Source organism: Dermochelys coriacea, chromosome 3 (genome assembly GCF_009764565.3).
Source record: "Dermochelys coriacea isolate rDerCor1 chromosome 3, rDerCor1.pri.v4, whole genome shotgun sequence".
Taxonomy (NCBI): domain Eukaryota; kingdom Metazoa; phylum Chordata; order Testudines; family Dermochelyidae; genus Dermochelys; species Dermochelys coriacea.
Genome location: NC_050070.1, coordinates 3,855,078 through 3,926,639, shown reverse-complemented (window position 1 = coordinate 3,926,639; position 71,562 = coordinate 3,855,078). Strand labels below are relative to the sequence as shown.

The following is a 71,562-nucleotide window of genomic DNA, read 5'->3' as shown; positions in this document are numbered from 1 at the left end:
TCTGGCAAACACACATTAGCTTTAATGAGGTCTGTGATTGTCTTTGGATCCAAGCCCTCACACCCATAGCAGCTATTAGCACCTTTCAGCATAACAACGTATGAAACAACATTGCTCCTAATACAGAATCATCCAGCCCCCTGCTGCTAACCTTTGGCCGTGAGGAAAATCCACCATTTATTTCCTAAAAGAACAGGAGGACTTGTGGCACCTTAGAGACTAACAAATTTATTTGAGGCATAAGCTTTCGTGAGCTACAGCTCACTTCATCGGATGCATTCAGTGGAAAATACAGTGGGGAGATTTATATACACAGAGAACATGAAACAATGAGTGTTACCATACACACTGTAACGAGAGTGATCACTTAAGATGAGCTATTACCAGCAGGAGAGCGGTGGGGGAGGGGGAACCTTTTGTAGTGATAATCAAGGTGGGCCATTTCCAGCAGTTGACAAGAACGTCTGAGGAACAATGTGGGGTTGGGGGGCGGAATAAACAAGGGGAAATAGTTTTACTTTGTGTAATGACCCATCCACTCCCAGTCTCTATTCAAGCCTAAGTTAATTGTTTCCAGTTTGCAAATTAATTCCAATTCAGCAGTCTCTCGTTGGAGTCTGTTTTTGAAGTTTTTTTGTTGAAGAATTGCCACTTTTAGGTCTGTAATCGAGTGACCAGAGAGATAGAAGTGTTCTCCAACTGGTTTTTGAATGTTATAATTCTTGACGTCTGATTTGTGTCCATTCATTCTTTTACGTAGAGACTGTCCAGTTTGACCAATGTACATGGCAGAGGGGCATTGCTGGCACATGATGGCATATATCACATTGGTAGATGCGCAGGTGAACGAGCCTCTGATAGTGTGGCTGATGTGATTAGGCCCTATGATGGTGTCCCCTGAATAGATATGTGGACACAGTTGGCAATGGGCTTTGTTGCAAGGATAGGTCCTGGGTTAGTGGTTCTGTTGTGTGGTGTGTGCTGGTGAGTATTTGCTTCAGATTGGGGGGCTGTCTGTAAGCAAGGACTGGCCTGTCTCCCAAGATCTGTGAGAGTGATGGGTCATCCTTCAGGATAGGTTGTAGATCCTTGATGATGTGTTGGAGAGGTTTTAGTTGGGGGCTGAAGGTGATGGCTAGTGGCGTTCTGTTATTTTCTTGTTGAGCCTGTCCTATGGTAGGTGACTTCTGGGTGCCCTTCTGGCTCTGTCAATCTGTTTCTTCACTTCAGCAGGTGGGTATTGTAGTTGTAAGAATGCTTGATAGAGATCTTGTAGGTGTTTGTCTCTGCCTGTCTCTTAGCCAGTTTCTGCTCCAGGACAATACTTTGCCTCTCCTCCCAGAACCATTCCATTTTCTTACTTGCCTCTGGTGAGGGACTTTGTCAGAGACTCTCAAACGCAATATAAATAGCATCAGCCAGTTGTCCTTTATCCTCTGCTTTCGCTCACAGTCTTCTAACAGCTCAGGGAGGCAAGAATTTCCATCGCACCAGCCACACTGTTGTTTCTCTTGTATCAAGTATCAGGGGGTTGCCATGTTAGTCTGTATCCACAAAAACAACAAGGAGTCCAGTGGCACCTAAAAGACTAACAGATTTATTTCCTTTAGGTGTCTTATAGTTCTATTTTGAATTGTTTCCACCAGTTTACGTGACAGCAGCCCATCAAAGCGCATTAGGGCACTTTTAGTGCATGACGACAGGGTTAACCTGGCCACTTCGGGGTGGCAAGACTCGGAGCCTGGGTCGGCTGACTTGGGCTCACTGGGCTCAGACTGCCAGGCTAAAAATAACAGGGCAACCGTTTGGGCTCAGGCTGGAGCCCAGACTCTGTAACCTGGTCAGCAAGGAGGGTCCCAGAGCCCAGGTTTGTTTTTCCTTAGTGTGTGGAAGGCTGGTGCACACCCCAGCTGGCCACACACTAAATCTCCGTACAGACAAGTTCTAATGACCAGGATCATCCCTCCAGCCATTTCAACAGACAGACACTTGCAGCTTCAACACTTGCACTTCAACAGACACTTGCAGCCCTCTGCTGTAGTATCCAATGTTCTGTCTAACCAGTGCCGATAGGGCCCCCATTAGCCTAGTATGGGAGCGTCTTGCAATTTCTTAGTTATATGCAACCTCTCATTAGCATAAATTATCTGCGTATATGGCCCTCAGTGCTGTGATATCTGAGCATCTCCTCCTCATTTTGGATTTTATTCCCTCCCCCCCCACACACACACATCTCTTTGAGGCCAGGAAGTGCTGTTCTACACATTAAACCAATGGGGACCTGCGGGGTAGGGTAGAGTTTGTGACCTGGCCAAGGTCATGCCGGGAGTCTGTAGCTTACCCAGGAACTGAACCTGGGTTCAAGCTGTTAACACCCCCATTGCCTTCCGTTGAACATTCCATTACCACCCCCTGCAGGAATCCTGGGGGTACTGCAGCCAGCGGGAGTATCTGTTTTAGTGGAGCCATGCTGCTAGGGAGCTGGGCTGTTGATTCTCTCACACACCCCCCGCCCCGTTAAAAGCTTGCAGCACTCCCTTTTCGGGTAAGCATTTGGATGCCGTCTTTACAGCAGAGTTCTGGGAAAGGTTCCTTGCAGGAGGAACACTGCCCTCTTCAGGACAATGGGGTGTGCTACTAAGGTAGATGGAATATAGGGGCCCAAAGAGTCCAAGATGTCCCAGCCGCTCTCCAGCATTCCATAGTGTTAAATAAAGTTCGATATACAGTGACCTGACACCACTGAAAATCCTTTGACCCTTTTATTACAGACACAGAAACAGTTAAAGCATTTCAAATTTAAAGTATTAAATAAGGTTTTCATGTTAACTATATCCCTTGTTCCCTTCCCCTTTAGCTGGAGAACGCTTTTAGGAGCAAAAAACCCCTTGTGCGACAGTCTCTTAGAAGATACCAAAGATAGCTAGCTGTCCTGCTTGGGGAATGTAGAAGAAGTTAGTTGAGATGCGCTGAAAGTGGTGGTGGTAAAGTTCGATCCCCTTTCAAAGAACTAAAAGCAAGACAGCCACCTACAAAAGGGGAGAGAAAAGAACAGCAAAGACAGAAAATGCAGCTTCTGTCTCTGGCACTGAACCCCACAACCTCACTGCTGCAAAAACACAGACACAGCCCACAGTCTTATAGATTCATAGATTCATAGATACTAAGGTCAGAAGGGACCACTCTGATCATCTAGTCCGACCTCCTGCACAGCGCAGGCCACAGAATGTCACCCACCACTCCTATGAAAAACCTCACCCATGTCTGAGCTATTGAAGTCCTCAAATCATGGTTCAAAACTTCAAGGAGCAGAGAAGCCTCCCTCCAGTCAACCATGCCCCATGCTACAGAGGAAGGCAAAAAAACCTCCAGGGCCTCTCCAATCTGCCCTGGAGGAAAACTCCCTCCCGACCCCAAACAGGGCAATCAGCCAAACCCTGAGCACATGGGCAAGATTCACCAGCCAGATACCCAGGAAAGAGTTTTCTATAGTAAATCAGATCCCATCCATCTAATATCCCATCTCAGGGGATTTGGCCTATTTACCCTGAATATTTAAAGATCAATTACTTACCAAAATCCCATTATCCCATCATACCATCTCCTCCATAAACTTATCGAGTAGAATCTTAAAGCCAGATAGATCTTTTGCCCCCACTGCTTCCCTGGAAGGTTATTCCAAAACTTCACTCCTCTGATGGTTAAAAACCTTCGTCTGATTTCAAGTCTAAACTTCCTGGTGGCCAGTTTATACCCATTTGTTCTTGTGTCCACATTGGTGCTGAGCTTAAATAATTCCTCTCCCTCTCCTATATTTATCCCTTTGATATATTTATAGAGAGCAATCATATCTCCCCTCAACCTTCTTTTAGTTAGGCTAAACAAGCCAAGCTCCTTAAGTCTCCTTTCATAAGACAAGTTTTCCATTCCTCGGATCATCCTAGTAGCCCTTCTCTGTACCTGCTCCAGTTTGAATTCATCCTTTTTAAACATGGGAGACCAGAACTGCACACAGTATTCTAGGTGAGGTCTCACCAGTGCCTTGTATAACGGTACTAAAACCTCCTTATCCCTACTGGAAATGCCTCTCCTGATGCATCCCAAAACCGCATTTGCTTTTTTCACAGCCATATCACATTGGCAGCTCATAGTCATCCTATGATCAACCAATACTCCAAGGTCCTTCTCCTCTTCCGTTACTTCTAATTGATGCGTCCCCAACTTATAACTAAAATTCTTGTTATTAATCCCTAAATGCATAACCTTACACTTCTCACTATTAAATTTCATCCTATTACTATTACTCCAGTTTACAAGGTCATCCAGATCCTCCTGTATAATATCCCGATCCTTCTCCGAATTGGCAATACCTCCCAGCTTTGTATCATCTGCAAACTTTATTAGCACACTCCCACTTTTTGTGCCAAGGTCAGTAACAAAAAGATTAAATAAGATTGGTCCCAAAACCGATCCCTGAGGAACTCCACTGGTAACCTCCCTCCAACCTGACAGTTCGCCTTTCAGTAGGACCCGTTGCAGTCTCCCCTTAACCAATTCCTTATCCACCTTCTGATGTTCATATTGATCCCCATCTTCTCCAATTTAACTAATAATTCCCCATGTGGCACGGTATCAAATGCCTTACTGAAATCTAGGTAAATTAGATCCACTGCATTTCCTTTATCTAAAAAATCTGTTACTTTTTCAAAAAAGGAGATTAGATTGGTTTGGCACGATCTACCTTTTGTAAAACCATGTTGTATTTTGTCCCATTTACCATTGACTTCAATGTCCTTAACTAATTTCTCCTTCAAAATTTTTTCCAGGACCTTGCATACTACAGATGTCAAACTAACTGGCCTGTAATTACCCGGATCACTTTTTTTCCTTTCTTAAAAATAGGAACTATATTAGCAATTCTCCAATCATTCGGTACTATTCCTGAGTTTACAGATTCATTAAAAATTCTTGCTAATGGGCTTGCAATTTCAGGTGCCAATTCCTTTAATATTCTTGGATGAAGATTATCTGGGCCCCCCGATTTAGTCCCATTAAGCTGTTTCAGTTTCGCTTCTACCTCTGATATGGTAATATCTACCTCTATATCCTCCTTCCCATTTGTCATGCTACCATTATCCCCAAGATCCTCTTTAGCCTTATTAAAGACTGAGGCAAAGTATTTGTTTAGATATTGGGCCATGCCTAGATTATCTTTAACCTCCGCTCCATCCTCAGTGTTAAGCGGCCCCACTTCTTCCTTCTTAGTTTTCTTCTTATTTATATGGCTTATTTATATGGCTATAGAACCTTTTACTATTGGTTTTAATTCCCTTTGCAAGGTCCAACTCTACTCGACTTTTAGCCTCTCTCACTTTATCCCTACATCTTCTGACCTCAATTAGGTAGCTTTCCTTGCTGATCCCTCCCATCTTCCACTCCCTGTATGCTTTCTGCTTCTTCATAATCATCTCTCTAAGATGCTTGCTCATCCAGCTTGGTCTACAACTCCTTCCTATGAATTTTTTCCCCTTTCTTGGGGAAAAGCCATCTGTTGACAGTCATAATCTTGTCAGACCTCTGTTGCCCTTCTCTAGGAACAGGAAGGATCCCGCTAAAGATCACCTGAGCCTCAATTTCCTTAAGTGTCTTCCCCAGCCTAGCATAGTCTCCCTTGATACTTTCCAGCGAGAATCTGGCTGTATCATTTGTTCCCACATGAAGGATAATTAGGGGATTCTTTCCCGCTCCCTTGAGGATCCTTTTCAACCTCAGGTCTACATCCCGTATCTTAGCACCCGGAAGACAGCACACCCTTCTATTCTCAGGATCAGCTCTAGTTACAGGCCTGTCTATTCTTCTCAATAAAGAGTCCCCGATCACATAGACCTGCCTTTTCCTGGTGACAGTGCTATTCTCCAGTCTCTCCCCTGTTCCCTCTGGCTGCAAGTTCTTTCCATTCCTATTTTCCCTTACAATCCTCTTCAACCCATCCTGTATCCTCCTGGGGCTCATATTTGGTGTAGTCTCCCTTGACTCTTCCCCTTTTTCTATAGGGCTAGCCTCTCTTCTCTTCTTCCTTACCCTTCCACCTTCAGCGACTACCTGCTGAGCCCCTTCTTCATTTTCCAACTCTGCAAACCTGTTCCTAAGCTCTATTTCTCCTTCACTAGCCCGTCTTTTTCTCTGCCTGGTTCTTTGAGTCACATGTTTCCACTGACCACTTTCCTCATCCAGTCTCCCCTCAAAATTCCCCAGCCCTGCTTCCATCTGCGAGTCTGAGCTTTTCCCTTCAGATACCTCATATCTTTGCTCCATCATCTGCTCAAACCCCTTCCTAAACTCAACCAGACTTTCCACCTGCATCTCCAAACCTCGGATCTTTTCCTCCATCAGCTCTATCAGACGGCATTTCATGCATACAAAACTCTTACCGGTTCCCCCCTCCAGGATCATGTACATACCACAGCTTCCACATCCAGTCATCCTCAATGTGTCTTTCACTGCAGGAGTCACTCCCACAGCTGCCTCTGTATCTGTCATCTCCTTCCCACCTAAGTCCTGTTAATCTGGGAAACACAAGCCACACCAAAAAGACCACCCCCCCAGCAAAAGCAAACCCCAAACAAGCACAATACAAACTCCCCTTTTGAACTCCCACTCAAACTCCCCTGTTTAGAGCTCTGTTTGCTAGCTCCTGTGCCGCTTCAGCTGTCTGAGCTGTCAGCCACTCTGAAACCTGACAAACTTATACCAGCATTGGGCTGCTTAGGGCATTGCTTTTAGCTGCCTCTCTGCTCACAGGCTTACAGCAATGTTGCAAAATATGCAGGCTTGTCTGGCTAAAACAGAAAAGGAACAGTCAACATTCTTGCCAGCAAGTTGAAGTAAGGACTGGATGAATGGATGATAAGGTGGATAGAAAGCTGGCTAGATTGCCGGGCTCAACTGGTAGTGATCAATGGCTCTATGTCTAGTTGGCAGCCAGTATCAAGTGGAGTGCCCCCAGGGTCGGTCCTCGGACCGGTTTTGTTCAATATCTTCATAAATGATCTAGAGGATGGCATGGATTGCACCCTCAGCAAGTTTGCAGATGATGCTAAACTGGGAGGAGTGGTAGATACGCTGGAGGGTAGGGATAGGATACAGAGGGCCCTAGACAAATTAGAGGATTGGGCCAAAAGAAATCTGGTTCAACAAGGACAAGTGCAGAGTCCTGCATTTAGGACGGAAGAATCCCATGCACCGCTACAGACTAGGGACCGAATGCCTAGGCAGCAGTTCTGCAGAAAAGGACCTAGAGGTTACAGTGGACGAGAAGCTGGATATGAGTCAACAGTGTGCCGTTGCTGCCAAGAAGGCCAATGGCATTTTGGGCTGTATAAGTAGGGGCATTGCCAGCAGATTGAGGGACGTGATCGTTCCCCTCTATTCGACATTGGTGAGGCCTCATCTGGAGTACTGTGTCCAGTTTTGGGCCCCACACTACAAGAAGGATGTGGAAAAATCAGAAAGAATCCAGCGGAGGGCAACAAAAATGATTAGGGGACTGGAACACATGACTTTTGAGGAGAGGCTGAGGGAACTGGGATTATTTAGTCTGCAGAAGAGAAGAATGAGGGGGGATTTGATAGCTATTTTCAACTACCTGAAAGGGGGTTCCAAAGAGGATCTAGACTGTTGTCAGTGGTAGCAGATGACAGAACAAGGAGTAATGGTCTCGAGTTGCAGTGGGGGAAGTTTAGGTTGGATATTAGGAAAAACTTTTTCACTAGGAGGGTGGTGAAACACTGGAATGGGTTACCTTGGGAGGTGGTGGAATCTCCTTCCTTAGAAGTTTTTAAGGTCGGGCTTGACAAAGCCCTGGTTGGGATGATTTCGTTGGGGTCGGTCCTGCTTTGAGCAGGGGGTGGGACTAGATAACCTCCTGAGGTCCCTTCCAACCCTGATATTCTATGATTCTATGAACATGGATTCGCCAAGGGCAAGTCATGCCTGACCAACCTGATTGCCTTCTAGGATGAGATAACTGGCTTTGTGGATAGGGAAAGTGGTGGATGTGATATATCTTGACTTTAGCAAAGCTTTTGATATGGTCTTCCACAGTATTCTTGCCAGCAAATTAAAGAATTATGGATTGGATGAACGGACTATAAAGTGGATAGAAATTTGGCTAGATCGTTGGGCTCAGTGGGTAGTGATCAACGTCTCGATGTCTAGTTGGCAGCCGGTATCAAGTGGAGTGCCCCAGGGGTCTCTCCTAGGGCTGGTTTTGTTCAACATCTTTATTAATGATCTGGATGATGGGATTAATTGCACCCTCAGCAAGTTCACAGATGACTAACTGGGGGGAGAGGTAGATACACTCGAGGGTAGGGATAGGGTCCACAGTGACCTAGACAAATTGGAGGATTGGGCCAAAAGAAATCTGATGAGGTTCAACAAGGATAAGTGCAGAGTCCTGCACTGAGGACAGAAGACTCCCATGCACTGTTACAGGCTGGGGACCGACTGGCAAAGCAGCAGTTCTGCAGAAAAGGACCTGGGGATTACAGTGGATAAGAAGCTGGATATGAGTCAATAGTGTGCTTTATTCCCCTCTATTCGACATTGGTGAGGCCTCATCTGGAGTATTGTGTCCAGTTTTGGGCCCCCCACTACAGAAAGGATGTGGACAAATCGGAGAGTCCAGCAGAGGGCAATAAAAATGATCAGGGGTCTGGGGCACATGACTTATGAGGAGAGGCTGAGGGAACTGGGCTTGTTTAGTCTGCAGAAGAGAAGAATGAGGGGGGATTTGATAGCAGCTTTCAACTGTCTGAAGTGGGGTTCCAAAGAGGATGGAGCTTGGCTGTTCTCAGTGGTGGCAAATGACAGAACAAGGAATAATGGTCTCAAGTTGCAGTGGGGGAGATCTAGGTTGGATATTAGGAAAAACTATTTCACTAGGAGGGTGGTGAAGCACTAGAATGGGTTACCTAGGGAGGTGATGGACTTTCCATCCTTAAAGGTTTTTAAGGCCCTGCTTGACAAAGCCCTGGCTGGGATGATTTAGTTGGGGATTGGTCCTGCTTTAAGCAGGGGGTTGAACTAGGTGACTTCCTGAGGTTCCTTCCAACCCTAATATTCTATGGTTCTATGATTCTTCTAAGATAGGAAAGTGGGGAAATAAAGTAGGGAAGATAAAGGACACATGGGGGCATAGGTGCCGACTCCGTGGGTGCTTCAGGCTGTAGCACCCCCAGGAAAAAATATGGAGTACTCAGCACCCACCACCCACAGCTCTTTGGTGATGCCACCAACCAGTTGTTTGGTGGCTGGGAGAGGCGCTTGGGGGAGGGTTGAGAGCAGCGAGCTGGCAGGGACCTTGGAAGAGAGGGTGGAGCAGGATGGGAAGAGATGGAGTGAGGGTGGGGCCTCAGGGGAAGGGGCAGGGGCGGGGCAGGAGTGGAACACCCCCGGGGAAAACAAAAAATCAGGGCTTATGCATGGAGACGAGGCAAACGAGCCAGACTCAAATCTCAGGTGGGATTTTGATGGAGGTGGTGTTTCCACCTGGGTCCCTCTGTCTGGCCTGGCCTGGTCAGGCATCTCTCAGGATGAGGATGAAGAAGGTCCAGGGTCCCAGGAGATGGTGGGGGGTGGCAGACATGATGGTGAAGCTCACTCCAGGAGCCCATTTTTCTCCTACTCTCTATCCTTAAGGACCCCAAAATGGACTAGCCCAGTCCCTCATTATTTTGTCTACCAATTATGGTAAATTATGCCTATTTTCCAACACACCGATTTTGGTTCATAATTTCAGGTCTCATGCTGTTCTTGTTCACCAGGAAACACAATCCTTGAGTTCTATCAGGAGGCCTTTTTGCTCGGCCTAATTCAGACTGTCTCTCTTTTGTACCCTTGGCCATCACCATTTGTTGTTATAGGTTATTGTGACATCTTATGGACGTTCTCTCACTTCTGACAGTTGAGCTCACAATCAGGGTAAATTTGTAGGCCCAGTTATCACAACAGGGGCCACCGCTGAAAATGTTTGAAAGCCTTTTCAGATCCCTGAACATCTTGCCTTTCTTCTCCCCAGGGAATAAGTGCTTCCATGATGCCACTAGCTCTGCCCGCTAAATACGTCAGAGGGATAAACACCAGGCAGGGAGAGGAGTTGTTTAAATTTAGTGTGCATGTTGGCACAAGAACAATGGATATAAACTGGCCACCAACAAGATTAGGCTCGAAATTAGGTGAAGGTTTCTAACCATCAGTGGAGTGAAGCTCTGGAACAGCCTCCCAAGGGGAGCAGTGGGTCAAAACGCTGAACTGCATTCAAGACTGAGCTTGATAAGTTCATGGAGGGGATGGTACGATGGGGCTGCCTACGATGGCATGTAGCTGATCTGCGACTGCTAGCAGCAAATATCCCCAATGGTCGGTGATGGGACACTAGATGGGGGAGGGCTCTGAGTTACCACAATGCATTCCTTCCTAGGTGTCTGACTGGTGAGTCTTGCCCACATGCTCAGGGTCTAACTGATCACCATGTTTGGGGTCAGGAAGGAATTTTCCCCCAGGTAAGATTGGCAAAAACCTTGGACAAGGGGGGAGCAGGTTCGCCTTTCTCTGCAGAATGGGGCATGGGTCACGTGCAGGTTTAAACTGGTGCAAATGGATTCTCTGTAACTTGACGTCTTTAAACCATGATTTGAGGACTTCAGTGACTCAGACCGAGGTTGTGAGTCTATTACAGGAGGGGGTGGGTGAGGTTCTCCAGCCTGCGATGTGCAGGAGGACAGACTAGATGATCACGATGGCCCATTCTGGTCTTAGAGTCTATGTGTTCGCTGGTCAGGTTGGACTGTCCATTACAGACATGCATTATCTTTAACTTGCCCATTATTATTATCCTGGTAGCACCAAGATCAGGGCCCCACTGTGCTAGGTGCTGTGCAGATGCATAGTGAGAGGCAATACCTGCCCTTACCGTCTAAATGGGCAAGATGGACACAAAGGAGGAAACTGAGGCACCGAGGGAAAGTGACTTGCCCAAGGTCACACAGCGGGTCAGTCCCAGGCAGAACTGGGAATAGACCCCACATCTGCTGACTCCTGCACTCACTGCTAATCCACACTGCCTCATGTGCTCTGCTTTAACTCTGCCCTACTCCAACGTATTCAGTGGACGGCCAGAGCTGCGTCAGACGTGGCTTGAGCTGCAGCTGGAGCCCCTGGCTCGGTTTGGACCCGTTCGGTCTTGAAAGCCAAGTGAAGTGTTTTAAGTCCAGAGCAAGAACGAGGACTAGAAAAGCAGCTGACTTTGTTTGCTCCACTGGGAGTGGTGGCCAGAACTGCCGTGTGGGCTAGTGCAACATGACTTAAGCTTCTTTCCCTGTAGGGGAAGGAGAGGGAGCATTTCCAAGGGTTCAAGTGCTGCTGCTGCTAATCTGATGGTTCCCTTAGGAGGGACGGCCCCTTGCAGACATCCTGTTTGTAGTGCTGAGTAGAGGGTTGGCTCCATCTGTCCCTAGTCCCGCCCAAAATTGCATAGAGGCTGTCTAGGTATGTAGATTCCCGTGTTAGTTACGAGCTTTTTGAGAGGTAGCTACTGAGCACAAGGAAGAGACCAGTGTGGATTTATTTGACCACAGAAGAAACTAGGTTGATTCTGGTAATGGACCCGCAAGGAGTGTCAAAGAGACTTCTGCCTGGGCCAGGTTTTCAAATGCTCACCACTGGGGCCGCACTTTCTAAACTGTTCAGTGCCCACAGTATTGAGTTCTCTTGAAAATCTGACCAGTGGGATGGATGCCTGGTCTACACTTAAACATTTTGCTGGCTTAACTCCGTCCGTTCGGAAATCTCACCCCTAATGGACATAGCGATGCCAGCAAAAGCCCAAGTGTAGACACAGAGCAGCAAAAGCGTGTGTTGGCAGGAGAGCTTATTAAATCTGGGGAACTGGTATAAACTGTCTCTCCACTAGGAAGCTTTCCATGCACTGCTACAGACTAGGGACCAAGTGGCTAGGCAGCAGTTCTGCAGAAAAGGACCTAGGAGTTACAGTGGACGAGAAGCTGGATATGAGTCAACAGTGTGCCCTTGTTGCCAAGAAGGCTAATGGCATTTTGGGATGTATAGGTAGGAGCATTGCCAGCAGATCGAAGGACGTGATCGTTCCCCTCTATTCGACATTGGTGAGGCCTCATCTGGAGTACTGTGTCCAGTTTTGGGCCCCACACTACAAGAAGGATGTGGAAAAATTGGAAAGCATCCAGCGGAGGGCAACAAAAATGATCAGGGGGCTGGAACACATGACTTATGAGGAGAGGCTGAGGGAACTGGGATTATTTAGTCTGCAGAAGAGAAGAATGAGGGGGGATTTGATAGCTACTTTCAACTACCTGAAAGGGGGTTCCAAAGAGGATGGATCTAGACTGTTCTCAGTGGTAGCAGATGGCAGAATGAGGAGTAATGGTCTCAAGTTGCAGTGGGGGAGGTTTAGGTTGGATATTAGGAAAAACTTTTTCACTAGCAGGGTGGTGAAGCACTGGAATGGGTTACCTTGGGAGGTGGTGGGATCTCCATCCTTAGAGGTTTTTAAGGTCAGGCTTGACAAAGCTCTGGCTGAGATGATTTAGTTGGGGATTGGTCCTGCTTTGAGCAGGGGGTTGGACTAGATGACCTCCTGAGGTCCCTTCCAACCCTGATATTCAATAATTCTATGACAGGTATGCCGGCAAACCCTTTCCACTCCAGACAAGGTCTTGGGATCGCTGCTATTTCAAATGCTGTGTTGTCCCAGCAATTGAGGGGATTCATAGAGAGCCTAGTTCTTACATACAAATGAAGGGTCTGATCCTGCAGACACTTAAGAAGGTATCTTCACTCCCATGAGTAATCCCGTTGAACTCAATGGGGTTGCTCCTGTAAGTAAATGTACTTTGCATGCATAAGCATTTGTAGAATGGAACCTGTAATTTTACATTTTAAGTCTTCCCAATTAATATTACGTGGCTAAAGCTAAGCACTCAATAAACCAAACTTGGTTTTCAGCTCAGCTACAGACAACTGAATTGACTACAGGACCCTGGATGATGCTTTGAATGGCAGAGCCAAACCTTATTCAAAAGAAAAACTATGTGTTAAGCAAACAGGCCTACGGCTGACACTGGTGTTACCATGATACACACATCGAACGATGGAATGGTGTATCAGTGGGTGATCCACTGACAACAGCATGACCAGCCTTCTTACCCTGTAACCTAACAGTACCCTCTGGATGTTAATTGGAGCTCTCCTAATTTAGCAAGGCCACTCATTTTATTCTCCATTGTAATACTAACTCATATTAAACCCACCCATTACCATATTCACATTTCAGCCACCTCTGTAGTGGCTCTTTACATCAGAAACTATTTAAATTAACATCTGTACCAAGGCTCTCCCCACACTATCACTGTAGGGAGCATTTCAATATAACATTCCACACCCTCAAACACTTATTACAAACTCCGCTAAAACCAGTTAGAACCAAAACATGGCCCCAGTATAAGCTGGGCCGGGTCCTTGCTAACATCAGTTTTCCCATTTTACTGACTCCAGCTTAGCTCTAACTTTTGCTCCCACTAACAAGCACAATTTCCCATACTCCTCTTTTCTTAGTCTATCTTAGGTCAAACCCTAACATCTGCTTATTTCTTAAGAAAAAGACCAAGGGGTTACAGTGGATGAGAAGCTGGATATGAGTCAACAGTGTGCCCTTGTTACCAAGAAGGCTAATGGCATTTTGGGATGTATAAGTAGGGGCACTGCCAGCAGATTGAGGGAGGTGATCATTCCCCTCTATTCGACATTGGTGAGGCTTCATCTGGAGTACTGTGTCCAGTTTTGGGCTCCACACTACAAGAAGGATGTGAAAAAATTGGAAAGAGTCCAGCGGTGGGCAACAAAAATGATTAGGGGACTGGAACACATGACTTATGAGGAGAGGCTGAGGGAATTGGGATTGTTTAGTCTGCGGAAGAGAAGAATGAGGGGGGATTTGATAGTTGCTTTCAACTACCTGAAAGGGGGTTCCCAAGAGGATGGATCTAGACTGTTCTCAGTGGCTTGACAAAGCCCTGGCTGGGATGATTTAACTGGGACTTGGTCCTGCTTTGAGCAGGGGGTTGGACTAGATGACCTTCTGGGGTCCCTTCCAACCCTGATATTCTATGATTCTATGATTCTATGATTCTTTGAAACCCCCTTTCAGGTAGTTGAAAGCAGCTATCAAATCCCCCCTCATTCTTCTCTTCTGCAGACTAAACAATCCCAGCTCCCTCAGCCTCTCCTCATAAGTCATGTGCTCTAGACCCCTAATCATTTTCGTTGCCCTTCGTTGTACTCTTTCCAATTTATCCACATCCTTCCTGTAGTGTGGGGCCCAAAACTGGACACAGTACTCCAGATGAGGCCTCACCAGTGTCGAATAGAGGGGAACGATCACGTCCCTCGATCTGCTCGCTATGCCCCTACTTATACAACCCAAAATGCCATTGGCCTTCTTGGCAACAAGGGCACACTGCTGACTCATATCCAGCTTCTCGTCCACTGTCACCCCTAGGTCCTTTCCGCAGAACTGCTGCCGAGCCATTCGGTCCCTAGTCTGTAGCGGTGCATTGGATTCTTCCATCCTAAGTGCAGGACCCTGCATTTATCCTTATTGAACCTCATTAGATTTCTTTTGGCCCAATCCTCCAATTTGTCTAGGTCCTTCTGTATCCTATCCCTCCCCTCCAGCGTATCTACCACTCCTCCCAGTTTAGTATCATCCGCAAATTTGCTGAGAGTGCAATCCACACCATCCTCCAGATCATTTATGAAGATATTGAACAAAACGGGCCCCAGGACCGACCCCTGGGGCACTCCACTTGACACCGGCTGCCAACTAGACATGGAGCCATTGATCACTACCCGTTGAGCCCGACAATCTAGCCAGCTTTCTACCCACCTTATAGTGCATTCATCCAGCCCATACTTCCTTAACTTGCTGACAAGAATGCTGTGGGAGACCGTGTCAAAAGCTTTGCTAAAGTCAAGAAACAATACATCCACTGCTTCCCTTCATCCACAGAACCAGTAATCTCATCATAAAAGGCGATTAGATTAGTCAGGCATGACCTTCCCTTGGTGATCCATGCTGACTGTTCCTGATCACTTTCCTCTCCTCTAAGTGCTTCAGGATTGATTCTTTGAGGACCTGCTCCATGATTTTTCCAGGGACTGAGGTGAGGCTGACCGGCCTGTAGTTCCCAGGATCCTCCTTCTTCCCTTTTTAAAGATGGGCACTACATTAGCCTTTTTCCAGTCATCCGGGACTTCCCCCCGTTCGCCACGAGTTTTCAAAGATAATGGCCAAGGGCTCTGCAATCACAGCCGCCAATTCCCTCAGCACTCTCGGATGCAATTCGTCCGGCCCCATGGACTTGTGCACGTCCAGCTTTTCTAAATAGTCCCTAACCACCTCTATCTCTACAGAGGGCTGGCCATCTCTTCCCCATTTTGTGTTGCCCAGCACAGCAGTCTGGGAGCTGACCTTGTTAGTGAAAACAGAGGCAAAAAAAGCATTGAGTACATTAGCCTTTTTCCACATCCTCTGTCACTAGCTTGCCTCCCTCATTCAGTAAGGGGCCCACACCTTCCTTGGCTTTCTTCTTGTTGCCAACATACCTGAAGAAACCCTTCTTGTTACTCTTGACATCTCTTGCTAGCTGCAGCTCCAGGTGCGATTTGGCCCTCCTGATATCTTTCCTACATGCCCGAGCAATATTTTTATACTCTTCCCTGGTCATATGTCCAACCTTCCACTTCTTGTAAGCTTCTTTTTATGTTTAAGATCCGCTAGGATTTCACCATTAAGCCAAGCTGGTCGCCTGCCATATTTACTATTCTTTCGACTCATCGGGATGGTTTGTCCCTGTAACCTCAACAGGGATTCCTTGAAATACAGCCAGCTCTCCTGGACTCCCTTCCCTTTCATGTTAGTCCCCCAGGGGATCCTGGCCATCTGTTCCCTGAGGGAGTCAAAGTCTGCTTTCCTGAAGTCCAGGGTCCGTATCCTGCTGCTTACCTTTCTTCCCTGCGTCAGGATCCTGAACTCAACCAACTCATGGTCACTGCCTCCCAGATTCCCATCCACTTTTGCTTCCCCCACTAATTCTACCCGGTTTGTGAGCAGCAGGTCAAGAAAAGCGCTCCCCCTAGTTGGCTCCCCTAGCACTTGCACCAGGAAATTGTCCCCTACGCTTTCCAAAAACTTCCTGGATTGTCTATGCACCGCTGTATTGCTCTCCCAGCAGATATCAGGAAAATTAAAGTCACCCATGAGAATCAGGGCATGCGATCTAGTAGCTTCCGTGAGTTGCCGGAAGAAGAAAGCCTCATCTACCTCATCCCCCTGGTCCGGTGGTCTATAGCAGACTCCCACCATGACATCACTCTTGTTGCACACACTTCTAAACTTAATCCAGAGACACTCAGGTTTTTCCCACAGTTTCGTACGGAGCTCTGAGCAGTCATAACTGCTTCCCTACATACATGCTACTCCCCCACCTTTTCGGCCCTGCCCTGTCCTTCCTGAACAGTTTATAACCATCCATGAGGGGTGTGAGATGACCTCCTGAGGTCCCTTCCAACCCTGGTACGCGTATGACTTCTATGAACCTAACACATTTTATAGACTGCAAACCCCAACTGTTTTTATGTGTGTGTTAGGATTGCCAAGTGTCTGGTTTTTGACTAGAACACCTGGTCGGAAAGGGACCCTGATGGCTCCAGTCAGCACCACTGACCGGGCCATTAAAAGTCCAATTGGTGGCACAGTGGGGCTAAGGCAGGCTCCCTGCCTTCCCTGGCTCTGCGCACCTCCTGGAAGCAGCGACATGTCCCTGCAGCCCCTAGGCTCGGGCAGCCAGAAAGGCTCCATGCACTGCTCCTGCCCCAAGTACCAGCTCCACAGCTCCCATTGGCCAGGAACAGTGGCCAATGGGAGCTGTTGGGGCTGTGCCTTCGGGCAAGAGCAGCGTGCGGATCCTCCCTGGCCCATAGGGGCTGCAGGGACATGTCACCACTTCTGGAAGCCACCTCAGGTAAGCACTGCTCGGAGCCCACCCCACACTCGGAGCCCACCCTGCACCCTGAACCTCCTCCCCCAGCCCTGAGCCCCCTCCCATGCCCCAACTCCCTCACGGAGCCCGCGCCCTGCATCTCCTCCCATAGCGCAACCCTCTGCCCAGCCTGGAGCCCCCTCCCACACTCCAAACCCCTCGGCTCTACCCCCCAACCCTGAGCCCCCTCCTGCACCCCTGCCACAGCCTGATGAAAATGAGTGAGTGAGCAAGGGTGGGGGAGAGCGAGTGATGGAGGGAGGAGGGATGAAGTGAGCAGGGGCGGGATCTCGGTGAAGGAGTGCGGCAGGAGCGGGGCCTTGGGCAGGGGGGTGGGGCAAGGGTGTTCGGTTATCTGCAGTCAGAAAGTTAGCAACCCTAGTTGTGTGTAAAAAGAAAAGGAGTACTTGTGGCACTTAGAGACTAACACATTTATTTGAGCATAAGCTTTCGTGAGATACAGCTCACTTCATCGGATGCATTGTGTGTATATATGAGAGAGAGACCCTCTTGCAGGAAACATTTTTACTCTTTTTGACATGCTAGTTTTGTAACTTGACCTACTGCTACTACTTGGGGCTGAAGTATTTGCTACGACCACCTTGCTAGCCCCCCAAAAAAGAACAGGGGGACTTGTGGCACCTTAGAGACTAACAAATTTATTAGAGCATAAGCTTTCGTGAGCTACAGCTCTCTGTGGTTCGAGCATGTTCTCTCCATTTTTGTGAGCACTTATATCTGTATAGCAGGTGGAAGAAAACCATCGCCCTATTTTTATTGTTGCTTAAAAAGGGAAAGAAATGTTTATACGTGCGTTTCTATTTACGTTGGTCTGCAAAAGGAAGTCCTTCCCCCCACTAGATGGTAGTAGAGCATCATTGTCGTTTGCCTTTCCTTGTTGTGCTCTACCAGAACTGGTGTACCTTGCACCGCGGCACTGCTGCCTCAATGAACCAGGCTCCCCACGCTCACGAGATTCGGCTTAGAAATCATGAGTGTTTAATTGGGCAACACTGGAGGAAGCCCGGTCATGGTCCCAGGGCCCCAGAGTGCTGAGTGCGGCTCAGACACAGAACAAATGGTCCCCTCATCATTTTACAGCTCTCCTCTTCGTAAGAACCCTGCTGGTCTTATAGAATCATAGAAGATCAGGGTCGGGAGGGACCTCAGGAGGTCATCTAGTCCCACCCCCTGCTCAAAGCAGGACCAATCCCCCAACTAAATCATCCCAGCCAGGGCTTTGTCAAGCCGGTCCTTAAAAATCTCTAAGGATGGAGATCCCACCACCTCCCTAGGTAACCCATTCCAGTGCTTCACCACCCTCCTAGTGAAAAAGTTTTTCCTAATATCCAACCTAAACCTCCCCCACTGCAACTTGAGACTGTTGCTCCTGTCTTAGTTGATGCTATGTAACGTACTCCATCATCTGAGCCGGACGGACTCCAAGAGTTTCATCATTCTAAAGGGGATTTGCATAAAGCTTTTCAAAGGGGTAGTGGGGGAACTATGTAAGATTTAAAAGAACAGTCACAGGTATTGTGATGCACCCAGGAATCTGTTTGATTAGCAACAACTTTATGTAACCTACACATTGTGACAAAGTTCCTGCTCTACCTTGTTTCAGAGTAGCAGCCGTGTTAGTCTGTATTCGCAAAAAGAAAAGGAGTACTTGTGGCACCTTAGAGACTAACACATTTATTAGAGCATAAGCTTTCATGAGCTACAGCTCTACCTTGGTGGGTCTTGTGCTTATTGGCGGATTTGCTCGCCTTGGAGCTTCACGGCAGCCCTCAGCTTGGCCGTTTTTCTGAACTCACAATCCAGGTCGACTCCTCCTGTGTCTGACCAGGAGTTGGGAGGTTTAGGGGGACCCCGGGCCCGCCCTCTACTCCAGGTTCCAGCCCAGGGCCCTGTGGAATGCAGCTGTCTAGAGAGCCTCCTGGAACAGCTGTGCGACAGCTACAACTCCCTGGACTACTTCCCCATGGCCTCCTCCCAACATCTTCTTTATCCTCCCCATAGGACCTTCCTCCTGGTGTCTGATAACGCTTGTACTCCTCGGTCCTCCAACAATCCACGTTCTCACTCTCGGCTCCTAGCGCCTCTTGCTCCCAGCTCCTCACACGCACACCACAAACTGAAGTGAGCTCCTTTTTAAAACCCAAGTGCCCTGATTAGCCTGCCTTAATTGATTCTAACAGCTTCTTGATTGGCTGCAGGTGTTCTAATCAGCCTGTCTTAATTGTCTCCAGAAGGTTCCTGATTGTTCTGGAACCTTCCCTGTTACCTTACCCAGGGAAAAGGGACCCACTTAGCCTGGGGCTAATATATCTGCCTTCTATTACTCTCCTATAGCCATCTGGCCCGACCCTGTCACAACATCTGAATGGTACAACAGATGCTATTCTCTGTCCCGGCCAGCAGATAGCACTCTCTTTATAGACGAACCATATACACTGAGGCCTGGTCTACACTGGGCGGGGGAGGGGATCGATCTCAGTTACGCAACTTCAGCTACGTGAATATCGTAGCTGAAGTGGACATACTTGGATCTACTCACCATGGTGTCTTCACTGCAGTGGATCAACTGCTGATGTTCCCCCGTCAACTCCGCCTGTATCTCTCGCCCTGGTGGAGTACCAGAGTCGATGGGAGAGCACTTGGTGGTCAATTTACCGCATCTAGACTAGATGCGATAAATCAACCCCCCGCTGGATCGATCGCTGCCGGTCGATCCTGCGGGTAATATAGCCAAGCCCTGAGACAACATTTTGTAATGGGAGGTGTGGGGGCAGGGAGAGGATGATGATTACAGTGGTGGGAATAGATGGTTACTTGCTTATGAAAATAACGTGGTGGGTTTGCGACCTTTAAATTCCTATGTTTGTACAAGTGTACAATATATATGGATGTATATATCCCTTACCTGCATAGGTCTCTGGGCCACCACCAGACAAATAATACATAGTTATAAAGGATGATTTACAAATAGTTTATTTTAAAGTATACTTATCTGTAGTGCTGCTCACCCAGAAAATGAGCACCTAATCAGGGGCCAGCTGCGAAAATGCTGGTTTCAATGACTTGCCCAGCATCACACAGGGCCTCTGTGCCAGAGACAGGGCCTGAATCTTGTTTTCCAGCAGGGAATTCAACTGCCTTACCCATGAGACCCTCTTTTTTTTCTTCCCGCAATTCCTGCCCCTTTCGCTGCTTATCTGCCACTTTTTTGCAGCAAGCGTCAGGGAGCCTACAAACAGCAGCCTCCTTCACTGCACAGCCCTGATCTCATTCATCTGGCCTGTGCATGGAATGGGGCAGGGGTCATGTGGGGGAAAATGGTATGTGGTCATATACTCAAAGAGTATAGCGTAATGCCCAAGGGGGCAGAGTTAAGGTTATGCAATCCACATGCTTTATACTGCAGCATTTGGTACTCTGGGTCATGGGAGGGGCCAGGGATGCTCGGGCAATATTTTATAGGCTGATCCCGATCCCTGGAGCACTTTGGACACAGGCTACAGATTTGTGTTTCACCAGCAACTGAGAGGCCCAGTCACCTACTGCCCCAAGGGCTGGAAGATGCTAGCTGGGGAGCTCCCCAGAGGGTTCCTTCACTGCCAGGGTCTGAAGTGTTTGACAGGAGTGAGGGACGCTGCCATTTCTCCAGCTCTGAAAAGTCCAGGTGACATGCGATCACACTACTCCGGTCACACTGCAAAGAAGATCCGCGTTTTGATGTGTGAGCTGATGTACAGAAACTATTATGTGGAAACCTTAGATGTGAATGTTTGAAACAGAAACAAAAGGGGGAGAATTGGTACAAGAAACACCAGTACACGTACGGCCTGAAAGCTTTTGTCTTCATATTCCAAACAATATTTCATATTATTTACAAGATGTTTCGTGAGCATTTACTAAGAAAGTGGCTGCTGCTTCTCCATGAAATGACTGGGAACTATGACCCTCCATTTCTGATGGTTTTACATACAATAGCTCTGAAGTTTAACACTGTGCAATGCCTTCTGACAAGACAGCAATCTTGCCTATGCTTCAGCCAAGAGTTAAGCTCTGAAGAAAACAGCACCTACTATGGCCACACGATAGAGACTGATAAATCATCTCTGAGAGAAGATCAGAGAGAAATGGGTCTGTATGTGTGTGTGATAAAGTGTGTTATGTTGAAACGATGCCCTGAAATATATGTAAGACAGCAAAGTGCTGCTGTCAGTGTGAGTGACACCAGGAGATTTACAATCTAATAGCTTTTCTTTAAGAGTTAGCCAGAAGTATTCCAAAGACCATTTACAGTGCTGGGTGTGTGTTAATTGGTTACCAAGAAATTGTGTCTCTCCCTTTGAAGCTGACTGGGAACTAGAATCACCTACTTGAGGTTAAACTGTGTGTAATACTTTCTGAAAAGTCATGGAAAGACAGACTCTGGCCTGTGATTCAGCAAAGAGTCAAGTTGAGGTGCAGGGCAAAAAAATGGGAGCATAAAGGTACCCAAAATACTGTCTCGGTACCACCTAGTCCATTACAGTTGTCCAGGTAGCCTTAATTCTGGCATTTCCTACATGTCAAGAATTCTTTTAAAAGAGGGTTTGGCTGGGACAGGGGATTGTCTGCAGTATATTATGTATATATATATATATATATATATATATAAGCAGGGTATATTTAAACAAATCCCGCTTCTTTTCACGCAGGTGAATCCCTTTAGGGACAGAATTTGCCAAGTGTTCTCCACGGACGGCACCTTTATGTTCGAGGATGTCTTAGGCATGGCCTCTGTCTTCAGCGATAAAGCTAGTCCTTGTCTAAAAATAGAATATGCCTTTTGCATTTACGGTAAGAGGGCCCACTCTACCAGCAGCAAGATTTAACAAGCCAACAAAGTGCCAAGCTGTCCCCGGGGTGTGTGGAGAAATCGTGCAGGGTTTCATCTGGGCTCCTGGGACACAGGGTTTTACTGCGCTGATGTTGTGACAGATGAGTTAGCTTTTGATGTGTGCATTTTAATAATCCATGTGCTTAAAGCCTGCAGCAGCTACTCTTTTATGCATTGGAACAAATAGGCCAAGATTTTAAAATGTAACGAGTAATTTCGGGTGCCCGACGTGCACCTCCTCCAAGGTGTCAGGTTTTCAATCAGTGCTGAGCAGCCCTTTTAAATGCAGGCAGTCACATGCCCCAGCACCTCCCCATTCCCTGCCCTTCACATGAGGCAGGCTTGTCTGTGCCCGCTGTGGATCAGCTCCCTGAAACCAACAGCCTCTGGCAGCGCAAATGGTGTCCTCCAGGCCTCGATAGTGACAGACACTCACCAACCCTCGAGGGGTTCCCAACGGAACAGGGCACACCGGCCTATAAGGTCCAACTCAGGATCAGCACTTTGCTGCGCACCACAGCACTGAGGTAGATTTATAGTGTAAAGAAAAACAGGCTTACTGTCAAAGACTGGAGATCCAAGGGACAGTGAATGAGGATATAGGAAACAAAGGGCTACATGTGAAACAAAATCAGACCATGCTTTCTAGACACCAGACTTAACTAACAAGTCATGCTCTTGTCTAAAGAAGCTTATCTCACCCAAAGGTCTCGCTGTATCGGACTGAGATCCTTCCTCGTGAAGCAAAATCGCTCTCCTTTTTCCCCCTCCGTGAAGGGTGCCCGGGCCTCCCCTTTGCCCCTCTCCCCTCCCTCCATATACTCAAGCAAACCTCAAGATCAGGTTCTCTTCCCCAGCCGGGTTTCTCTTCCTGTTAATTCCTTTCTAGACTTCTTTCTTACACTCCTTCATTTGCATTTAGTCCAGACTGCTTATAGGGGACCCATTGGGAACGAGACAATACTCAATTTACATGAAAACAGATAGCTGGGAAGGCAGACACTGCCTCTTTCATCACCTCTTTGTCACCTTGGCTGTTGCCTAATACCTCGATGCAGACTTTAAGAACATATTTTCACTCTATGTACATAACTCCTTAGATAAGATCTGTACACACATTGCAGTGATATCAACGGCCAGTGAGACGCCAGCTTCCATTTGAGACCTTACATGATGCTCTTTGGTGCACCTTAATGTACAACCAGAATTAGGAGATTCCTACAACCCCTCTGCACCCCTTGGACAGGTGGCATTAAGAGGTTCTTGGGGCACACCGGCATCTTCAGTTGGATATGTAAGCATGCAGGCACACAGAATTACCTGTCACTTTGGAAAATCTTGGCCTAAATTATTATTTATCACCTGTATTATTGTCATCACCACCGTAACTACTCACCTTGCACTTATTCATGGATTTTGCTTTCTCCTGTGAAGTAGGGAAGGACTGTGATCACCACCTCACAGATGGGGAGCTCATGCACTGGGTAGATGACGGCCCAGATTTTTAAAGGCATTTAGGAGTTGCTATGCTCCATGTTGCAATGCCTAATACAGGGGTTGGCAACCTTTCAGAAGTGGTGTGCCGAGTCTTCATTTATTCACTTTAATTTAAGGTTTAGCGTGCCAGTAATACATTTTAATGTTTTTTAGAAGGTCCCTCTCTATAAGTCTATATATCATATAACTAAACTATTATCATATGTAAAGTAAACAAGGTTTTCAAAATGTTTAAGAAGCTTCATTTAAAATTAAATTTAAAATGCTGATCTTATGCTGCCGGCCCGCTCAGCCCATTGCCAGCCTGGGGTTCCGTTCACCTAGGCCGGCAGCAGGCTGAGTGGGGCCTGCAGCCAGGACCCCAGCTGGCAAGGGGCCGGCAGCCAGAACCCCAGATGGGCAGCGGGCTGAGTGGGGCCGGCGGCCAGGACCCCAGACTGGCAGTGCGCTGAGCCGCTCAGTCCGCTGTCGGTCTGGGGTTCTGTCCGCCGGCTCCTGCCAGCCAGGGTCCTGACTGCTGGCCCCGCTCAGCCCTCTGCCTGACTGGGGTCCCGGCCCTGCCCACATACAGTGGGTACCTACCTTCTCCCTGGTTCTGGCCATTCTCATCCTCTCTCTCCGCACTGAGCTGAGGGTGGGAGTGCACTGAGCACAGGGCTGGGGGTGAAGGAGCAGGCTGGGGGTTGGGGTGCAGGGTCTGGCCAGGAGCTAGAATGAGGGAGGGGGCTCAGGATTGGGGCAGGAGGTTTGGGTGTGGAGTGCTTACTTGGGCAGCTCCCATTTGGTGCAAGGGGTGCAGGTAGGAATGTGGGGGGGAGGTGCAGGAGCTCCCGTTTGGTGCTCATGGTGAGGGTGAGAATGTGGGGGGTGCAGGAGTCAGGGCATGGGGTGTGGGGGGCTGGGTATGTGTGGGGGTGCAGGAGTCAGGGCAGGGGGCTGGGTGTGTGTGAGGAGGGTTTAGGAGTCAGGGCATGGGGGGGCTGGGTATGTGTGGGGGATGCTGGAGTCAGAGCTGGGGTCGTGGGGGCATGCAGGGATCAGGGCAGAGGGCTAGGGGTGTGTGAGGGGAGGTGCAGGGGTCAGGGCAGAGGGCTTGGGGTGTGGGCTGGGGTCGTAGGGGTGCATCCGGCCCCTTGCCCTGAGCGGCTCTCGGCAGGGGGCTGGAGGGGATATGCCCTGATCCCCCCCCTTCCCCAAGACCCCATCCCCACCTCTTCTCTGCCTCCTGCCCGGAGCAGCGAGCGCGCTGTGGTTCCGCTTCTCCCCCTCCCACGCAAGGGCCATCAGCTGATCGGCGGCAGGGAGGGAGAGGAGGAGGGGCAGGAACCCAGCACAGCGGGCGGGGGGGAGCTCGCCTGCCCTGCAGCAGCAGCCACCAGGGCCAAGCTTCTTCACCCTGCTCCCGTGGGGGAGGGGCAGAGAATAGCGGGCCGGGGTGGGCAGGATTTTTAATGGCTCGCTGCTGCCTGCCGGGGTCCCGGCCTGGGTTCAGCAGCGGGCTGAGCGGGGCCGGCGGCTGGGAACCGGCAGGCAGCTGTGTGCCATTAAAAATCATCTCGCGTGCCGTCTTTGGCACACATGCCATAGGTTGCCGACCCCGGCCTAATACCTTTAAAAATCTCAGTCTAAGTGACTTGCCCAAGGTCACACAGGAAGTTTGTGCCTAAGCCCAGAATTAAACCCAGGTGTCCCGAGACCAAGTCCAGCACCTGATCCACCACGCCAGCCTTCTGCACCTAACATACGTTGAGTCCAATAAGCACAAGTTGCTCCAGCAAAGCTTGGCAGGAACTTAGACTCAGAAACGTTCCTCCCCACCCATCTTTTTCTGAGGGTGTTTGGCTGTGTCCTCGTCACCCACTTGTAGTCAGACCCCCGCCTCCTTCTCGGGGGTGCACTGCCACCACATGCATGCCACCGATGGCTCTGAAGAGGTGCCCTTGTGCTGACCAGGAGCACGTCTTCCTTGTTTCCGTTTCCAACGGGCAGCAGTTACAAGAGGAAGGGTGACTACCTGCCTGCACGTTCCCGCTTCAGCAGGGCTATTTCTACCCCATCTTTGGGTCGGTTTCACTACTTCAGTCAATAGTGTGAAAAATCCACACCCCTGAGTGATGCATTTACACTGTCGTAATCCCTGGTACAGACAGTGATAGGTCGACGGGCGAATTCTTCCATCAACCACCTCTCGGGGGGATGGTCCGGAAAAACCCCCCCGTTGGTATAGGCAGTGTCCACACCGAAGCGTTACAGCAGCACCGCTGTGCCACTGGAGCATTGTAAGTGTAGACATGCCCTTAGCCTGCCATGAGAGCAAACAGCCTCCCCCACCCCTGCCAACTGGGTCAGAATATGAAATATAGGAAAACTGAGGCACACATAGGCATCATAAAAATATTACAGAAAATTCCCACTTTGTCACATCAGGCAAAGGGAATCTCACCATGTGGGAACAAATAATATTCTGAAGGTCTGATCCTGACCTCTGTACAACACTGGGCCCTCTGGGTTAAGCTGTAGGGCTGATTTAAAAGCAGCGGTTCTCAAACTGTGGATCGGGACCTCAAAGTGGGTCATGAACCCATTTTAAGGGGGTCACCAGGTCCAGCGTTAGACTTGCTGGGACCCAGAGCTGAAGCTGAAGCCTGAGCTCCACTCCCAGCCAAGGCGGCAGGGCTCAGGCTCCGGCCCCCTCTCTCCCTACCCAAGGTGACAGAGCTCGAGCTGCGGCCCCCTCTCCCCCCGCCCAAGGTGACAGGGCTCGGGCTCCGGCTCCCTCTTCCCCCACCCAAGGCGGTAGGGCTCGAGCTCCGGCCCCCTCTCCCCTCACCCAAGGTGACAGGGCTCAGGCTGCGGCCCCCTCCTGGGGTCATGTAGTAACTTTGTTGTCAGAAGGGGGTTGCGGCACAATGAAGTTTGAGACCCCCTGATTTAAAGGCTAGAGCTGGGCAAAACAAATGCAGCCAATAGTTTCCTCTCCGAGACGCGCATTTGCGAATCCATATCCAGTGCACCAAATAGCTTTGACCAAACTGAGCAACGGAAATGTTTTGGTTTGGTTTTGACATTACCAAAACATTGAGAATTTTTGGACTGCGGTCACAGCTGAAAATGGTGCCATTACTGCTTTCCTCATACGGGCTACCCCAGTGGTTACAGTACTCACCTAGGATGCAGGAAACGTGGGTTCAATTCCCCCCTCTGCCTGAGATAGACAAGAGGTTGGAAGGTGGGTCTCTGCCAATGAAGCAGAGTGCCTTGGGCTATGGGATATTTTGATATGGGGCTTTCCCAATTTCTCCTGCTGATGCTAGTCCACCTTGTATGAGTGGCCCAATGACTCTTTGTTTTGTCATTCATAGTGGCAAGGCATAGTCATTGGGCCAGGGAATGAGTGTGAGAATGAATCTTCAGCTTGGTGGTTTACAATGGCACCAGTGTTGGTGCTGGGCCCACACTCAGAAGGGGGCCCAGACCATGGACCCTGTCCCCCTGCTCCGGCCTGAGAACCTGCCCCTCGCTCAGCCTCTCCCCCCCATGCTCTCAACCTGCTCACTCCTCTCTGCCCCTTCCCTCCCCCATGCAAGTGGCAGGCGGGGCCTCGGGGGGAAGAGTCCAAGTGGGGGCAGGGCCTCGGGGTGGAGCACAGGTGGAGCAGGGGCCCGGCCCACGGTCCGGGTGCCATGGCCCACAAAAGATTAATCTGGGCCTGCTCACCAGCTCCAATGATTAACTCTTCTTTTGGATTCACTGAAAGTTTGAAAAATGTCATGCCTGCGTCCTGCCAAAATGAAACTTTTCACGATTTTTCAGAGTTGCCGGTGAACCAAAAAACCCCATTATTTGCCCAGCTCTGTTAGAGGATGGACATATCAGTTATTAGTACGTCTGTGCCGTGCTTTCCCACAACAGTGAGACAACGGCCCAAGCGAGGGCTGGTCACAAACTTGCCAGTGAAACGGTTTCTCAACGGAAAATTGGGGATTTCGACCAGAATGAAATTTGCACTGGTCAATTTCCGTTTCCCACAGTCAAAGAAATAAACAAACACCGTTTTCCCAGCTCTGTCCCTGCCCCGAAAGAGCTCCCACTCTAGACACAGGTCTCCCACCAGAGGCGATGCATTGCGGGGCATGCTTGCGGGCTCATGTGTCCCCCCAGAGTTGCTGCTTGGCTTGTATTGAGCATGCTCACATGGACTGCGCGTACTCAATAATCCTGCTGAAGTCAGCTACCCTGAGGGTCAGCAGGTAGGGGTCATCTGTCTCCCACTGAGTCTGCAGCCCTGTTTCCGGGTGACACAGGGGTTCGCAGAGGTCCACACTGCTTGTGACCCGACAGGAAGCATGCAACTAATCGCCGTCTTTCCCCAGTTCCTTTAAGATTAATTTCTGACCACGGGGCACCGTGCAGGACACCAGCAGCTTAAAGGGATCACAAGGCAGCACATCGCTAAAACCAAAACCTCTGTCAGTCCCATGGATTGTTAGTGAAACAGCAAGAGAAGCAAGGGAGAGAGAGCCTGGACTACTGGACTTCAACCCTCAAAGCCTGTCCTGTACTTTGTGAAACTGAGCCCAATCTAATCTGGTGTTTGTTGTCCCCTCTCGCAGGGATCTGTCTCTGGGAACGCGGCCGGGGGGAAGTAATTTACAGGGAAAGGAGCAGAGACATTTTTTCTTGATGTAAAATATCTCTGAGAGAGGAAGCGTGGTCCAGTGGTTAGGATGCAAGGCTGGGACTTGGGAGACCTGCTCTACAATGGGATCTGGGCAAGTCACACGCAGGTCCTCACATCACTATTAATCCTGCCCCTTCCAGGGAATCCCAAGTCCAGCTCTCCTCGGGTTCAGCCCAATTTATGGGGCATGAGGCTGCCATACCTTGGTGGGCCAGGCCTGCCCTCTGCTCTGGGCTCCAGGCCAGGGACCCATTTGTTCACCACTCTCCCCCCGGCCTCCCGCTGTATCCCTGGGTTGTTTCCTTCTGGGGCCTTCCTCAGTCTCTTCCCGGCTGGCTCTTCTGCAGGTCCTGAGATGCAGGGGAGCCAAATGCATGAGGAGAAACAAAAGTCTTGCCCCATGGAGGCTCTCGTTAAACTCTAGTCCCAGCCCCCAGCGGGTCCTTCTTTCTAGGCAGCTTCAAGGCAGACTCTGGTTCGGTTCTGGCTCCAGCTTAGCTCAGGAGGTCCCCTCCTTCCAGTCACCATGGCTGAGCTGGGCCTTTCCTCTTGGATCTCCTCCCTCCAGGCTTGGCACCTGGCACAGGGTGCAGTGGGGTGGGGCTGGCTGAGCCACAGGTCCCCATTAACCCTTTCCTGGTCAGTGTGGGGCCTGTACCCTATCATGGGCTCCTCGCGTCCATGAAAATCAATGAGAGTTAGACACTATGGTGGGATGTCTCCGCCGCCAGCCCCAACCCCTGCTCCCCAGCCATGGACACTGCTACAGATTCACAGTCCCAGTCTTGAGGGGGGGACATATGGGGAGTGGTCCTGGCTGATCCCAGTCTCTGGGGTGGGGAAGAGGTCCCAGCCACTCTCTCATCTGGAGCTGGACCTTGGGGATGGGAAAGGAGCTGACTGAAGGTGTTAGTGTCCAGCATGGCCTGGAGAGGGTCAGCAGCTCCTCCTTGGGCTCTGGCCCCTGATGCACCCCCCGCAAACACACACCTGGCTCCCTGCTTCCCAAAACCCAGGGCCACCATCCCCTCAAGCAGCTTCCTCTCCCTCTTCTGTGCCCAGCCCGCTCTGGGAGGAGAGCGGCAGCTCACAGCAATACAAAGTTAGGGAATCCCTTGCATGCACGCACACACACACACACACACACACTGCTTGGCAGGTAACCTGGGCCCCTCCTTAGGACAATTCTGGTTCTGCTTGTGTCCTCCACACTGGCAGAGAAAGAGTTAACGGAGCCAGAGAGCAATCAGTGCACCGGGTTGCACCTTCAGGGTGGGCAGGTCCCTTTTAGGATTAGGTCCAGCTGAGGTAGGGTGACCATCCCTCCCATTTTTAAAGGGACAGTCCCATTTTTGGGGACTTTATAGGTGCATGCACTGCAATAGGTGGGCCCATCAGACTATCCTGGTCTGGCCTGAGGCTGCGGATCAGAGCAGCGACAGGCTGCACGCTGGTTCTTAGGTTTATGAGGGACTACTTTTTTACAAAACATGGAAGAACACCTAACAGAAAGCAGTTCTTATATCCTCTGTATAAATAGTTCTCCCAGGGGGTTGGCAAAGGAGTCCGTTTCCCTGCTGCCTGCCCTGTTTGCTCCAGAATCTAAGCTTTCATTTAAAAACAAGTCTCTGGCCCTTATATTGGAATAGAAAAGCATCCAGTTGTGACCCTGAGTCCTCAGAGAGCCTGAAACAACAACTCTGAGAGAAGCGTCAATGGTTCTATTTACGCCAGTGGGTGTTAACTCTGGAGCCTAATGGTGACCATTTAATTGTCAATATTATTAACTATTTCTCTGCCAACAAACTATGTGAGGAAGAGGAGAGGAAAACCTATTATGGAGGCCTGCCCACCTGCTGTGAGCGGTGCCTCTTACGAAAGAGCTGAGCCTGGATTGTTGGTCCAGTTTGAGTTGTGGGCGGAGCTTCCGCTTTGATCCCGATCTCGCTGGAGGACAATAGAAGACTGTGCCGGCCAGAGCTGAGCCTCTACGTTCTCACCGACAGCTGCTGAATCTGTTGCATTCAGTGCACACCCCACTTGTGCTTTATCTCTGTGTAAAATGTACCTCTACAGTGACAGGCGTATGGTCTGTGACTTATTGCAGCCACAGGCATAGCCTCTCCTTGCACTGCAGGTGGGTAATGAAAGCGCTGTCCTGTCTAGAAACAGCCACAGCCTGGAGAGACAATCCAGGGGGGTTGCTAACTCCCAGTGCTTTATTTCTCACCGTTCCTTCCTCATCTAGGAACCGGAGGTAGAAGGGGAACCTCTCTCCTCATGCTCTGTATTCAAAATAGCTGTCTCTGACTTCTCTCTCCTGGGAGGTCACCCTCTTCCCGGAGGGGAAGGTTTGGTACGTCCGCAGATTCTCTGGAGACACGCGGAATAAATGCCATTGGGTCTTCGCGCTTAGAGGTGGGCTGGGGAGAAGCAGAAGAGCAGAACATGGGTTACACGGCTGGGGATCAGCCCACCGAAAGCTCAGCCCTTCCCCAGATGTGTCCCATGGGAGAGGAAGGGTGGGCAGGGGAGACATGGAGCCTTGCACAAGTGAATTCACTGGGGTGCGTACATGCTCACTGGTGTAAATAATGGTTGCACGGTCTGGCCCTAACTGCAAAAGTGTTTACGCGGGTTGGAAAGGGAAATCCAGTTGGCTATCACAGCTGGAGTCCCATGGATCTTCTCAAGCACTCTTGGATCATACTTGGTGGAGTACCAGAGAGAGAGAGAGAGAGTGTGTGTGTGTGTGTGTAACAGCAGGTGGTAAATTATGTGTGTATCTGCTTGTACAAACACACCCATACAGCCCTGAGTATCCTCCCATTTAATTCTACTCAGAGATGGCATGCAGCGCTCACTCGGGTGTTGGCCCTAGCTCCCCTTCCATCTACACACACAGCCCTCCCCATCTGGTCCTTTCAACCTGGGCTAGCTAGGGGGGTGCATTAGAGCCCCAGGAGCTGCTTTCACTGAAGCTGTCAACCCACCCACTCAAACGCTGCCAGTCCTCCAGAGCTTCCCCCCATGCAGCCTGGGTGCCCAGAAGGACAGAAAAGTTCTCCCACAGGTCCCTAGGAAAGAATAACAGAGTGGCTCAGCTTCCCGCGCACAAAGACCCATGGGATGTGCCCTGCTGGAGAGCTTGCAATGCACATGGGATGCGGGGGGGCGCACGTAACATCAGTGAGGACACACTAACTCAGGTCAGGCTTTGCAGTGCGGCTGGTGTGAAGATATGGGATCATTCACACTTTCCAAGGGCAACTGTTAGGATATAGATATTCAGGCCTGTCTGTAAAGGCCGAGACTCTAAGAATTTAGGTGTATTCTTATCTCTTAGCTAGTTATAGAGGTAAAAAAGAAAGAATCAAATTCACTGTCTGCCGGTGTAAGGTCTTTCTCTTCCTGTGACGCTCTGAGGCCCTGTGCTTAGGCTAAGATCTTTGGATAAGTAGCAGGGGCAGCTGGGAAGCGACCGGTCACCTCCTCACATTTCAAACTAGTCACATTGAAATCAGGTGCTATTGGGCTATTAGGATACAATCCTGTCCTGGGAATGCCTGTCGCCTCCAGAGAAAGGGAAGTGCCTAGAAGATGTAAAAGGAAACTTAGTCTGAGAGCATCCTGTCTGGCAAGAACTCACTTATCCATGGTTTCAGAGTAGCAGCCGTGTTAGTATGTATTCGCAAAAAGAAAAGGAGTACTTGTGGCACCTTAGAGACTAACAAATTTATTAGAGCATAAGCTTTCGTGAGCTACAGTGAGCTGTAGCTCACGAAAGCTTATGCTCTAATAAATTTGTTAGTCTCTAAGGTGCCACAAGTACTCCTTTTCTTTTCACTTATCCATAGCTGGGATGTGAAATCCTCACTTCTGTATTGTTTTGTCATTATAGTTCCCACTTTGCCGTTGTTTGTCTGTATAATTTCTGTCTGGTTCTGTGATTGTTCCTGTCTGCTGTATAATTAATTTTGCTGTGTGTAAACTAATTAAGGTGGTGGGATATAATTGGTTACATAATCATGTTACAATATGTTAGGATTGGTTAGTTAAATTTCAGGAAAATGATCAGTTAAGGTATAGCTAAGCAGAATTCAAGTTTTACTATATAGTCTGCAGTCAATCAGGAAGCGGGTGGGTGTTGGGTGAGTGTGGGAGGAAATGGGAACAGGGAATGGGGGTGGGGAAATAGGAATTATGTTTGGCTAAGGGCAGGAATGAGAACAGGGACACAGGTGTAAGGCTCTGTGGTGTCAGAGCTGGGAAGGGGGACACTAAGGAAGGAAACTGGAATCATGCTTGCTGAAAGTTCACCCCAATAAACATCGAATTGTTTGCACCTTTGGACTTCGGGTATTGTTGCTCTCTGTTCATGCGAGAAGGACCAGGGAAGTAAGTGGGTGAAGGAATAAGCCCCCTAACAGCAACATACATGTTGAAGGGGCTGAAAATCAGCCCAGCCTAGTCTTCATCTTGATTCCTGTAGGCTTGTCTACATGGCAAGTTATGGTGCTGCCAGACAGGATGTGAATCTGCAGCGCACCTGACCATCAATGTATCCCCTTCTGGGCTCTAACCCAGGGGCACCATTTCAGATTTTTTGGGGCGGACTTTAATTGTGATTCCAAAGGCTACTTAGGCACCTGAAAACTCTTGGGTTTTTTTGCAGATAATAACTTATATACAGTGCTCCTGTCAGATAATAATATCTAATTCCTATATAAAAAAAGAAAATTAAATAAATATTAGACCCACTCAGCTCTAATACTTGTTGTGTCAATTCACTTAAGGGACACTGGTTAGGTTTAAAAAATTAATGTATATTCTTACTTTGTTACTAGACAGGATGTTGGAGAACAGAGAGTTATTGCATGTGACTTTTGGACACTTTACAGTCTGGTGGGGTCTGATTTTTGGAACTAAAAGATACTTGAGGTAGGCAATATAATGAAACATTATCATGGCTCTGAACTAGTTTGCACATTTAACATGTTAGGAACCTGCATGCTAATAATGGTCTTGCTTCATAGTGACAAGGTGCGGGAGGTAATATCTTTTATTGGACCAACTTTGGAGGATGAGAGAGACAAGCTTTCGAGCCACACAGAACTCTTCCTCGGGTCTGGGAAAGGTACTGCGAGTGTCAGCTAAATACAAGGTGGAACGGATGGTTTAGCATAAGTAGCAAGCACATGTTGTAAGGGACCATTCAAGGTAGAGTATGTCATAGTAACATTCTATTTCTAAATGGCTACAAAAGGGTTAATAAATGATCAATAGACATTACAGACATAAGCAGTGCATATTATAGATGGTTCTAAGCAATCTGTTGATGCCCTGATAGAGGTCTATAAAATCATGACTGGTGTGGGGAAAGTAAATAGGGAAGTGTTATTTACTCCTTCTCGTAACACAAGAACTAGGGGTCACTAAATGACATTAATAGGGAGCAGGTTTAATACAAACAAAAGGCAGTATTTCTTCACACAATGCACAGTCAACCTGTGGAATTCCTTGCCGGAGGATGTTGTGAAAGCCAAGACTATAACAGGGTTCAAAAAAGAACTAGGTAAGTTCATGGAGGATAGGTCCATCAATGGCTATTAGACAGGATGGGCAGAGATGGTGTCCCTAGCCTCCGTTTGCCAGGAGCTGGGAATGGGTGACAGGGCATGGATCCCTTGATGATTCCCTGTTCTGGTCATTCCCTCTGGGGCATCTGGCACTGGCCACTGTCAGAAGACAGGATACTGGGCTAGATGGACCTTTGGTCTGACCCAGTGTGGCCATTCTTATGTTCTTATGACCTGCCAGGCTTCATAACAATTAACTGGTGAGATGATAAAAGCCTAAGGAGTGGCTTGATCACACATTGGGAACAAAAAGAAAAGGAGTACTTGTGGCACCTTAGAGACTAACAAATTTATTAGAGCATAAGCTTTCGTGAGCTACAGCTCACTTCATCACGAAAGCTTATGCTCTAATAAATTTGTTAGTCTCTAAGGTGCCACAAGTACTCCTTTTCTTTTTGTGAATACAGACTAACACGGCTGCTACTCTGAAACATTGGGAACAGAAATTTGACAGTCGAGGGCTCTGGAATTTAGCAGACAAAGATTTATCAAGATCCAGTGACTGGAAGTTGAAGCTAGACACATTCAGACTGGAACTAAGGGGCATTTTTAACAGTGAGGGTGATTAACAATTAGAACAATTTTCCAAGGGTCGTGGTGGATTCTCCATCACTGGCAATTATTAAATCAAAGCTGGATGTTTTCCTAAAAGATCTACTCTGGTTCAAGCAAGAATTAATACCGGGAAATCCTGGGGTCTGTGTTATTCAGGAGGCCAGACCAGATAATCACAGTGATCCCTTCTGGCTTTATAATCTATGCCCCGCGTATTAAAACATCTATTAATCATTTATCAACACTTCGTAAACTATTTATAAATGCAGACTTAATCCAAAGCACAGCTGTAATGGCTCCGTGACTCAATTATCAGGTGACCGAACCACATGTCTCTAAAACATCCTGGTTCCAGCAGACGTTTGCTTCCATCCATGTTAAGGCCAAAAGAAACCATTAACTCAGGGGTGGCCAACCTGGGGCTCCAGAGCCCCATGCGGCTCTTCAGACGTTAATATGTGGCTCCTTGTATAGGCACCGACTCTGGGGCTGGAGCTACAGGCGCCAACTTTCCAATGTGCCGGGGGGTGCTCGCTGCTCAACCCCTGGCTCTGCCACCGGCCCTGCCCCCCACTCCACCCCTTCCCGCCCCGTCCCCTGAGCCGGCTGTGCCCTCACTCCCCCAGCTCACCAGAGCCTCCCGCACGCTGCAAAACAGCTGATTGCGGTGGGTGTGAGGAGGGAGGGGAGTCGCTGATCGGTGGGGCTGCCGGTGGCTCCACATCTAGTTGGCAGCTGGTATCAAGTGGAGTGCCCCAAGGGTTGGTCCTGAGGCCGATTTTGTTCAATATCTTCATTAATGATCTGGAGGATGGTGTGGATTGCACCCTCAGCAAGTTTGCAGATGACACTAATCTGGAAGGAGAGGTAGATACGCTGGAGGGTAGGGATAGGATACAGAGGAACCTAGACAAATTAGAGGATTGGGCCAAAAGAAATCTGATGAGGTTCAACTAGGACGGAAGAATCCCATGCACTGCTATAGACTAGGGACCGAATGGCTCGGCAGCAGTTCTGCAAAAAATGACCTAGGGGTTACAGTGGACGAGAAGCTGGATATGAGTCAACCGTGTGCCCTTGTGGCCAAGAAGGCCAATGGCATTTTGGGATGTATAAGTAGGGGCACTGCCAGCAGATCGAGGGACATGATCATTCCCCTCTATTCGACATTGGTGAGGCCTCATCTGGAGTACTGTGTCCAGTTTTGGGCCCCACACGACAAGAAGGATGTGGAAAAATTGGAAAGCGTCCAGTGGAGGGCAACAAAAATGATTAGGGGGCTGGAACACGTGACTTATGAAGAGAGGCTGAGGGAACTGGGATTGTTTAGTCTGCGGAAGAGAAGAATGAGGGGGGATTTGATAGCTGCTTTCAACTACCTGAAAGGGGGTTCCAAAGAGGATGGATCTAGACTGTTCTCAGTGGCAGAAGATGACAGAACAAGGAGTAAATGTCTCAAGTTGCAGTGAGGGAGGTTTAGGTTGGATATTAGGAAAAACTTTTTCACTAGGAGGGTGGTGAAGCACTGGAATGGGTTACCTAGGGAGATGGTGGAATATCCTTCCTTAGAGGTTTTTAAGGCCCGGCTTGACAAAGCCCTGGCTGGGATGATTTAGTTGGGGATTGGTCCTGCTTTGAGCAGGGGGTGGGACTAGATGACCTCCTGGGGTCCCTTCCAACCCTGATATTCTACGATTCTATGATTACGGTGTGTAAGGACCTTCCCTAACATGAAAGGGAAGGGAGTCCAGGAGAGCTGGCTGTATTTCAAGGAATCCCTGTTGAGGTTACAGGGACAAACCATCCCGATGAGTCGAAAGAATAGTAAATATGGCAGGCGACCAGCTTGGCTTAATGGTGAAATCCTAGCGGATCTTAAACATAAAAAAGAAGCTTACAAGAAGTGGAAGGTTGGACATATGACCAGGGAAGAGTATAAAAATATTGCTCGGGCATGTAGGAAAGATATCAGGAGGGCCAAATCGCACCTGGAGCTGCAGCTAGCAAGAGATGTCAAGAGTAACAAGAAGGGTTTCTTCAGGTATGTTGGCAACAAGAAGAAAGCCAAGGAAAGTGTGGGCCCCTTACTGAATGAGGGAGGCAAGCTAGTGACAGAGGATGTGGAAAAAGCTAATGTACTCAATGCTTTTTTGCCTCTGTTTTCACTAACAAGGTCAGCTCCCAGACTGCTGTGCTGGGCATCACAAAATGGGGAAGAGATGGCCAGCCCTCTGTAGAGATAGAGGTGGTTAGGGACTATTTAGAAAAGCTGGACGTGCACAAGTCCATGGGGCCGGACGAATTGCATCCGAGAGTGCTGAGGGAATTGGCGGCTGTGATTGCAGAGCCCTTGGCCATTATCTTTGAAAACTCGTGGCGAACGGGGGAAGTCCCGGATGACTGGAAAAAGGCTAATGTAGTGCCCATCTTTAAAAAAGGGAAGAAGGAGGATCCTGGGAACTACAGGCCGGTCAGCCTCACCTCAGTCCCTGGAAAAATCATGGAGCAGGTCCTCAAAGAATCAATCCTGAAGCACTTAGAGGAGAGGAAAGTGATCAGGAACAGTCAGCATGGATTCACCAAGGGAAGGTCATGCCTGACTAATCTAATCGCCTTTTATGATGAGATTACTGGTTCTGTGGATGAAGGGAAAGCAGTGGATGTATTGTTTCTTGACTTTAGCAAAGCTTTTGACACGGTCTCCCACAGCATTCTTGTCAGCAAGTTAAGGAAGTATGGGCCGGATGAATGCACTATAAGGTGGGTAGAAAGCTGGCTAGATTGTCGGGCTCAACGGGTAGTGATCAATGGCTCCATGTCTAGTTGGCAGCCGGTGTCAAGTGGAGTGCCCCAGGGGTCGGTCCTGGGGCCCGTTTTGTTCAATATCTTCATAAATGATCTGGAGGATGGTGTGGATTGCACTCTCAGCAAATTTGCGGATGATACTAAACTGGGAGGAGTGGTAGATACGCTGGAGGGGAGGGATAGGATACAGAAGGACCTAGACAAATTGGAAGATTGGGCCAAAAGAAATCTAATGAGGTTCAATAAGGATAAGTGCAGGGTCCTGCACTTAGGATGGAAGAATCCAATGCACCGCTACAGACTAGGGACCGAATGGCTCGGCAGCAGTTCTGCGGAAAAGGACCTAGGGGTGACAGTGGACGAGAAGCTGGATATGAGTCAGCAGTGTGCCCTTGTTGCCAAGAAGGCCAATGGCATTTTGGGATGTATAAGTAGGGGCATAGCGAGCAGATCGAGGGACGTGATCGTTCCCCTCTATTCGACACTGGTGAGGCCTCATCTGGAGTACTGTGTCCAGTTTTGGGCCCCACACTACAAGAAGGATGTGGATAAATTGGAAAGAGTACAGCGAAGGGCAACAAAAATGATTAGGGGTCTAGAGCACATGACTTATGAGGAGAGGCTGAGGGAGCTGGGATTGTTTAGTCTGCAGAAGAGAAGAATGAGGGGGGATTTGATAGCTGCTTTCAACTACCTGAAAGGGGGTTTCAAAGAGGATGGCTCTAGACTGTTCTCAATGGTAGCAGATGACAGAACGAGGAGTAATGGTCTCAAGTTGCAATGGGGGAGGTTTAGATTGGATATTAGGAAAAACTTTTTCACTAAGAGGGTGGTGAAACACTGGAATGCGTTACCTAGGGAGGTGGTAGAATCTCCTTCCTTAGAGGTTTTTAAGGTCAGGCTTGACAAAGCCCTGGCTAGGATGATTTAACTGGGACTTGGTCCTGCTTTGAGCAGGGGGTTGGACTAGATGACCTTCTGGGGTCCCTTCCAACCCTGATATTCTATGATTCTATGATTCTATGATTCCCAGGGATAATATACCCGGTTCTAATGGGCTCTTTATTCTGGCAAAGAAAGACAGAAAAAGAACTAGTGGCTGGAAGCTGAAGCCAGACAAATTCCAATTAGAACCTGGATGCACATTTCTGCCAGTGAGGGGGATTAAGCCCTGGAACAAACTACCAAGGGAAGTGGTGGATTTTCCATCTCTTGATGCCTTCATATCAAGACTGGCTGCCTTTCTGGAAGATGCTTTAGCCAAACACAAGTTATTGGGCTCAGTAAGGGGGTAACTGGGTGAAATTCTCTGGTCTGGGCTATACAGGAGGTCAGATTAGATGATACAATCTTCTGGCCTGAAACTCTGACTACTTTTTCTTTGTTGGGCAATGTGAAAATTAACCTGCTTCCCAGCACTAGATGGCATCTGTGCATCTTGGTTTGAACCTCTTAGCATTTTGCAGCTCACAAGAGGCAAAGGGTGAATTCCCACACTTTCACTCAGACAACAAAGTATAGGCACTTTCTGTCTATTTCAACCCACCCCAGAGACTGGCAGAAACTGATTGCCAAATGCAGTTAGTCTTTTGCTCAGGAAACTTTAGAGACCAAAGTCTGCGAGTTGGGGATGCTGAGCATCATATAAGATCAAGCCCTACAGTCTATGAAGAACAGACTGAGATCACTATATTTTTTTCTATAAGGCATCACCACAGAAATCAATGGCAAATTTTGAATGCTCAGCATGTGTGTGTAAGGAGCAGGAAGGGATGCATCTGTAATAATGTTGTGGCTTCACACATACAGTGATCATGTTCATTGGCGATGCACATCTGTAATTCCACCCTCTTGTGCGTACACATTACAGTACATTCTTTAACTACACGCTCAGATACTTTTTCTGCAGGAACCCTGTCACATTCTGTGCACAGGGTATACAGTGAATGAGGCAGGGTGGTGCAGGGAGTACAACTGGGCTGCAGAAAGGAACAAAAGCTTGATTGTTGAAGTTGCAGAGGGTTTTGAATGAGGGGTTCTGGGGAAAAAATAGCATATGACTGTAATATGTTAACTTGCAGTATGTGATGCAGCCGCTAGATGTCGAGAGCTATGTAGAACTGCAGACGTTATATTTCCTGGTAAACAGGGGACAAAGCTGGAACTCAAGCCATGTGGAAGTCTGTTTGTGCCTATAGTCTGTACATGGTCTGTTTCACATGGACTGTGCTTCTATATGTCATGACAGTCTTTAATCACATGATCACTATCTTGTAATGCACATGTACACAGGGGAAAAGTTAAGGTTGCCCAAGCAAGCTTATTTTGTCATTTCCTGACTATTGAGTGCTTGACTTTGCAACCCTAGTATCCTTTCAAGGTAAGTTTTTACTTTTTAAAAAATGAAATTATTTATAATTGTTTCTCCCTAGAGAAATAATCTAATCACTGTGTCTATGTTCTTGGGATTTTTACTTTTTATACTCATGAGCAGATGGCTAGACACAATGTGACAATTCAAATCTGCCATCTGTTCCTGAAACACCTGGTCCAATATTTCCCTCAGAAGAAGAAGCCTCCCAGTGCCCTTATGTGAAACAAGAGGAGTTTTGACACACACCAGAACAATGAGTTTGCAGAATGTGGTGGCGTTGTGCTAATTATTTGGGGTGTGGGTAAGACCTGGACAGTCAGATCCACTAATTTATTCCATAGTTTAAACATACAATTTGGAAACCTAGCATGTCTTCACTGCAGGCGTGGGGCAATCAGGAGATCAAGGAACTAAGGGGTTGTCTCCAAGCAGAGGAGCTTTCTTGTGATGACTTGGTCTCCCATGATATGGACAGGGCTGGAACATGGAGTTGGAGAGTTGTCTCCCTACAGAGCTCCAGATGGGATCCCCCACATTTCCAAGGTGCTAGCAGGAAGGTATGCATAGCAGTTTCAGGCCATCTATGGGAAATGGTCTTGTGCCCTTCTGACACCAAAGACTGACCATGACCCCTAGCCATGAAGAGTAGGAGAAAAAAGGATCACAGGTTGCTCTGACAGTATCAGGGTGCAGTATGAAATCTCCCTCAGAGCGTACTGATTAGGGTTCCTGGGTGCTACAATTAATAACAACAATAATAATACTAATCCCCCAAGAGAAATGTGCAGATGAATCAGGTGAAGCTTGTGAAGTGCTCTGAGTTCCCTGGATGAATGAACCGATGACTATCAAAGTGAAGGTACATCACATAATGAGGGTAGGTTTCACCCGCCCTGGCACTGGCATCATGGCTGCAGGCCAAGCGCCTCGGTGTTCTAGGCAGATACAGCTCATTAGCCAAAGAGCTGCCTCAATGAATCCGTAAAGGTCATTTGTAAATGCAATGGGAGGGAAGAAATTGCCATATGAGATGGTCCCAAAGCTGCTGGTTCCTTATTAATGCCCAGGGCCCCTGGAGACGGCCTATGACCCGTTTTGCCGTTCTTACAGAGTACTTTTCTGCACTGCAGTACAAGCGTCAGCACGGAATGTATTATTGAACAGCGTTCGACGGACAGAACATGGTTTTCACAGGAGGGAATCCTTCTTATTGCCCCAGCACTTCCCTCTGGCCACGAAACAAATAAAAACTCTCTTCTCTTCAGAGTGCTTCCCAATGTCAGAGCTTTGTACAAAACTGAACCGAGTCTCAGAACATCCCAGATAGGTAGGTACATCTGCATTGTAAAGACACTTAGTCTCCCCGTGCCTCAGTTTCCCATCTGTGCAATGGGGCCCATAGCACTGCCCCACCTCACGGGGGTGTGGAGAAGATCAGTGAATTAAAGACAGGGAGGGGCTCAGCTTTCATGGTGTTGGGGGCCATGTCACACCTAAGATGGAAGATAGACAGTATTACAACCCTGTCCCCGGCTGGCCGGCCCCAATAAATCAAGTAGGTCTAAGGCCCCTGTGCGAAAGCAGGTGCTCTCATTTGGCTAATTAAAAGGGAAGGGCAACACCTGGAGTTTATAAAGGACCAAAGAGAGAGAGCCAGTGAGTCAAGGGCCGCCTGAATCAGTCAGAGAGATGCAGAGAGAGACAGTAGATCCGGTGAGTGTGAGATGCCCAAGTGAGCAGATGGGAGCTGCCAGAGTCAGACGGTGGTTCCTGAGTGAAGGCTGAAGGCAGCAGAGCAGAAAAGAGGGTTTTCTGGCTGACATCCCCAAGCCAGAGAGCCAGGGCTGGAAAGCAGCAGGGGAGCTTCCCTGCTGACATCTCTAGGGCCAGAGAGCTGGACCCAGGGAACAGTGGGAGGGCCAGGGGGGACTGAGGAATGCTCCCTGCTAAACATGATCTCCTAGCAGAGCATCTGTGGAGGTTCCTGCTGGGAAGGACTGGGGTGGCTGTCCTGATACAAGGACAGGAAATGGCTGTGCTGGATAGGTGGGGGCAGGGGACACTGGGGGGCTGCCTGGACACTCGGAGTGGGGGGAGGGACACTGGGGATGTGCCAGGCACTGGGGGCAAAGTGAGGGATGCCGGGGAATATGTTGCATTTACTGTAAGAACTCTGTTGGGGGAATTCTGGTGTATTGAATTGAGACTTGTTATGATTTATGTGCTCGGGACTCTTGTAACAAATGAACTCCACAATATACTTATACTTGGGAAGAGGCTTTGGACAATTTCTGGGGAGTCTGCAGGAGGGAAACTGAGGCAGGCGTGCCTGTCGTGTAGCAGCCTACCACAGGAGGGCACTCCAGATGGGGTGGCCCTATGATGTACCCCTATTTTACAGATGGGGAAACTGAGGCTCTGCAAGGTTTGTTTTAAGTGACTTGCCCAAGGACACACAGGAAGTCAGTGCTGGGAACAGAACCAAGGTCTCTTGAACCCCAAACATGTGCTTGGACTACAGCTGCTCAGAACATTTCCAGCAGGGTGATGTTCCAGGGTTACATTTCGGTCTGCCCAGAGAGCTTGACCCACAGGATAGAATAGGGGCACGAAGCGCAAAAGGCCGGTTAATGTCGAGCTGATATGAAATGTAGCATGTTGGGTCCTTTCAACAACCAGAAATGAACCAGTTGGACTTCAGGAAGCTCGAAATGTTTCAGCGTTTCTGAATCAAAAATGTTAGAATTTCTGTTCCGCGAAATCTTTTGACATTTCAACCTTTGGTCCTGATCTGGGTTGAAAACCAGTGCTGAACTATCCGCCTCAGCTCTAGCTATAATCGCTAGGCAATGCCCCTCTTTATAGCGTCCTACCCCAGCATGGCAACCCGACTTTTCCCATTGGTCGTCTTTCTTTGCTCTGTGAGGGCGGGGATGGGGCTGGTGTCTGATGCTGGCTGATTGGAAGTCTGGGGGTGGTGGATGGAGCTCCAGGAACTAACGATCCGCCCACTCAGGAAGGAGGGGCCACAGGAGCCAAAAATCATGCGATCACGTGGGACAACAAAAAAAGAAAACGAGACTGGGAGTATGAAAGAAGGGTGACCACCCAGGGGCTGAATTCCTCTATGGCAGGGGCACCCACACCCTCTGACATGCCACCAGTCAAGGGGCACCTCTAGAGGGCAGACAAGAGATCCAGTCTCCATGGCCCGTCCAGTTTTAGATGCCTTTGCCGAAATCTCTAGCCTGGGGTGATCAATTAGGGCCGATTGTTGTGGTGGTGTTTGTGTCTTGAAGTCACTGTGGTCCTGGTGTAACCCCAATGACATGAGCGGAGTTACACCAGGGATGAATCTGATTCGTAGCTCCTAGTGCAAAATTAAGCCAGGCCTAGGGGCACCTCCTATGGATGGTCATTTGAGGCTTTAAGGCAGGTCGCTTAGCCACAGGGGCAGGGAGCTGTGCCAAGGCAGGTAGGAAAGCGAACATCCTGAGGCTTGGGCTGACATTCAGAGGCGGTGTGATCTGGAAAGCTGAGCACAGCAGGGTACTAACATAGCCTTGGTTTTGCTTCATGTGAGATCCCTTTGGTGTGTGTTCACGATTTGCAGCTCCCAGGGGCAGGCAGTCCGATGCGTGGCTAGCTCTGCCTGGGTAGCGCTCTGTCTCCTGGGGGAAGGCAGTGAATGAAAGACATGGGGAAGATGCCAACAAGAGCAGATTAGTCCCTTAACTCTGGAACTCTCAGTCCTCAGGGTGCCTAGCACATCGTGGGGTCCAGGTGCAGCTCCACGTCCCAGGGGTGATTCTGCAGAGCTTGACATGCACCTGGGTATGAGCCAAAACCCCCAGTCGGATCATAAGACTGTTAATGAATTGGCCCAGATTCTCCTCCACACTGCTCTGCCAGCACACAGGGTCCCTAAAGCCAGTGTAACTAGCCACAGTCACCGCTGCATAGATGGATCCTCCTGCAGTACTGGCATCATGGCTCCTACGCCATCCACCCTGCTGTGGATATAAAGGGGCAGGGCCAAGGGGTAGGGGGTGTGGCTAGGGCTTTCCCATAAACATGGGAATCTCTAGCAAGAGCAGAGAGGTTATTTGACCTCTGTATTTGGCATTGGTGCAACCGCTGCTGGAATCCTGTGTCCAGTGCTGGTGCCCACACTTCAAGAAGGATGTTGAAAAATGGAGAGGGGCCAGAGAAGAGACACAAGAATGATTAAAGGATTAGAAAACATGCTTTATAGTAACACACTCAAGGAGCTTGATCTATATAGTTTAATAAAGAGAAGGTTACAGGATGACTTGATTACAATCCATAAGTATCTTCATGGGGAACAAATATTTAATAACAGGCTCTTCAATCTAGCAGAGAAAGGTCTAACACAATCCAATGGCTAAATGCTGAAGCAAAACAAATTCAGACTTGAAATAAGGCGTACATTTTTAACAGTGAGGGTAATTAACCCCTGCAACAACTTACAAGGTTTGTGGTGGACTCTCCGTCACTGACAATGTTTAAATCAAGACTGGCTGTTTTTCTGAAAGCTCAGTTCTAGGAGTTATTGTGGGGCAGTTCTCTGGCCCGTGTTACAGAAGGTCAGACTAGATGATCACAATGGTCCCTTCTGGCCTTGGAATCTATCGACCACTCAGAGATGTAGGCACCCAGCATAAATTAGAGCAGTCTTCTTGCTACTCTAACTTAGGCTGTGGACAAATTCAGCACAGAGTCGGCCCAGAATGAGATGCGGGAGTGCCCTGAGCCTGAGTTGTACTGTGGCTAACGATTGGGGCCTATATTTCTGAGTCCCAGATGCTATCCCTGCATCACATGCTCAGTAGCTCCAGAGGTAACCAGCCAAGGAGCTCCACCAGCTGGCTCTGTACTCCTTGGGCATGGATGCCCAAAGCCGAAGCAGTTTGAAGTTTTATGCCTGCTTGTGTTTTGCCTTCAAAATACCGGGAATGTCAAGTCTGATCTCCCCCGGTTTTGCTAGCAGACTCTTGGGGGCTCTGAGGAAATGTGCGTCGAGAGAGCTAATTTCAACAAAGAAGTCCTTTCTCCCAAGCGTTCTTTAGGTAGCAGAGTCTGACTAAAATCCTGTCCCATCTCTGGTGATCACTTTCCAGGCTCTGGTGTCGTGCAATGTCCTCGTTTCATTAGTTCTCCAAAGACCCTTCCAGGGCAGACATGCCATGAATAGGGCTAAAAAGGGTTTAATGGAAAGAAATATTACACAGCTGGAAACAGAAGAAATGGTTTGCCGGAATATTAAGCCGGGCAGCTGAAATCATGAGGTAGGTTTTATTCACGTGAATTCTGAACCCAGTGATCTATTTCCACTGTTACAAGTGCCTATGTCCTTCCACTGCTGCGAGTCTTAATGAAGAGATCTCCAGGCGAGTGAGAACTCTGTCAGCAAAGCCAAAGGGTTACAGTTCACACCTCTTCTTCAGAGGCAGAGTTGGCACCCCCTATTGCAAAATGTACAAGAAAGAATGAGATTGGCTAGGCAGGGTTTTAACCAGGCACTCTTCAATGCATCCCCTTCCCTCCATCCCAGTACATACATGCCAGGCGCTCTCCCTCTTCACTCACAGATCAGCATGGCAGGGATGCACAGCTAGACTGCAGCTGCCAGGCAGCTGGCCCTCTCAGGGGTGTGCAGACAGAAAGTGGCAGCATGCACCAGGTCTGTCCATGCAGAGCTCACCTGCTTCATAGCTAAACAAAAGAGGACGGCCAAAGACGCTGAACACTACTGGGTGTGCTGCCAAACACAGAGATGCCCATGGAACAAGGGTCTGAATGTACCAGGGATTGGTGCCTTCCCTGTGTCTGAACAGTCCAAAAATGTCTTAACATTCCAGTTAGCATAAAGGAACCCAAATGGCCAGAGGCTGAGCAGCAGGTGCAGTGGGGGAACCAGCACCCAAAGAGTTAATTAAAACAGACTCAGTGGAGCCTAGGAAACTGGGAACAGAAGCCCCTTCCTTCTTTGCAGCATGTCACATAATTCAAAGGGCTCATGTTTGCAGAGAGCCCACTTCAACCCCCCCAGACAAAATCAGTGCCTAGAAATAAGCTCTGTGTGTTTTATCATACAGAAGCGATGGAAACACACAGAGGGTTGTGCCAGGGTCCCTGGTGGGGCAGGGGAGGAAAACACTGCTGAAAAGAACAAAACCAAAACACAGGCAGCAAAATGAATGACAACAGACATTTGGCAAGGACCGGCTTGCACAGGCTTTTTGCACCCAATGCAGAATCAGGGTGGTACAGGGGGTGGTTGTTACAGAGGCGAGGGTACAAAAGCAAATGCAGATGAGTCATTGCAAAACTAAAGCTGCCTGTGTTTGGTGCAGAAAGTGCTGCCTCCCGCTTTCAGCCGTTCCCTGGAGAAGCACAGTCTTGCCCAGTGCTCCTCCTCTCAGAGCGAGGGGATGCCAGTCGGGCTGTCTGGAGGGACCCAGAGAGAGCTAGCCCTACAGCAGGTGCATTGGTGGCATGTGTTGGCAGCAGATTGGACCCTGCTTTGCTGCCATTCAGTGATATTCAGGCCAGAAGGGACCATTGTGATCATCTTGTCTGACCTCCTGTATATCCCAGGCCAGAGAACTTCCCTGAAATCATTCTTGTTTGAACTAGAGCCCTGACAGCCAGTGATACTCAGAAAGCCTGTGGCTTTGACTAATACTCCTCAAGCCTTTTGCATCTTTAACTGAGGAGCTCACAAGCACCAGCCAATCAAGCCTCCTAACAGGTATGTTTGTTACCCCTATTTCACAGATAGGGAAACTGAGGGACAGAGCAGGTGGTATTACCCAAGAACACACAGTGAGTCAGTGGCAGAGCCAGGTTTAGCACCTGGTTTCCTGACTTCTAGTCTCATGCTAAAGCCACAAGACCAGACTTCTACAGGTCCCTCGCTGTGGTCTATAAGCTACAGAGCCTAATCCTGGCCAGACATGCAGAGTAAAGAACTAACAGGTGTACAGCTCCAAGCATAACAAGTGCATTTGATTATTTTCAGCTTGAAGCAGCGAAGCCTGAGTCCCAAACAACCCATGGTCCCTGCCTCTTTGTACCTGCAGGCCAAAGCTGAGCAATTGCAGGTTTTTTAGTACTGATGAATTCACTAACGCTTGCGCCCATCTACTTCACCACCAGCTACGCACCAGGCCTCCCGTGACCTTCATGAGATGGGTCAGCAGCAACAGTAGAGGGAGGGAACAGGCGGGGGACATGACTCGTACAAAGGAGGGGGTGTCAGAGGCAGGGTTAGGGATCAGAAGCTCCAGGTTCCCAGTCCAGTGTTGAGGCCCCATTCTGCACCACTCTGGTTCTCAGCCTCCATCGATGAAGAGACAAATGCATGGAAAACCTGCCGTTCTGAGCGTGCAGGGCCCAATCCTGTACGCTGATCGGGCTCTTGTGCCTCCATAGAGCCAGTGGGTGCAAGGGGCTGCCCGTGGGGAGCTGATTACAGGACCAGGGCCTGATATGAGACCAGAGGCTCACTTATGTGCACGGGCCATGTAGCCCTTGGGACAGACCATTGAGGCGGCAGAGAACAGCGCTTTGCAGTGAGAGCTTTTCCTGGCTTAGGAACAAGCGATGCGGCCAAGCCTCCCATCAGCGCCTGCCGTTCCTGATGTCCCAGGCTTGCCCTGCACCCAAGCACAGTGCTCGGTTCCACTGTGTACCCCCACCCCCCGCACACACAGACACACAAAGACACCGATAATTAACAGCCACCCATTATCTGGCACTGATCCAAAGCTGCATCAGTTCCAGGCAGCCTCCTTCCCTTCAGCTCCTCAGGATCTGCTAAACAACAGCTTTACAGCAGCGACAAAGGATCCACGAGAACAAACTCCACAGAACCTTCCTTGCCTAGAGGGGGCAGAGGCCGGGGAACCAATGGGTGGATTTCACCTGGCCAGGGAGCAAACCCCACTCGGAGCTCTCACGCTAGGGGTATGTCTACACAGCAAAGAAAAACCCATGCCTGGCCTGTGCTGCAGGGCTGGTCCGTTGCTGTGTAGACGTCCAGGCTCAGTCTGGAGCTGTGAGGGTCCCAGAGCTTGGGCTCCAGCCTGAGCTCTGATGTCTACACTGCAGGGAAACAGCCCCGCAGCAGCCACAGGCGGCTGGCACAGGCCAGCCACGGGTTTTTCTTTGCTGTGCAGATGTACCCCAGCGGGCCCCAGCTCTCCAGTGCACAGTGGGAGGGGTGGCAGGGGCCTGGTTATAAAACCATGCCCCACAGATGGGGCGTGCGGTTTTGGCAGGTTGAAGCAGAGGAGCAATCTGATCCATTAGCTATCACTCCTGTGGGTCCTACTCAAGCTCACGAGACAATCCGCGTGTGTAAGGTTTACTCCTAGGAGTGCGGGTGGCAAGACTCAATACTGTGGCTCCTACCCTATGGCTTATGTGGAGGAACCTATAGAAGATTCTGAAGGACTCCCCCACCCCCCCAAACTAAGCTCCATGCCCACTGGTTAACCCTGGGTGTTTAACCCTTTAGGGACTTGCCAGTTGGCTGGTTTGGGGAGGCGAGATGTGGTGCCCGGGCGTGGAGGGTTTTATCTGTAGGGAGGTGGGATTGGGCCTGGACTCTTGGAAGGAAGCAGTTTAAATGCCACCTGCCTTCCCCGGTTTGGAACCAGCGATGCTACCAAACGGGCAGTGTTAATACTACCGCATGCTATGGACGCTGACCGCCCTCGATAGCTCGGGCAGGGGGATGGGGCGTTGGCCATGGCTTCTTTGGCTCTTTTAATTCAACTTTCTGGGGTCCCGGCCTGGAAGCTGTTTCACCTCAAATGTGGGGTGGCTGGATTTGCCAACATGCCGTTCCAGTCAGTGTAACCTTGGCTTCATTTGTAAGTGAAGCAGTTTGGGCAGGTCACTTGCTGGTGTAATTTTGAATGTGAAGACTGGGCCAGTCTACACTCATGCTTCAGGGCACTGCTGATTGCTGGGGGCATGGAACAGGAAGGAATAATCCCACCCTACCATCACCCCCTCCCCACCCCCATTTACAGCATTGCACAACTGGCCAGGTGCGTGATGAGGTTATTTTGCCTTCCTTCCAAGTGTTACTATTAGTTTAGACAGGTTTCAGAGTAGCAGCCGTGTTAGGCTGTATTCGCAAAAAGAAAAGGAGGACTTGTGGCACCTTAGAGACTAACAAATTTATTAGAGCATAAGCTTTCGTGAGCTACAGCTCACTTCATCGGAGTTCATAGGCTCCTTCTGGCACAGGAATAGAACAGCACTGCCCTGAACAGCCTAGACAACCGGCTTGGCAGCTGAATGAGGATGTAACACACCAGGAAAGGGCCAGGTTACACAGTTACTCAGGTCAGGCAGACATCCTTTTGGATGACTTATGTTTATTGTTAGTGAAGGACAAACGTGCCTCTTTAAACAGGCAGGGCTGCGGAAGTGTGAGTTATTTTGAAATAACACACTGCAATGCTTAGTTCTCATTTGGTGTCTTTCAGCCTTAGAGCACAGTGCCCTTTGCAAAGGAGAGTCATCATCCCCATTTTACAGACAGAGAAACTAAGGCAGAGAGAGGGGAGGCAATTACAGCTCACTTGAATGAGGCGAGGGTGGTTCCTAATTGCTGGGCCAGCATGGAAGGAAGCACAGAGACGGCTGGGGCAGGAGGATACAGACCAGGCACCAAGGCTGGCACACAGGCGATCGGCAAGCATGGGCTGGGGGGAGAGATGGGGAACACAAAAGGAGAGCAGATCAGAGATGGAAGTAGGAGACGAATGACCCTGAGGGGAAGGACAAGAAGTTAGACTTGGAAGCGACTCAAAGGGAGGGTCGGGGGCATGCTTGGAGCTCTGGGGAAGCAGGACCATTCAGGCAGCGTTTTGGAGGCAAGCACGGTTGGTTTCAAAAGGACCCAAGCAGAAGAGACTGCAGCAGTTGTGGTGGCAGAGGATTAGGGTGTGGACAAGTGATTTATCCATCAAGGCATGTGCAGGACAAGAGAAGATCTGCGCTAGGAGTAGGAGAAGGAAATGGGAGGATGCAGAAGTTACAAGACTGGGTGAAGGGAGGGGAGCAGATTTGGGAGGAAAGATCTATTTGACCCTATTGAGCTGGAGGGGACAGTGAGCCATCCAGGATGAGACTTACTGGGACCAGGAGTGACGAGAGAGTGCAGTGCAGGAGTTGGGTCTGGGGGGCACATGTATCTGAGACTTCGCAGGATGGAGGGGATGGCTGAATCCTGAGAGCAGATGGGGTCACCCAAGAACAGGGGTGGGAGGGATCATGGGAGTTTTTTGAGATGTAATAATGACACACTCAGAACTGACAGCGACTCCCTCCTAGACAGAGCACCTGGCTGGTGGGGAAACACTTTGCAGGGGCCAAAAAACTGGAGCTAGCAGAAGAGTCAATGAAAATCCTCTGCTGAAGGACGGCCCTTCTGGAGACACACCAACTGATGGAGTCACACCTGTCCCATCACGGTCTCTATCCCCGTTGCTGTGGGGCATGCCGGAACCCAGAGCAAGCCTCACCAACTCAGCGAGCGCCCAGTCTAGCCAGTGCCGGCGATGTCGGTGTGGGTTCTACTGTATCTGCTGGAGACCTCAGCGGGCCAACACTGTAAATGTTCATACACTGGAGATGGCACGTTAGCAGGTTTACAGTCAAGGGCTGCAGGGGCCTGCTGCCGTTTCGGATTCAGAGCCACTGCGAAGGGCACTGGCTGCTACGCTTTAGTGCCCTTCTCCTTCCAAAGAGCTTTACAAACAAAAGCAACAACCCTTACTGTATTAGCTTAGCTCACGAAAGCTTATGCTCTAATAAATTTATTAGTCTCTAAGGTGCCACAAGTACTGCTTTTCTGTATTAGCTTTGGTAGCACTATCAAGACATAACAACAGTGACACCAACACTGCCTGAGTAGGGTCACTTCACCCACCAGTGAAATGCACCCACCTCTGGGGCAGAACAAGGCAGCTGTTTGACAAGAGATCAGAACAGGAAGTGCGAAATACTATCTACAATAGCCCAGGGCAGAGAGCGGCTGGGAAGAGGCAGGATGGGGTAGGGGCTTGGGGGAAGGGAGTAGGGCCTGGGGTGGAGTGGGGGATTGAGCACCCCCCAGGCCCAGAACCTGAAACTGACCAGGACCAAAGGTGAAACTGACCTGCCAGGTGCAATACAGAATCAGCAGCAGTGAGGAAAGCACATTCCATTTTGAAATGGATTTGTGCTTTCACAATCCCGGGAGCTTCTAGTCAGGGTGTTTGCTTTTTAAATCTCCGTGGGCGAGATTCACAAAGAAACGATGGCGTAGTGACCCTGAGTCCAGCACTTCAGCTCCCTGCACAATGCATGGGGACAGTGAGGTGCCCCAGAAGGGGATTGGCACTGAGGCGGCTCCTCCCCTAACCTAGCCAATGGGCAGTGCCAAGACGGGGGGGGGGGTGCTAAGCCCCACCCCTCCGGTGGGAGATGCCTCCCTCCGCTTGGGATTCTCAGCTGAAACCCCTCTCTTGGAGTTAGGAACCTACACGGGTTTAACAAGAGAAGGGGGGGGAGGAGGAGCACCACCCTTCACAACTTTTAGCTCAGTAGTCAGAGCACTCATCCGGACATGGGTGACCCCTGGTCCAAATCCCACCTCCACCTGAGGGGGAGAAGGGATTTCAACAGGGATTTGCCGCGGCTCGGGGGAGTGCTCTCACCGTGGGGCTAATGGGAAAATCTGGTGTGGGGCTCCCACAGGCGAAGTCTACGCCTGAAACTTAGGTTGCCCGAGTGATGTTGTCCAGGGATGTGAAAAATTCACACCCAAGAGATGCAGTTAAGCCAAACTAAGCCCTGGTGTAGACAGCGCGAGTTCGATGGAAGAATTCTTCTGCTGACCTAGCTCGTGCAGATGGATTCACTGCAGCGATGGAAAAACCCCTTCTGTTGCTGTAGCAACCATCTACATTACAGTGCTGCCGCTATACCACTGTAGTGTAGACATACCCTCACTCTCTCCTGGAGAAGCTGTTCCACTGTGGATAAATAATGAAAGAACCAGAGAGAGAACGAGAGAGCCATACCACCAGCATGCATTAGAATGGCTCTGTAGCCTAGTGGTTAGAGCACTCACATAGTGGGGAGTAGGGAGACACAGTGATTAAAATGACTTTTAATCAGTCCCCTTCAGCTTCAGTAGGAGAGACTGAGAAAGCCCCACATTGGAATACTCCAGAGCCCTGGGGGTAGGGCATTCACCAGAGAGGTGGCAGATCCTTCTTCAAATCCTCTCTCCTCCTCAGCTGGAGTACACTGACCACTGGGCTAAATGTTATGAGGGAGGTCTGCCTCCTTCTCCCCCCAGCCATATTGGACAAGCTTGCCTACAGGGCCTCGATCTGGTGGGCCAGCTCGGAGCACACTTACTGGATTGGGCCCTGCAGGCGGGTTACGCGGAGGAAGACCTATCTTGGCCCAGTTCATGAATCACTCTGGGGCTTAGGCATCTGGATACTTGCATGCGTGTGCTCAGGCCCACTGACGGGGGGGAGCAAAAGGGGCAATTGTCCAGAGGCCCTGGCAATTTAAAAGTAGTGGCAGCTGCAGCAGGGTGCCCTGGGCCCTTTTAAATCGCCCAGGCGGACTGCAGGGCTCCCAGGCATGCATGACGACTCTGGGCCCCGCGCTTTGGGCGGCCCCACAGGTCAGCGCGATTGGCCAGTGCGGTCAGTCCCAGAAGTGACGGGATTTGTCACTTCCTCCCCGGCCCCCTCTCCCAGGGACGGCTCTGGCCCTGGGGCCTGGAATCGCTGTCCGCAGACTTGCGTGTCCTGACAGAGCTTTTACTGCACAAACTTGGGTGCTCAGTAGATTGAGGTGCCTGCAGGGTTCAGCAGCTGCTGAGCAGGGGTTTTGTGAATCCTGACAGTGGGGCCTGATTCTGGGATCTGTCCTTTGGTGAAGCTTGCCCTGTGATTTTTAATCTGGGCATGTCCTTTTCACATTAAAAAACAAACAAAACAAACCTTCCCCTCCCACCCACCCCATTAGCCCTCTTTGATGAATCCCGCCTGTCTTGTGCTCTTTCTATGGGGGGAGGGGCTGTTTTATTTTGGATGGGGGTGGGGAGCTAGAGGGAAACCCCATAGGTATTTGGGGCTGGACTGACCCAGTCCACACACAGGATTTGTTTCAGGAACCAAAGCATTATTTAAATTATCCCGCAGGAGTTAGGAGTGGGGAAAGGGCCACTACCGAGTACACCTTCTGGGGGCTGCTTTTGCTACTCACAGATCAAGAGGGTGGGGGTACTTGTCCTTCTCCTTGACTGGCAGCACAAAGTAGGGAACCACATACTCTGTCCCGGTTTTGTTGCGGTAATGCTCGCGGTGCCTCTGGGAAAGCTGTGGGACAAACAAACTACTCAGAACCCAGGCTTCCAGCACAGGGCAGAGCTGAATTAGCTGACAAGGCAACCGAAGAGTTAAAATACCAAATAGGAAATGCAATGGGAAAAGATAACAGGTCTTGTGCTGCATCCCTCTTTCCCGCTGCAAAGGGACAGTGCCTAGCAGGGCCCAGGGCCCAAAGCCTTATTCACTAGCTGGGATAGCTTCTTTAGGGCAGGTTCCTCTCTTCCTAGAGATGTGCAAAGCGCAACACGCTCTCCGCTGCTATAGAACTAATAACAACCATGTTTCTAAAACTCCCCTCCCTCAGGCGCTTTCCGGGCAGCACAGACAAGTAAGTGACAATCGTGATCAATAGCCGCTGGGCTTGGCTTGGGAATTCATCGATGCAAGCTGTAATTATTCCTGATGCACCGTGATGGAGGCGTGGCTCTGTGCCTTCACTATGGCTGAGAAGTGGGGAGACAACACTGTGTTTTGGGCACAAATCATACAACGTGCAGCTTGGCCGAGTCTGATTAGAGAGATGCTGCTCTCTTTAGCTAGAGGAACATCCCCCGTGTGCAATCAGACACGTGCCCGTGCATGGTCCCACAGCCACACCCACACACCTGTCCTCCTCTCAAGCTATTTATTACTGGGATAAAATGCTTTCTTCGCCCAGGGACTCTGGGCTCCACCTCTCTGCTCCAGTTCCCCCTCCCGTCCCAGAGCAAAGATTCAGGGAGACAGACAAAGTTTTGCTGTGCTGAGCAGTGGGGCTATACTCCGGCTGTGTCCTATGCTGTGAGCTACACCAGCTGGGTGACACTCGCATTCCTTCCCCCTGTAGCTGCCACGTCCTCTCTCAGACAACTCAGCAAAGCTCGATGACTCCTCAAACAGCTCCCAAGGCAATCCCGCCCGCAACTGCACATGCAGAGATGTCTGCCCTGTAACCATGGGAGGGGAGCCCCGCTCTTCGGCAACCACCACTGCTCTCCACGCTGACTCCTCCCTCCGCATGCCAGTCACGCGCATGCAAACCGTTGGAGACAGGACAACCGGAGCCTCCCCTAGAACAATACCAATTGGGTTTTCTGGTGACTGTCTGCCTAGGTTCTTATGTTCAAGAAGCTGCCTTCAGAATCAGTATTAGGGCAGTGAAAAGGACCATCTCAGTGTGGCGGGTAGGTGCCAGAGGCCGAGGGCGCTGGCTTTTGGTTGTGACTGATTATATATTTGTGTTGATTGCATTTTGGCTCAGTCCAGGGCATTTCCAAGGTACCCCTCACTGGGGCGCATGGGTGCTGGCCTGACTGCTTTGCGCTGGCTACTGTGTAGCGCTCAGCTGTGTTGGATCAAGCCTGCCGTGCTGTTGTGTGCAAGGCCGCAAGAAACACCTTCTCACCTTGTAAAACTCCTTCAGCTCTTCGGAGCGGTTGAAATCCAAGTTGAAGTGGGAATAGGAAGGGGCGTGCAGCCACCTGTCCCAGCCCCGTGCCCTGCACCCCAGCACTAAGCCAGGGTCGGGCGAGAAGAGGGTGGGGAACTGGCCACCTTTGCTGTAGGGGCAGCGGCTGGTCTCCATGGCAGCATTGCAGAAATCCTGAAAGTATTTCAGAGTGGTGTTCCCGTAGGTATCGCCAAAGGAAAACACCGTGTTGGGGACATGCCCACGGTACCTGCAGAGGAGAGTCAGAGCCAGTGAGGGACCGGGAAAGGCCAGGGGCACCCCCTGGGACAGGGCCCTTGTCTCTCCTTCTAAACACCTCTAAATGCACTACTTGCAGAAGTGAGGGGCTGATGGCTCTGGTTTAAATACATCAGAGAGGGACCATGCAGCTCTCCCCCACATACACCCTGCAGCCCACATGTCAATGTCCCACCTTGCTCCAAGCTGATTGAGCCACATTGGGAGGGAGGAGGGAGGGGCTCCTCCCAGGTCCTGGGGGCCATCAGTTTACACCCTAAAGCCTTTTCTTTCCTTGATCTTCACATGCATAGCTGAAGATATTATCAGCCATTAAACTGGCCAGCTGCTGGAACTGCCTATTGGTGAGATGCATGGGACTGGAAGCCAGGAGCTCTGTAGCACTGGTCTCAGCTGGGCCTCACACTTGCTGTCTAAGCCTTGCCCCATCCCCTTGGGTGGGTCCAACTGGAGACTCCTAGGGCCTGCTTTCCAGATGTGTTGACATCAACGGCCAGTACTGGTGCTCAGCATCTCTGAAACTCAGGCCCCGGTTGGATGCCTGGAATTAACAGGCACTTGCAATGTTGAACCTTAACCTCCAGTGTGTCAACTTCCACATCTGCAAAATGGGGCTATGACCAGCTAGTGCTGAGGAGGGGGTTGGGAAGGTTACAGAGTCTTTGCACAGTACTCCGAAGAGATGAAGCATTGATGAAAGGCTCTTGTCAATTTAAAGATCACCTTGGCCAGATTATAAACCCCAGGATTGTTGTACATTCATGATGGCAACCGAATCATGGGCTATCCCATGGCTAAACACCTCACAGATGCTTCGGTACTGGACTCTGAACTTCTGCAAATATGCAGCTTATAAAATAGACTTTGGCAAGCTGTGATGTGGGCTATGAAAGGCATCTAGCAATAGTCAGACGAGAACAGACCAGAGGGTGACTGCAGAGACATCTTTATCACAGCTTCGGTCTTTTCATTAGCACATTTCATGTGTGATGTTCCATAGAAGGATAAATTGCTATCTAATTGATACTGGCCCTCCCAACCCCAGGCATGTGCAGTCTTTCATCTTCCTTATTAACTGCTCTTCCTTGACATTGACAAGAGCTACCCCCCTACAACGAGCAAAGGGATCAAACGGACTCCCCATCAACAACGCCAGGTTCACAATGCACGGGGCTGCGTTCACCCTTTCTGAGAACTGTTGCGGGTCAGACGTTTTCAGTGACGTGAGGGAAGAGGGACTCTGAATTTCCCATGGGGCAAAGCTTTATTTTATTAACAGTTTTCACACCTCCCAGGTACTGTTCCCACAAGGATCCCAAAGCACTTGATTAAGCCTCACAACAAATAGGGAAGTGAAACCGAGGCACAGAGCAGTTAACGTGACTTGGCCAAGACCACTCAGCAGGTGAGTGGCAGAGGAAGGAATGGAGGTACAATCCATGGGAAGGGGCTCTCTCGGTGGAAAGCTCCATGAGAAATGCCTTGCAGAGTTTTCCCAACAGCATGTCATTGGAGAGGGGCTGGGTTTGCCCCCCACCCTGTCAAAGGATATGGACCCCTCACTTGAAACTGGGTGGCGATCCCAGGATCCATGTGGCTCCCAGAGATCCAGAAGAGGCCGAGGCCATCCCGCTATCCTTGCTCCAGCCCCTGGTGGCCTCATCCCCCAGATTCATCACAGCGCTCCCCAGGCACCACCCAAGTGGGGCTAGATGAACAAGGTAAAATAGGGTGTATGCAGGGTCCATGCACATAACACACCTACCCCACACCGTGTAGGGAAAAGGGATGGGGTAATTAGCCCATCGCCCAATGGGACATGGTTCTTCATGCCAGGTGGAACAAGGGGGCATGAACATCCGGCTGATGAACACCAGCTAAGGGAGGCAATTAAGCAACAGCTGCACAGCGCATAATACACCGAATCCACTCCTGGTTGGTGGAGCTGTCCCTCCACTGTCAAAGTCCGGTGAGCAAATGTTCTGCCTAGGCCACTGCCTCTGGCAAGAGGAGACAAAGTGGGAGCAGGCCCTTAGGGTTGGGACTAAGGGGAGCGGGGTGCCCAGGCTGTCCCAGCCCTGGAAAGCACTGGCTGTTTCCATAGAACATGGCTTGCTGGTTCACCCTGAAACTGCTTCCCACCCGCTGGGACTCAAGGGAGCAGCTGTCTAGCTCGTCAGAACTCCTCACCAAGTGACTCCTATCAAGGCACCGAGCGCGACTCGCACAAGCTGGAGCCAGCCCTGCTACGAAATGCAGCTGCCAGACACTGGAGGGGGTGATGTACCCCAGTTTAGGCATTAGTGTGAGCTGCAGCAGCCAAAGGGATGCCAGTTGCCCACATTCCCAATTGCCCACCCTCTGACATCAGCTGCAACTGCGTGAAAATTTTTCTTCTTTGGATTCCCCCCACACACACACACACACACTAAAATAAAGAATTCTCCAAGCTGAGTTTTATCTGGGCTGGGCTATTGATGGAGAGCTAACCGCTTGGCCACTGCCCCTCAGCCCTCAGATCCAAAAGAGATCCTAGCCTCACTCCCATGTCATTTGAATAAAAGAACAATTTAGCCACTTTGGTGGCACATGAACTGAGGTTTACAAAAGGTTTAGAGAAGGAGAGGAAAAACCACCATAGATGAGAGTATCAAAGAACCGCCCCAGCGGTTAGGGGCACGATATGTGCTGCAGAGCACCTCCATTTCCTGTAAGTTAGAAGCCCCTGGATAACTGGAGGCCAGTTTAGGTGCCTGGCTGCCCTAGCTGAGTTACAGAACCCAGGTGACTTCTGTCAAAGGGACACTCTGATGTACTGTGATTGCTGCTAACGACCCAACCATAGAGATGGTAGCAATTATTCCTCTGTGACAGCCAGGGAGAGCTGCTTTTGATGGTAAACTGCAAACACACCCGCAATTGACCTGATAGCATGCTGCCTAGATACTGGGGTGACTGGCATGCTATGAACAGCAAAAACACAGATCTGACGCAGTCCGCACAGACATGCGTCTGCTGCTGTCTCTCAGACATCTTTTCCCAGACGCCACAATCATGAACGTAACACACCGAGCACACACACCTCGTCATCTCCCCCCAGCAAGCTATCCCCATCCTCCTTCTTCATCACACACAGTCAGCCAGTGATTCTGCCATTCTCTACGCTCGCATTTCAGGGTGCAGTCACACTGAGATCAGTGGGTGACTGCAACACAGGCTGGCGTACCCCCGCTCACTTGAATCTAGCTAGCCCGGCTAAAAACAGCCACATAGATGCGGTGGCAGGGGCTTTGGTGTGGCCAGTCCAAGCACACTGGGGACCCTGGCGAGTTCTTGCACTGCTAGCCTAAGCTGAAGCCCATTCTTTCAGAAATCAGTGCCTGCAGCGGAGCCAATCTCCAGGTTACCTAAGCCAAGTTCAGCCGGCCTGTAACAGGCAGCCTGGTTGGCTGGACGCATCAGCAGCCTGGCTTTTAAGCCCTGCAGCAGCAGGTCAGTAGCTGTTCAAAGCACTCACTCTGGGCTGTGACAGCACCTGTTTGGTCCCAGCCCTGCTCCTGCCTTCTCTCACTCCAGGTAACCCGGACCGGACCCTCAGCTCTGAGTCCTGACTTCAGCTCTCACCCTTAGCTCTGGTTCCGACTCTTAGCGCCGATGCCTGCTCTAACCACTAGGCCTGATGCCTGTTCTAACCACTGGGCACAACCACTCACAGCCTGGTATTGTCACTGGTATTTTTAGCTGTGCTAGCTAACACGGGTGTGCAGGCCCATCATGCAATCATTCCTCTGACTGCAGCGTAGGCATAACCTTTGTGTCGTCCCTCACATCCTAGCTGGCCGCTCAATCCTGCTGCTTCTTCCTTTGTAACGTCTCCAAAATCCTTCCCTTCCTTTGAGCAGAACCCTGGCCCATGCTTTGACAGTTCCCGACACCCACTTCTGTTCCTGCCAGTGCGACACCCAGCGTCCTCTCCTGCTGCTCCCACGGCACCATGCTCTTTCCAAAGTCCTCACAGTTGGCTCTGCAATTGCCAACAACTTGACTTCACTTCTTAGGCTCAACCCTGCTCCTGTCGCATCTCTTAGTTGCCTGGCAGTAAGCAGTACAGCAGCAGTTTCATATCCTCTGCTGTGTGATCGTACCTACGCTGCTCTGGCAGGGGGACAGAACCGATGATCACCTAGCTCGACATGCATATCACGCTTCATCACCATGGTAAATATGTAACGCCAGATCCTCAGCTGGTGTAAACTGACATAGCTCCACTGACTTCAGGATCTGGCTCGTAAAAAAGATTAGGTGGAATTCCTGGAAGCTCTGGCAACATTTGTAGCTGAAAATTTTACTAATAATAAGAGCTTAAAGAGTAGCTATGAAGCTGTAATGTATCCCCTCTTCTACCCTCCTCCCCCCCAAAAAAGCCATTTATGCCTTCAGTAAGTCTGCACAGAATTTATACAAGTTGACATTATTCTCACTCTGGCTCATTGTAATGATTGTATGGAACCAGCTTTACTGCAACGCTAATACCCTTGGGCTTTCTGATTTCAGAGGGGGAAATGTACATTATAGGAAAAGCAAGGAGGGCAAACTTGTGATGCATTCACAGACAGTGTGTTTGATCCCTGGTTTAGATTCTGCACGTGGCTGGACTGAACAGAGCACTTGCTTTTCTTTTTGACTGTGTTAATTCATTGGGGGATACGGAATGAATTAGGCTGCAAGATAAAGATTTTCTGCATATTGCCTCTAAAGAGCATTTCAGATGGTGAAAAATAACTCAGTTGTGAGGTTGTAACAATAGGATCTTGCCAAATCAGATGCTGCTTAGAAATCTAAAGATATATGCTTTATAAACAACTGAAACATCTCAGAGGTGAAGAGAGAAATCTATCCAATAACTACTGTTATGGTAAACAACAAAAACAACAAAACATAGATGCAAAGGAATCCAAAGGGTCTAGAGAGGAAACCAACTAAATTCAATGGGAGGTGGGTTCCTAAATCCCATTGGTTCCTGTGAAAATCTCAGCCTGACAGTCTCTGTTGCGAGGGACTGATGGGGAGAGAATCAAGTGTATAATTCATGGTACGTGGGATCCAGATGCGGAGTGAGAACAAGATCGATTCTGCTTTAAGATAAACATTTATGACTCAACATATCTAGATTGCCCTGGGATATTTTTTTTCCTGTGTCTCAGTGGTGGAATCCTGGGAGACGCTAGCCTGACACACGTCTCTTGAAGACAGTCCTCAGTGTTGCCAAGTTCTCCTCGCTCTTAGCCAATCCTCATTACACAGATGTACCATAACTGGCAGTATTGTATGCCTCATATAAAATCATCGTGTGCTGCTTATTTGATGGACAGAATGCTCCAAATTACCTCTCTGGGATCTGGAGAGATGAAGCAAAGAAATAGTATCTGTTCCAGCTAGCTCCGTTCTCTGTGCTGGGGGGAGGGAGGAAACCCAAAGTCTACAACTGTTTTTTTTTAATTTCTTTCTTTTCCTATCAATCCAAATTTCTTATGCACAAAATGGACTGGATTGGCATGGAAAATCCCAAGCACCTGCTGGGTTTTCAGACAGTAAGTGCATTCAGTGCTGGGAGCTTTCCGGTGCTCATATTTCGAATGAGAAGCAACATCAAGGTCTTGCTCATTCATGGTCATTAAAGGCCCCAGGACACTTTTCATGAGGGCAGAAGCGTTAATCGCAGGGTCCTTGGTCAAAAAGCTGTTTCCAACAACGGGCCAGATTCTGATCATCTGATTCATGTTGAGTATGGGACTAATCAGCATGAGCTGATTAGTATGAGAGCCTGGTCCATCACTTCCTCTGTACTATGGACACTGTATTCCACTGTCTTTTACAGCACGGAGAATGGTAAATAACAGTGATGCAGCCAGATTTGGGTGCAACACATGGGGCTTGCGTGGGGCTTCTTCCTGCCTCCTACCCCAAAATGTGGCTAGAGCGACTGTGATGGCATATGCAAACCCCACATTGGCTAAGAAAGAGTTAATGAGCTGCCCTGCCCCACTACACCTGTGGCAGGCGCTGGGCTGGAAGGGAGAGAGCACAGCTCAGCTCAGTGGGAAGGAGAGCCCATCTGGAGCTCGCACTTCCTAGGAGAGAGGCCAGGTTGGGATCAGGAGCTGCACACGAGACTCCTGCCTGCCAGAGCCTCTAGGAGTGTAGGCAGGCCTGAGCTGGGGCTACTGTTCATTTAACACCAGTGACTTACCTGCTGTTGCTGGGTAAGTCTGATGCAGGTGGTGCCCTGCCTGAAAGGGAGGACCGCTAAATAAAAGACCTTTTGTTTTCTTACACCCAACTACCTGCTAGGAGTTTGCCCTGATCTGAGGCCTGCCCTGGGTCACATCTAAGCAAGTGAGCCTGCCCTTCTGGCACCTAAGGAGTGTTTGGTGCCCATCTCCAAGGAATAGCTACTAAGAATGACTTGTTCAGCCACAAAGTCTGCCTTCAGTCAATGGCCATGCAAAGAAACACTGACAGGCCATGAAGCGATTGCACTGAAGAATACAGGAGCTCGTCTAACTCTGCCAAATCACAACCATATTTCACCAGTCTGTGGAAAGGCCTATCTCCATGCCCATTCTCCATGCCAAATTCCTCATCTCTTCTTCCACCTGGCACCAAATTGTTAGAGATGTTTAAAAAGTCCCTTTTTTGTAATGGGAAAGGGGTTTGTTCCCCATCATCTTTTTTCTTGAAAATGATTCAACCAATTTTGCTGAAACTTTAAAAAAAAAAAAAAACCCTGTCGCTCTCAGCCAAGAACAAACCATTAAGAAAAGTAAGACTGAGAAAGTGATAAGCAACTGCCAATGATTCCTCAAAATGGAAACACTTGCGCAGCCTTAATTATTGCTGCCACCTTTAATAGCGAAAGTGGCTCCCAGCCGGCACAAACTTGCCTGAAGTCAATGGGAGTTAAGGGCCCAAATACCTTTAAAAATCTAGCCTAAGAAAAAGAACAGGGAAAGAAAACAGATGAAGATGGGAAGAGAGGTGGTAAATGGTATGGCACTGTGTGCTGCTCTCCACACATAAAGGGAACTATGGAGGAAAGAAGAGCAGAAACTCATCTGAATTCCTTGGGAAAAGGGTGTTTCAGGCCTAACGGAAGTAAGACGAAAAGCAGGTGAACTACTTTCAAGACATGGTAAGATACTGTAGTAGAGTGTGTTTGAAAAGTCTGCCTCGCTCGATCACTTAACGTATTATGTATCCATAAGGAAATATTAATGAGGTGAGACAATCCTCCGCAATTTTCTTCTACCACAAGGTAAAAAAGGCACCTCCAACTCATGCAGTCACCTGAAGAAATTAACGACATGGGATTTTAACTTAATTAACTGTTCTGTACCCTCCCCCTGAGACTCTGGGATTGACCACTGTCACAGACAGGATACTGGGCTAGGTGGACTGCTGGTCTGACCCCATATGGCCGCTCTTCTGAAAACAGGTTGATCCATTAAATGATCTACAAGGATAGTGTGAACCTACAGAACCCTCAAACTTATTACTGAGACTAGTCACCACAAAACTAGTCCTACAAAGAAGCCCTAAAATTCAGCTGGAGAAAGCCTGTGAGTTGCAAGGACTTTAAAGGACACAGAGGAAACTCACCAGGAATGAAAAGCTTTAGCTGGTTTATGGAACACTGTAGTTGAGAATTTATAGGCACAAAAAACAGGAGATGCAAAGCCTTGCGTCCTACAGCAACCATGTCTTGGCCTCTTTGTGCATATGCAGTGCTTTGCATGACTGTAAGTGCTATTATCTAGGGGACTGGACCCAAGGCTGGGAGCCAGGAGACCTGGGTTCTAATCACAGCTTAGCCAATGGCTTCCTGAGGCTGATGGTCGCACATCCCTCTCTCTATGCCTGAGCTGCCCCATCTGTCAAGGGGTGTTCATGATACTTGCTCACATTTGCAAAGCACTTTGAAACCAATGATTGATTGATTTCTATTATGGTAATGCCTCGAGGCCAAACTGAAATTAATCCATGGATGAAATGTGTTCTATAAATGCAAAATGTTATTAACTGTTAACTATATCTCTAACCTACATGTGCAATGTGGTTAAACTATGGTTACCGAGTCAACCACACCTGCAATTATTTCCTGACTTTGATATGATTCAAATCTCAACCTTAATATTTCTGCATCTTGACTTTCCTTGGGATTGTTTAAGAACTATTTTTGTGAAACCCACTAGCAAGGTGTGTACCACATTTACTACTCCCATGCTGACTGGGTCACTTAGAGGATAACAGCCTACTACTGTTAGCTCAAGTCATAGAGATCTGGGTTGTGGATCTAAAGAGCCAAACACTGCTGATGACTCAAGTGGGAATCAGTGGGATTCCATGTGACTGAACTACTGTTTGTTTGTTTGTTTGTTTAAAATTAGGAACCTACATCTTAAACTACGTTAATATAACATTAAGGTTGCAAAGTCAAGCACTTAGAAGTTAGGTTGCCTATGCAACTCTTGTGCATATGCATTATGATACAATCTTTAATTGCATGATCACATAGTATTCCTTCCACAGGACTCCTGCCTGAGTGCATTGGATGGACCTGCTCTGAGAATAATCAGGGTTGTTCAGTGAAGGAGGCTGTTGTCTATAGAACCCCTGCCTCATTTGTTGTTGCAGAAGTTGAAAAATGTATAGTGACTGAGGCCAGGTATTGCAGGAAGAGAAAATCTGGCCTCATGGTTAAGGAAGTTGAATGCTGTCCTGGAGTCTATCCTTGCCTGTTCCTACGTGATGGTGGGCAAGTCACTTAACCCACACTTTTCACAGTTGGGCATTACTTGTGTGTTCTGGGTGGGTGTGCAACTTGAGTCACTTGGGATCTGATCTGCAGAAGCGCTGAGCACTCACAGCTGCAGCCCGTGTTGATTTGGAGCCACGCTTTGAACGTAGTAATGCCCTACGTACTAAGATTGTTTCGTGTAAGTAATTAGTACATAACCCGTTCCACCTGCGCATGCAGCTGTGATGCTCAGAGAAGAGGAGCTCTTTGTGGCTCAAAAGTTTCTCTCTCTCCCCAACAGAAGTTGGTCCAATAAAAGTTATTACCTCACCCACCTTGTTGCTCTGACATCCTGGTATCAACATGGCTATAACTACACTGCATACATGAGGGAATCAGTAATTCTGTAGTCAGTGCAGACTTTGGATGATGCATGTTAAATAAGCCCTGGCACCTCACATTGAATGTATAGCAAAAAAGGAAATACCGAAGAGCTACCCATTCACTGAATAAGGCAAGGTCCTGTGGGAAGAAAGAGTATGCAATCGTGTAATTAAACTCATACAATGCATATGCACGGGAGAATGAATAAACATTGCATGGGCAGCCTTCATTCTGGCATTTCCTAACTTTTGAGTGCCTGACTCTGCAAACTTCATGTTCTTAACATGGCTTGGGATGTAAACAGGATAACAGACATTGATATTCAGAGAGAAAAGTGATTAGATCATCTAATCCCTCTCATCTGGATTTACATGGCCCAAGCATCGGAGCTTTCACCACTTCCCCTGGGAAACGATTCTAAAACCTAATAGAACTGAATTTCCCTTCTTCAAATTCCCCTCCATTCCTCTTCTGTCACCCTGAACCATCCCCCTCCCTCATTAGTGTTTTACAGGCTTCATATACCTGCAGACCATCACGTCCCTCTTTAGCTGTCACGTAGCTAAGCTAACCATATGTAGCTCTTTGATCTTTTCTCACAGGCAGCTCTTTCCGACTCAGCCTGCTACTTACTATGCCTTTCCCATCCCAGCAATAATAGCTCTGGGACCAGAGAGAATCTACTGGCTGAGTGCAACTGAAAGAGGTTTGAGGGAGAGGGGAAATACACCAGAACCCTTATTTCCTATTTCAAGATTAGGCCTAATTATGATCACAAGTTCCCCAGTATTATACTGGGACAAAATCAGGATAAAGTCCTACGTGGTTGTGGAACTGCTTCAAGGTACATTGTTTCAGAGTAGCAGCCATGTTAGTCTGTATTCGCAAAAAGAAAAGGAGGACTTGTGGCACTTTAGAGACTAACAAATTTATTTGAGCATAAGCTTTCGTGAGCTACAGCTGAATGCATCCGATGAAGTGAGCTGTAGCTCACGAAAGCTTATGCTCAAATAAATTTGTTAGTCTCTAAGGTGCCACAAGTACTCCTTTTCTCTTTTCAAGGTACATCATTACTCAGGGGTTAATAGACAAAAGAAGGAAACTACTTTGAACTCCAGTCCATGCTACAATCCATGAACTGCCATTCCCAAAGGTGGCTGGATGTATCAGGTACCTCCTTGTGCTCTGTTAATTCAGAGGTTCCTAAGGAAAACTGGTTCTAAGGTATGGACATAGTGCAGCAGTGATTAAATGGTTAAAGCTAGAGATGACAGCTGCCCTCCCTGCTTGTACATAAAACTTGAGAGGCACTACACAGTTACACAAAGGGCCATGGAAAAGCACTTTGTGCCCAGCGATGACCTAGTTAAAGCTAATTTTCCAAGCAGCGTAACTGATACATGGTTTGGTGTCTCACTATCCCATTGTTACTCTTCCGGACTCAGCACGTAGACATGGGGGCTAGAAACCAAAATGGGAATCATGAGACACTAGAGGAATAGAGTTACTGCTTGCCCCTGCCCATTTACCCACCTCTGTGATGTTAATGGAGTGGCATCCACATGCCATGGTAATTCTCTGCTAGTGCCCAATTGAGTCTGCCTGGCCAGACTTCACTGGTATATCATAATCCGACTAGCCAATCCTAGGCACTAGGACAGCAAAATATGAATGGGGGGAAAGGAAGGAACTCAAGGCAGTGAAAGGCCCAACTACCCTGCCTGCCTATTTCAGAGAGACAGGGCGAGAGAACATGGGACATCATGAGAGGGCAAGCAGAGAGTGGGTGCTGGATCGGCCAGAGATGGAGCAGCTCCCAAGTGCCAGAAGTCACCGGAGAAGGGACCTACAATACTTTGGTTGTAAGCACTTCGGGGCAAGAACTGAGACAAACTACCTGTCTGGAAAGCACCTAGAGCACAGCTGTTGCTATACAAACAAATAAGGGAAGCCAGGTGTTTTGCGGCAGCTGAGAAAGCAATCAGCCCATTTGTCTCTGGCTGTGCAAAAAAGGGCCCACGGAAACCCCACCCAACATAAAGCACAGGGACTTTGCTTTTCCAGAGTCCAGATCACAGATGGAACAGCAGACTGCATCATTTATGGCTTCCTCTGAAAACCAAGGAGCAAAATGATTTGACAAATGAGGAGAAGAATGAGGGGGGATTTGATAGCTGCTTTCAACTACCTAAAAGGGGGTTCCAAAGAGGATGGATCTAGACTGTTCTCAGTAGTACCAGATGACAGAACGAGGAGTAATGGTCTCAAGTTGCAATGGGGGAGGTTTAGGTTGGATATTAGGAAAAACTTTTTCACTAGGAGGGTGGTGAAACACTGGAATGCGTTACCTAGGGAGGTCGTGGAATCTCCTTCCTTAGAGGTTTTTAAGGTCAGGCTTAACAAACCCCTGGTGGGATGATTTAGTTGGGGATTGGTCCTGCTTTGAGCAGGGGGTTGGACTAGATGACCTCCTGAGGTCCCTTCCAACCCTGATCTTCTATGACCCAGCTGTAAGGCTCCTCTTGGAAGCAGTGTGCTCTATGCAAGGAGTACTGCAGACAGCACATTTGTAGCTAATCCGCAGCTAATACTGTACCTAATGTGGAGTACTGAGCTGTCAGTGTGGAGGAGTATAATATTTGTAGTCTAAAAACAGAGGGCTGGATGACAAAGAGAACTGGTAATGGGATCGAGATCCTACCAACCCCTAGAAATCTATTCTGAGGGGTAGACTGAAAACAGTTCCCATCTGAGGGCTCTTTAGTGGGCTGCAGTCCAGCTCCTGGACACCTTGTCCCCTTCAGAAAAACCCACCACCACAATTGGCATTTGCGGGCACAGTCTCCAGAGAAACCAATGACTGTGGGTATGTCTACACAGCATGAAAAACCTGCAGCTGGCCCATGTCAGCTGATTCGGGCTCAGGGGCTGTTTCATTGCCGTGTAGACTTCCGGTCTCATGCTGGAAGTTCTCCCTCCAACAGAGTGCTGTCTACACAGGGGGTTAGGTTGGTATAACTACATCGCTCAGAGGGGTGGATTTTTCACCCCCCTGAATGCTGTAGTTATACCAATATAGGTCTGTAGCGTAGACCAGACCTGAGGTTCTATGGCACTGCTGCAAGAGAAATAATAAAAGGGAAGAGAAAGAAGTGGGGTTCTTCAAAAAGTGTTACATAGTGCATGTGATCACTGCACTCACACGGACTCTCTCCATCTGCAGGGCCCACGCCTGAAAACTCTGACACAGCCCACGGTGACGCTGATGAGACTACACATGTGAATAGGAACTGCTCAGGTCAGTAATGTTTCACAGGATCAGGCCCTTGCTTTGACAGCTATGCTGCTGGCTCCATACCACAGTCTAGCTGACAATGTAAAAATGCTGAAATAATCTAACTTTCTTTCTTATTACAATAACTATCACATTCGGATGAGATGTTAAACAAAAGTTCTGAGTCCCTGTGCTCATCAAAGATCTTCTTAAGCATACATTTCAGAGTAGCAGCCGTGTTACTCCGTATTCACAAAAAGAAATTCTTTGTTAACCCCAGTGTTGAGGACAAATTCCAAATCTTCTCCCTACTCTTCCAGGTTCAATGGGGCTCTGCATACTTCATTTCTTGTCTTAAAATGCCGTGCAGCATTGCTGTGAAGTGTTAAACAGCTGCCCTGTTTTACTCCACATACCTTTTCTGTGCTAAACGCAATGATTTCTAATCACTTGTAAATCAGGTCTTAAAACATTTTTGGGTCCTTATGTATTAAAAATAGAGAGAGATGCTCATGAATTATCAAATCAATATTTCACTTTACAGTGACAACTAGATACAGGGCTAAAATTGCCAGTGACATCAGTGAATTTTCCCCAATGTAGCTACAACCCCGAGACCAGGCAAACACTGTCATTTTAGCCAAAGCTGCAGCACAGCTGGCTCAGAGGCTTTTAATATTTTATCCACACGCTGATTCCAATTGGCTCTGGTTCACAAAACATCCCCTGTGCTACAGATAGTAGGCAGTCTGGATCTGTGTCTCCAGGACATGGCAAGGCCAGTCCAGCTGCGCGGGAGCTCTCCAGAGCAAGGGAAAAACACACTCAGCCCTAGTTGTTTTGAGGTGGATTCCAGGTGCCTCCTGCTCACAGGCAGCTCATTCTAGTTGGTTCTCACCACGTCCCTTAGCATCATACCAGACATCTGTCTACGTTACATCCAGACTTGCCAATGCCAGAGGTTTCCCAGTAGACTTCAGGTTTTCCATCCCCTTCTACAAGGAAGACCTGTCAGTCTACAGGGAACTCAACTCTGATTGGCTGCCTTCCCCATTTCCCTGCCTCCGGGGAGGCAGGCAGCCAACTGGAGTTGCTCAATGTGCTGAGCAGCTATTTTCCTTCTCTAATGCGTGGGGCAGCTCCCCTGCCCCCAAAGACGCAGTTTCTGCCCTCTGACTCCCAGTGCTGCCCCCCTGCAAGAGCTGGGAAGTGAAGAAACCACCTACTGTGCCAACCATGTGCACGTGTATCCCCAGCTTCACCCTGCATTGAGAGGGGGCAGAGCAGCTGGCTAAGCCGAGCAAAGCAATAGGGCAAGAAGTGGCAGCCACAGAATCTGAAGAGACGAGCTTGGGAGCACAAGTGGGGTTGGGGTTGGGGGGGCTCTGCTTGGAGGGGAGCAGGTGATTGGTTCATGGAGGGGCCTTTGTGCATCTTTTCCTAGACTGGTGTAGCTGCACCAATGCCATTCTTAGTATAGCCAGCAAAGCCACTATTTCCACTGGTGGAGTTTACCCTGTGTTAATCCCCACTGGACAAAATCATAGCTTTGCCTGTCTACATAAAGAGTGGAACTTGGATAGCCGCACTGAGAGCAATACTGGGGACGAATCCCCAGCTTGGAAAAGAGACGACTTAGAAGGGAAATGGTGGAGATCTATAAAATCATGACTGGTGTGGAGAAAGTGAATAAGGAAATGATATTTGCTCCTTCTCCTAACACAAGAACTGGGGCCACCCAATGAAATTAATAGGCATCAGGTTTCAAACAAGCATAAGGAAGTACTTCTTCACACAACGCACAGTCAACCTGTGGAACTCCTTGTCAGAGGATGTTGTGAAGGCCAAAAGTATAACTGGCTTAAAAAAATAATTTAGGTAAGTTCCTGGAGGATGGATCCATCAATGGCTATTAGCCAAGATGGCCAGGGACGCAGCCCCCTACTCTGAGTGTATTGAAGCCTCTGACTGCCAGATTCTGGGACTGGACGACAGGGGATTGATCACTCAATAAACTGCCCTGTTCTGTTCGTTCCCTCTGAAACATCCGGCGTCAGCCACTGTTGGAATACAGGACACTGGGCTAGATGGACCATTGGGCTGCCCATATGGCTGTTCAGTCCCAGACAGAGCCTGCTTAAATTTACAGAAATTTGCAGATTTATGCGCATTGAAAATCTCTTTGTTTTGCCTGGAGATGTCGGCAGATGTTGTGACTATTCCTCCAACAGCACCAGAAGGAGAGAGCAGCTCTCAGAGGTGCCTGGCTGCCTTGGCCATGATTCTCATGGTAAATGCTACAGTGAGCAGAGCTCCTTCGATCTGAGAGAGAGGGATTTCTTGGGGGAGAGGGGGGATCAGCCTCTGCAATTTGTTTCCATTATTGATCCAACAGAGGCCAGAGCGGGAGGGGACCTGAATAGACTAAGTTTCCAGCATAACTCAGGGGAATCTGTTTGCCCTACCCAGGTTTCAATACCGCAAGCCCAAAGTAAATTGATGAGAGCACATTACAAGGGTTCCCTTTCCTGGACACACCTTTGGTGGGCAGAGGGGTATCTGCACCCCTTGAGTCGCTATTGGTTTGAATCCCCTCCCTTTATGTCCCCTTCCTCCACCCCATAAATTACACCCGCCCCTCTCTGCACCCCCGTAAACAGCAGCTTCCATGCACAACCCTATCTTATGATCTCCACATGTACAGCCCTGATCTCCCCCTCTATGCGTGATTCAAACCCTCTCCATTCTCCCCTTCCTGTGGGGGGTATTGGGTCCCCCATGGGGAGGATGCATAGATTGGCGAGGGGGATTTTCCACTCTCTGGGTCAGATAGAGGGTGTTTTTCCCCCAAGATAAGTGTAGGAGAGTTGGGAAGAAATTATGTGGGATTCCTATGCCTCAGGGAGGGTGTTTAGGGGATGACAGATGTGGGATGCCTCTCGGGAAGGGGGAGTGGAGGTAATAGGGGAATGGGGGGGAACACAGGGAGCAATGGATGGGGATATCTACTCCTGGAAAAGGAGGATATATGGAATGATAGAAGTAGCATGTGGCGGCTTAGAGATAGGAGGTACCCTCAAAAGTGGGGTCCTGGGCTTAATGGGAGGACATAGGGGACTGTGGAGGGGGCTCTCCAATAATATGAGAATTATTGCTGCCCCCAGGAGTTAATAGGGATGTAGGGGGCTATGAGGATTAGTGGGGTGTGTGTGCAGGGAGTTATGGGAGGTGCAGGGAGCTATGGGGTTTCCAGGGGTGAATAGGGGTGCAGCAGGCAATGGGGGTCCCTGTGGGTTGATGAGGAGGTGCAGGGGATTGATGGAGGTGCAGGGGGCTGTGCAGTCTCTGAGAGTTAGTGGGGGATACAGGGGTATGGTGTTCCCTGAGGGGTTAATGGGAGTAGAGGGGGGTATGGGAGGTCCCAGGGGTTGATGAGGTGCAGGGGGATATGGGGATCCCCAGGTGTTGACAGGGTGCAGGAGTCCCTATGGGTTGATGGGGAGTGCGGGAGGTTATGGGGATCCCTGTGAGTTGATGGGAGCACAGGGGGGCTATGGGGGTTGGTGGGGGTGATGGGGGGTTATGAGGAGAGCAGGGGGTTGCAGGGGGCAATAGGGTGGGCCAAGGGGTTGATGAGGGGTGCAGTGAGTGAGGGGGGTACAAGGGGCAATGGGGAGGTTGATTTGGGGCTCAGGAACTGATGCAGGCTGGTGGGGCTATGGGGTCCAGAGGGGCTATGGGGAGGTTGGTGGGGGTGCAGGGGGCTGATGGGGGGGTCCCAGGAGTTGATGGAGGGTCTATTGGGGGTCCCTTCAGGTTGATGGGGCTGCAGGGATATATGGGGGTACAAGGGGCTGGGGGGGTGCAGGGGAGCTTGGTGGGGGGCAGGGGAGGTTGGTGAGGGTGTGGGGGCAGGGGTTATGGGGAGTGCCGGGGAGATTGATGGGGTGCAGGGGGTTGCTGGGGGGTCCCAGGGATGGATGGGGGTCGGGCGCGGCCGGGGGGGCGCAGGGGGGCCCCGTTACCCGGGCGCGAGGGCCGGCGGCAGGGCGGCGGCGCGGGGCGGGCTCAGGGCGCGGCGGGCGGCCATGGCGGGTGGGCCCCGCCCGGCGCGAGCGAGGGGCGGGGCCGCGTCACAAACCCCGTCACCGGGCAACGGGCAGGGCCCCCCCCGCCCTCGGCCCCTCCTGTCCCCCGGCCCGCCAGCCATGAGACCCCCCCGGCCCCCCCCGCCCCCAGAGCCATGAGACCCCCCCGCCCCTCTACCCTCCAGCCCTCGGCCCCCCCCGCCCCCCGAGCCATGAGACCCCCCGGCCCCCCCCCCCGCCCCCAGAGCCATGAGGCCCCCCCGCCCCCCCAGCCCTCGGCGCCCCCCGAGCCATGAGACCCCCCGGCCCC

General features: G+C 49.4%; 1 protein-coding gene across 1 annotated transcript; it reads right to left on the bottom strand.

The window, feature by feature from the left end:
- Window positions 1–43,948: 43,948 nt before the first annotated feature.
- Window positions 43,949–71,254, bottom strand: FAM166C (family with sequence similarity 166 member C). Its single transcript, XM_043509909.1, has 4 exons — window positions 71,190–71,254; window positions 54,407–54,680; window positions 52,898–53,010; window positions 43,949–44,797 (listed from the first exon to the last, which is right to left on the bottom strand). The coding sequence occupies exons 1-4, from the start codon at window positions 71,252–71,254 to the stop codon at window positions 44,752–44,754; spliced, it is 498 nt and encodes a 165-aa protein (XP_043365844.1). The 3' UTR covers window positions 43,949–44,751.
- Between the last annotated feature and the right edge of the window lie 308 nt (window positions 71,255–71,562).

Coding starts and splice junctions, on each gene's coding strand:
- FAM166C (XM_043509909.1), bottom strand. CDS start 71,254: ATGGCCGCCCGCCGCGCCCTGAGCCCGCCCCGCGCCGCCGCCCTGCCG. Junction 53,011..54,406: donor AGCTGAAGGAGTTTTACAAG/GTGAGAAGGTGT, acceptor TTTGTCCCACAG/CTTTCCCAGAGGCACCGCGA. Junction 44,798..52,897: donor TACCCCCACCCTCTTGATCT/GTGAGTAGCAAA, acceptor AACCCTTTTTAG/CCCTATTCATGGCATGTCTG.